We start from the raw sequence: 72,089 nt of genomic DNA on the forward strand, positions 1-72,089 counted from the left end.
GCTTTCCTATACGTTCCAGACGATTTTCTTTTACAATGTGATAAATAAACTCTAAAAATTCTTCAACTTCTTCGTAAAAGTCTAACATTTTTTTATTGTAATTAGAAAAACTAAATAATATATTGGAAGTGAATTGAAAAAAATTATTGTCTTGTCTTGTCTTGTTGTATTGATGGCTTTGCTGCAAGGCAATTGCCAGCCCGATTTGTGTGAGACCCCACTTTGTCTGGCTCTGGGCCATGCAGGAATCTCTGAAAACTTCACTGAACTACAGCTTTTCTCGTGGTGGCGCTTTTCTTGTTTCTATATAGCTTATAACTTCGCTATTATTGTATCGGCTTTCTGATCTACGGCAATAATATTGGAGGACAAATTAATATTACAACAAATGGGATAAGAGGCCAACACCAAAGCACTAAAACAGGCAGGATTATAGGATATATCGGGAAAATTGGATAGTTGAGCTTCAGAGTTTGATTTTATTATCTGATCTGATCTACGGCAATAATATTGGAGGACAAATTAATATTACAACAAATGGAATAAGAGGCCAACACCAAAGCACTAAAACAGGCAGGATTATAGGATATATCGGGGAAATTGGATAGTTGAGCTTCAGAGTTTGATTTTATTAATGTTAATGAAACGCATGATTATCTCTATAGTTTCATCTTCCGGAGAGGATAGAAGGTCAGTCATGGATAATGGTGATATTTTCTTTTTTGATACAAAGTACTTATATAAGTCCAAATTAGGAATATAGTTAATAGGGCACTCGAAAAATATGTGATTCAGGTTTTCTATCATGCCGCATTCACAGGCAGGGTCATCTTTTATATTAATTTTGAAAAGATGGGCATTAGTCAGGCAATGACCTGTACGCATTCTAATTATAGTTGTGATGTGTCTCCGATCTTTATAATTTAAATTGCCATACCATGTCTTATCGGTGAATGTTGATTGAACTCTAGCATACCCACGATGTCTGGATGAGACTAAGATTCTCCATTTATCTTTAAAAATGTTTAAAATATCCTGTTTTAAGAAATTTAAAATGTCTTTTATGTCATATACCATTTTTCTGGGAATATTAAGATCTGTTCCAATTTTGGCCAAATTATCTGCCTCTGAATTCCCAGGTATACCTGAGTGACCTGGTATCCAGGATAATTGGATATTATAACCATTCATGTTAGATGCAGCAATTAGCCTTTTTGTCGTAAGAACCCAATATTCAGAATTTGTTGCAAAAGAAGGATTACAGAGTTTTGTTATAGCCCCCTGTGAATCTGAGAAAATTATCACATTTTTAATTTTTTTATTAATGGCAGTTTTTACTGCATCATGTATGGCAATTATTTCTGCTTTGTAAATACTTAAATGGTTGGGAAGACGTGACGAAAATTTATAATTTAGGGATGGAATGAATATACCAAAACCAACTCTGTTGTCCCTCTTTGACGCATCAGAAAAAATTAAAGTATACTGAGATTTTAGACTATTAGTTTTGGCCTCAAAATTAATTCTTGACATAATGTCTCCTTTTTTACAATTACTGTTAAAAGACTTTAAAGGTTTATTGAGTATATGAAAATCAATTTCGTAACATGGAAAATTTGAACCTCTATATATTAACTTTAAATAGGGCCTATACTGTTGAAGTGCTTCCACTAGGTATGGTATTTTGTCTTTATTCCAATACTCCGGTCTATGGATTATTTTTAATAGAAAGTTGTTGATAAATTGAATAGTTGGATGATTTGTTACAACTAAGAATTTTGAAATTAATTTAAGGGCCAGTAGTTTTCTTCTATGTTCCAGATCTAATATAGATGCTTCTGCTAAAAGAGCAGCCCTGGGTGTGGAACGCATACATCCCATACATATACGCAATCCCTCATAAAACACCACATCCAATTTACTGAGAGCGGCCTTAGAACATGGTCTAAGAAACATTGATCCAAAATCAAGATGTGATTGGACTAGAGCAGAGAAGGCGATCAAAATTGTGTTTGGATCTGCACCCCACCATACCCTACACAGTGCTCTTAATACATTTAGTGATTTTTTTGCTTTACTTGTAATGTTAGTAATGTGTGGTGACCATTTCATGTTTTCTTGCAGTATAATACCCAAATATTTAACCTCTTTTTTAAAGGCAATGATTGCTTTATTAATATGTACGGGGGGTGGGATGGTATGTTTCCTCCCTCTAGTGAACCATACTGCCTCACATTTATCCATGGAAAGTGACAGGTTGTGTTCACGAAGGTGTGCATTTATGTGCTTTAAAGCATTATTGATATTATTTACCATGGCTGCTACACTTTTTCCTCTGACCATAACTGCCAAATCATCAGCATACCCTATGATAGATGCTTCTCCCAAATTTAAATCAAAAATATCCCTTAAGTAAATATTGAATAAAATAGTACTCAGAGGGGAGCCCTGTGGTATACCCGAGGTTGTTGGTACAGGACCCAGGAAGGAGCCGTCATTACCCCTACAATATAGTGATCGTTCTGTCAGAAGATTGAGAATTACGTTACACATTCGGATAGGCACTTCTAAGTTTTTGAGTTTACTATAGAGTTTATATATGTCAACATTATCGTATGCAGCTTTTATGTCTAAAAAAATTACGATGACTGACTCAGAGGATTGAAATGCAAGGTTAATGTAAGATGTGATGAATGTTATGTTGTCATATATACCTCTTCCTTTACGAAATCCAGTCTGATTATTTGAAAATTTTAAATTATGTTCCAATTGCCAGTCTAATCGATTCTTGATCATTATTTCTAGAATTTTGGCTCCACATGAAGACAGGACAATTGGTCTATAATTTTCTGGATTTGTCGGATCCCTATTTGGTTTTAAAAAACTAATAATATTAAATGTTTTCCATACGGCTGGTATTTCTCCACCCATTAAAATTTTATTATAACTATTAATAAGAATTTGTTTAGCTTTGAAAGGTAAAAATTGAAACATTTCATAAGATATATCATCCATACCAGGGGCAGATGATTTCTTTTTATTTAAGGCCAGGTTTAATTCATTTATGGAAAAGGGCTTTAAATTTTCATCTACATTGTCAAGAACAAAATTTGGATCTATATTTATGATTGACATTTTATTTAAAATAGATATTTTAAGATTATCTGGAATAGTAAGATTAAATCTTCCTGTTTTGAAGTTATTATTATTGAATTTCTTAATCTTGTTCCAAACATAAGCCATGCTAGAGTTCCTATTTAAAGTTTCACAAAAAAGCCTAAACTTTTCTTTTTTTTTATTATTTAATTTTTTTTTAGTTAATGCAATGGTTTTTTTTGCTAATATATAATTTTCCATAGATGGAACATTATTAAAATTTGCTATGGCTTTTTTCCTTTCCTTAACCCAGGATGTACAATCATTATCCCACCAGGCATTACCCCTTTTAATATGTATACCGGCCTGTTTAAACGGAATTACTTGATCAGCTACTGTGTTAATAATATACATTAGTTGATCATAACTTAAGTTATAATCTAAATCTTGAAGGTACATCAAAACTTTATTATGGTACGCTTCCCAGTCAGCTTTTTTAAAGTTTCTAATTTTATAAGGACTAGTCATGTTGTTGAATACCTCACAATTGCCATTATCATTAAGTAAAAGACGTACAGGAAAGTGATCACTGTTACCACAATCTTTAATAGTATCCCAATTAGCCTGTATAGCTAGATTCCCACTTACCATAGTCAAATCTACTGCACTTGGTATTGCCGTTGATAATTGAAATAGTGTTGGTGAACCATCGTTCATAATCACAAGATCATTATCAAATAGGAAATCATGAATTATTCCACCTCCTTTGTTGGGTGTAGCTTTATCCCATAAGGGATGATGAGAGTTAAAATCTCCCATAATTATAATGTTTTTAGGATTAAAGGAAATAAGATCATTTAAAATATTGTTATTTATATGCATATGTGAGTTGCAATAAAAATTAATTACTTGTAGATTACCTATTTCTATTATTATATATTGAATATGTTCTGAAGAAAAAGATTTAATTTTCTTAAATATTATATTATTTCTAATGCACGTTACTATCCCACCATACCCATCATCTCTATCCTGCCTAACTATGTTATATGAATTGAGCCTAAAATTGTCATTGGCCTTTAGCCAAGACTCATTTATTAAAAAAATATCAGGGTTTTCGTTGTAAATTAAGCTAATTAAATTACCCCTGTTTGAATTTATGCTTCTTAGATTCCAAAAAATTATCTTTAACTTAATTGTATCTGACCTAGTTGAAAAGAAAAGAAGGTTGTTTAGGACTCTGAGTCCGATTGGGAACCGGGGTCTATATTCATATTAAAATTTTGACTGAAGAGTATGTTTTTAATTACTCTTTTATTATTTTCTGAAGTATTCCAGATTGCATTAATAATACATCTAACTTCATCTGGATATGATGAAGGAGATTCTTGTGAATTATACGTATGAACTGCACTAGTAGTAGGCAACTGTGTATTTATATTGTTTTCAAGTTTTTTTGAGCAATTTGGTGAGTTGTTTTCATTTTGAGATCTTGAGTTGGGAAAAAGTAAATTTTCATTATGAGCCTTTTTATCATAGCCTTTGTGAATTATTCTTTTTTTTTTATTGTTTTCAGCCACAACTTGTTGAAAAGATCTTTTGATAGGGTCGGTTCTTACATGATGCGTACGTCTTTGTGAAGGTTGAATCAGGTTATCTTTATTATCATGAGTTTTTTCAGTTCTATTAAAGTTTTTAATGATAGGGAATTCGGAGGGGCGATATACAAATTCATCACGTGTCAAATAATTTTTTTTAACTATTTCGCTAGCATCATAGAAGGTTATATTTTCAAAAGACATGAGCTCTTTGATATTTTTTTGTCTTGTATACTCGGGACAGGTTTTATCGGTTGATTTATGGGGGTTTTTACAATAAAAACATTTAATTTCACAAGAAGAGTGAGCCTCCCCGTCCGATTTTTTTTCTTCAGCACAGGTAAAGCACCTCTCCTTGCCTTTACAATTTGTACGTGTATGGCCATACCTTAAACATCTAAAACACTGAGTTACTGGTGAAATATATACAGAAACAGGTCTTTCCAATCTATATACATTTATGGATTTGGGGAGACAAACTCCTTTAAATGTAAAGAGAACCGATCCAGTAGGTTCATATGTAGTTTCATTATTTTTAACTATTTTACGATTAAGTCTCTTAACTTGAAGAATTTCTGCTGAGCTGTCTGTTTTACAGCACTCTAACAGTTCTTTCTCTCCTAATTCGACATCAATTTGCCTAACTAATCCCTTACAAGTTACAAAATTGAATGGTATAAATATTTTATAGCCTTTATCAAGAAGAGTTTTATTTTTTACAAAATTATTGCTTGCAGCTTGAAAGTTAACAAATTCTACTGAGATTCTATTTAAGCCTTTGTTATTAATTTTTTTAATATCAGTTAGGTTTTGAATGCAAATATCTCTAGCAATTTTAATATTGTTAAATTTACCAATATTGAAACCCACTTTTTCAGTGGATTCCATATATACCAAAAAAGGCCCATTATCGTTTTGTGAATAAAAAACTGGCTCTTTTTTAAGGTTATTGGTATTACTGGTCGCATTATTAATAAAATTATCACCACTATCCATCTGATCTTGGCATTCTAGCCCTGTGTTGGGGGGGCCGCCCCCCCCTGTTACGCTCATACTACTTTAAACAATCAACCAGAAGAGATAAGCATGCAATCAGGAAAAACAAAAAAAATTAAGCCAATAAACAAACTATGCAAACTAACAAAATAAAGCTTATTTAGCTGTTATCAAGCTCAACTCACCTTTTAGAAACACACACCAAAAGAATATAGACGCTTACACACACTAACACAAAATTAGATGGAAAGGAATGAAAACACAGCCTCCCAAACTAAAGCTTATGTCGTGAAAGGAAAAAAAAAAAAAATTATTATTCAAACATAAACAAACAAAATTGGGTTAGAATCGATGTGTGAGGTTGTCCAATACTGATTACTGGATTACCGCAAGGCCGAGATAAGCAACCAAAAAAGAAGATGTATTTGGTGACTTTTCTAGTAACTTTCTTGGGTGTGAATCTGTCTTTTTAGTTTACTCCTCCTGGTTAAAAAACAGAGTATAGTATCGCTACAATATCGATAGCACGATTTGCATCTGTACGGTCTTTGCGTTTAGAACTGTACGATTGATTGGTCTTTAAGTTTGTCTCCTTTAAACAAATATAATCTTAAGAGTATTCAGATAAAAGAAGCTATAGCATATAAAGAGGATGGAAAAATCCATCAATGTACCAATAAAGAATCGAGTTGAATGTTGTTAACAGACTCGCAGTTGGAGGATACTGAACGATTGTCTACAGAGGAGTCACTGTCTTAGTCAGATAAATCTTTTCCTAAATGATTAAGCAGTTTCTTTTGAAGTTCTTTTTAAACTTGGTTTTTGTGGATCTATCATTTGCATATTAATAGCTGTATTTTAAAAGATGGAGAAAACTAACCATACCACTTGTAAATTCTTTGACGACGCTCATAGTATCAGGTGAGCCTTAGAAATTATCAATCATTAAGGTCAACTGATGATAATTTAAAACGAAAGAAGGTGGTGTATGAATATCAATAAAATATTTAAGGGTTTTCCGTGTAGATGAGCGGGGTTTTTATAATTTAGAAGATATGGGTTTTGTGAACAGATTTTGTGATGAATCTGTAGGAGGAGAAATTATCTTACCAAAACTACGTTTTATGGGGGTACTTGCATTGGCGCAAGTATTATCAGATTTTTTACTTAGTCGCTGTGGCTTTATTACATTTAGAAGTACTGGATCAAACTCATAAGTAGTGACAGAAGTTGAACTTGAAGTTTTATTTGTAAGATTGGCTGAAATATATGTTTCAGAAAAATGTGGTAATGTATTAGCTTTATCAGAGTTTTCTGCAATTTTATCTAATGAAAGAGGTGTTGATAGGTTAGAAGATATGGCTTTCGAGGTTTATGAAAACGATGTTGTCGCCAAATGAGGTTAATAGAAAATGTTGCTATAACCAGGAGTGTCGGTAATTTCTTAGTTATGGAGATTTGTAGGTGAACTTACAGTTCTAGCATTACTAGGATTAGTAAGACACTGGCTACCGATATGTCCTAAAAATTTGCATTTACGGCAGGTTTGACTATCCTGAGAAATGAAGATTCTTATGAAACTATTTTCGTAATGTACTGTAAACGAATCAGGTACAATAAAATTGTGTAGACTGAGATAGACTCGTCTTCGAAAACTCAGTATGTTGCTATATTCCGGTAAAATATAAGCCTCTCAGCTGGTGTTGAGTGCTCGACGTGCCTTTATAATTTGATCTTGAACCTCGATTGAGCCGTGGGAATTCATAAAATTCTCTAAAAGTTGCTTACCAGTTGCAGATTCTATTATTTGATAGACGGGAACAGCAAATAATATTTTTCGGTCCTATGATGCTTCCTAAAGGCATAAGGTAATCCTGAAGATGATCTCCATCGATTGCGATGAAAATTATAGATGACAAATCTTGTGTTAAGCGAAAAGATTTCAGTAAATGGCATGCATATTGAAGAAACCACCTCATATAAGTACTTAGGACATGAGATAGGCATAGGAAGAGATAATCAAACGTGCGAACTAAGCCGCCGCATAGGACTCACTTGGGTGGCATTCGGCAAGCTAAGCTATGTTCTTAAATCAGAACTGCCTATGTGTCTTAAAAGAAAAGTCTTTAATCAGTGCGTGTTGCCAGTACTTACATATGGTGCAGAGATATTAACACTAACCAAGAAAGAAAGAAATAAAATTTATGTTACCTAAAGAGCCATGGAACGATCGATGTTAGGCATTTCTCGTAGGGATCGGATCACGAACAAGGAAATAACACGGAGAACAGGAGTGACAGATGCCATAGAAAGAATTATGACCCTTAAGTGGAACTGGGCGGGGCACATAGCTAGAATGTCGGATAACAGATGGACACAGCGAATAATACAGTGGGGACCGAGTCAAGAAGCACATCGAAGTAGTGGTCGTCCACCAACAAGATGGTCTGATGACATAAAATGGATCGACAAAAATTGGATGCAAACAGCACAGAACTACATGAAAAAGACTGAGGGAGACCTATATCCAGCAGTGGATAGATCCGGGTTAAATGATGACGGTAATCCTGAAAATGATCTCCATCGATTGCGATGAAAATTATAGCTTGATCTTTTTTTGTAAATTGCTACTGGGCTAAAGTTGTAGAATATGACATAATTGTGGTAGATTGGTTTTGAATAGGGATGGAAATCGACTTATTATTTGACTCAATAGTATCGGATTTGTATACGAGTATAAATGACTTACAGTTTTCTTAACTACTGAACACTATTCTTAAATATCACCGTAAATTGCAAATTTTGTAGGACCGAAGGAACAAACTGTTTACTACTGTATCGTCAGGGACGGCCTTTTTTAACATCAGATATTAAAAGAAAAACATGTGAGGAAAAATAAGAATTGTTAATTGAGAAGTTTAAATCGTCGACGAAAATAGTTTAAATCATTGATCGTTTTAATATTTAGTTATATCATTTTTTGTAAAAAGTGCGAAATTTTTATTTAGGGATTCGGTTTCAAGTTAGATGGGTTGAGTTGTTAATAAAATATCAGGTTGAGGTTTTTAATCGATTCATGAATTTTAAGATAAACAGACTTAACAAAAAAAATTAAAAATTACATTAGAATTTCATTTTAAATTTTTGTTTAAATAATTATGGTATACAGTCAATACGTCCCAGAATGCGATGGAGAGATAACATCCAAGCAGACCTCCGGAAAATGATCATTCCATTTGACCCTAGGTTGATGGAAGACCGAATAAATTATAAAAAAGTTGTACAGTCATAGTTCAGGAAATGAAGCTCGAAAAAAGTTAAAACCTCGCAATTTTTTCGTCCTGCATGGATTGAGTTGAAATTTTAACAGAAGGTAGGTGATAGCCCAAGGATCAAAATCTATATCGAACCGAAGTGCGCTGAAGGGTTTTAGGGGTGAAAACTACCCCTAATTGTCAAAAATTATAAAATAACCTGAATACGGGGAAGATTTGGTTTGAATTAGTTAAATAATGATTATTTTATACTTTTGAATAGAGTTCCATCATATTTCAACACTTAAAAAGCAACCCTTGTTAGAGATTAATGTAAAAAATTACTAATTCTAAAAAAATGATTTCGCCTTGGATCGATTTGGATAAAAATTTGGATTTAAGCTCAACTCACCCTCTGCTTTATAGTTTATGTCATGCAGATAAACCCTGATTGTTCTTAGGGGTGAAAACTACCCCTAATTTTCAAAAATTGTAAAATAACATTACAAATCTTAAGATGAGTGAAATTTGGTTTGGATTAGTTAAATAGTGATTTTTTTATACTTTAAAATACAATTTCATAAATTTTTAACCCTTAAAAATCAATTGTTATGAGTGGTATAGGTGAAAACAATTTTTTGCCAAAATTTTGCAACTTTTCAACTTTTGAAAATCACCCTTTAAAACATTGCAGTTTTTATAAACTAATTTAATAGATATAAATTGAAAAAAGTAGAATTAAATACAAAAAAATTTATCAACATAAAAAGGCACCATATATTCTTATACATTTACATAAATAGTGAATACTAATAATTAATACATAAAAAAGTAATTAATACATAAAATATTAAAAATGTTTACATTTATAGGTAAAACAATTATAATATTAATTTGATTCGTCATCAATTACATCTTCATCGTGATCTATGTCATCCTCATCTTCTTCAATTATTGGTGGACTATTATTGCACCCTTCACCTGAGCACCCAGAACAAGTAGAGTTACAGTATAAGCCAACTTTTCTGCACCCACATGAAACGCCGCATCCTTTTTTGCATTGGCAAAAAATAATTTTCAAAAGTTCATCGGGTGCAGGTTGTTTGTTCATGCGTACGGGTAATAACAAACCATCTTTGGAATACCATCCCCAATCTGTTGCTCTGATATTTTCATTGCCAAGCCACTGTTGAATTTGGTAATAGCATTTTTTTGAATGCTCATCTAAGGCATCAACAGTGGGCAGAAGGGATGATAGCTTAACCGCACAGTTTTTCGTTGTAGCTTTGATGAACTGTTCGTACCGCATCTGCTCGAGAAAAGCTTCCAAATCTTTTATTTTTTTTAACTTGGTAAGCTGCGTGTCTTTAACAGTTCCGTACAACATTATTGCACAGTATCTGCCAGCATCTAAAATATCTTCAAGCTTAGCAGTACTACTGTAAAAAATTTCGGCATGTTCCCTCATGTCCGGTCTTTTTTGAAGAATATCAAAAATATTTTTTTTACCTTTATTGTAAAAAGCAGATACAGTATCACAGCCAGTAAAAGCATGGGAAAAAGCTATTAATTTTGAACTATCTGGGTACCCTATTTCCAAAAATTAATTGGTTTTTTTAACGTATTTTCTTCATTTTTAACGATAGAGTGTTTCTTCAAAAACGATTTTGTAGAAGTTTTTAAGAGCTACAAGGATCTGTGAATTAAATCTTTTTGGAACCCTTGGTTTTTAAATGGGGTAAGTTTAAAGGGCTCGAAAAAGATGGTGCTTGATCGTAAATCGATGCTTTAAACGGCTATATCTCGCCAAATATTCATTGTACAACAAATCTAAATAAAGGAAAATTTTAGTCATTAAAAATGCTAAAATTTAGTACATTTTTGTTTTTTTCATATATTCAGTTATTTCGGGGATATTTAAAAAAAGAAGGGTAAAAAATATGAAATTGTAAATCGTTTCTCGCTTTAAGCTGTACTTTTTCTAAAACTAAGCATTTTAAATGGGTCAAACTTCTTGGACGTATTAACAATACATGTACGATTTTAAGTATGGGGGTGGTTAGGGGGTTGTTTTCATCGATTTTTTCTTAAAAAAAATGAGGTATTGACCTTATTTTCATCATAACTCACTCAATTTTTGAGCTAGAGTCTTTTTTTTATGATAGGTCTATTTATGCTCTTTAAAAAAGGTTCTATGAGTTTTCTTCCAAAAATGCACCATTTTCCCGATATTTGACTTTATCTTTCAAATTTGGCATTTGAAGAAAACCGCTGAACCTATTATATCGCAAAAACATTTTAAAAAATGAATTTTATTTGTCTTTTTAAAAGCTACAAATTTGTTCTCTACAATTTTTTTGATAACATGCACCATTTTCGAGTTATTCGCGAAAAATCGATTAAAAACGTCGACTTTTTTGTCTAAAAGTTGTTACTTTCAATCGCGAATAACTTGAAAAATATCAGTTTTACAAAAAAAAATGTATAGAACATTTTTTGTTTAGAATCACTTTTTTAATCGAAACCTGTGGTTAAAACGTAAAAAAAAATTTTCACCCCCGAGATGAGGTGGCAACCACCCCCAAGGCTTTGGCGCACTTTGGTTCGGTATAGATTTTGATCCTTAGGCTATTACCTACCTTCTGTTAAAATTTCAAGTCAATCCACGCGGGACGAAAAAATTGCGAGGTGAAATGCTTCATTTCCTGGACTATAAGCCAAGATCCACCCAGGGTTGTAGCGCTACGTGATGATGATGATACAGCCAACCACTAGGAATTGTTCTTTTGTACATAACTAAAATGTTTTCAATGCGTTTTTAGGTTTAGGCCCCTCATTTTGGTCTTAAATTTTTTCCTGTTTCGCTGTTCATTGCGAATATAATCTATTTTGGGTCGGAATGTATCTTTAAATTACCTGTCCCCTCATCTGTGGTGTTGAAAAATTAATTATTTTTTATCAAGTTCCAAATTAAATACGTAAATTAATATAGAAAGCGTATATGTGTTGTAAGTAAGTAATTTTTCCATTCTTTAGTCGCTTTAATCACAGATAACTAACTGACTAAAAAAAATCCTTTCACAATTTCGAGTTTAATTATATTGACGTCCTTCAGCTAGCAGTCGATTGGTGATTATGAATATTCCACTGCTACAGTAGAGACTTCGGAGATATCTAATTTGCACATATAAAGCTATACAACCACCCGATAATCCAATTAGAGACTTGTATGTGCTTAACACGGACGAACGATTGTGACCATCACTTGAAGCTGTAAGGCAAAAGTATTAATTATCTATACATTGAAAGTTGCTACGTAACAGAAAAAAAAACCGCGTCATAGGAATTAAGTTTTTAAATTTTGTTAATAGCTATAAGTATTTTATATACGTTCTTATGATTAACTTTATTTATAACACATTAATCTACTTATAAAATAACTTTTTACGTGCATTAATTAGTCAATTTTTGAAATCAGCACACCGTTATAAAGAGCAATGTCTGGAGTAACCCATAAGTGTTTGCAACTCCCAACTGTGGCTTATAATTTTGATATGGCACTTTTTTTTTATTCAGAAAATCGCATAGACCAAATGGCTATTAGCGAAAAATTAATGGATTACATTAGGTACAATTGCTGCATTTCAATTTGGTTTATTAAATATTGTGGTACTTATTAATGCCTTTCAAGAAATTCAGAGTATTGTTAAAGTTACAGTCTGCACCTAGAGCTTCTAGAAGTGTTCCTGGTATCTTGTTGTTACTTCGTTGTTGATTGTAGAGAGGACATTCACATGGTATGTATGTGCATTATTGTTAGTCTCGTATTACACGTCTTACATCGCGGCGGTTCGCACTTTTTAATTAAGTAATCATGCGTTAACGTAGTATGTCCGAGTCTGGGGGGCGTTACTATTATTTATTGCCTTCTTGACGTAGGTAACACATTCCATGTCTCTATACTGGGTTTCACTTGTTTTAATTTTGAATTTGACACATTTCATTTATTTTTCCACGCACTTAAGATTGATTTTTTTTATATAAGCTTTTATATCCGTTGATACCGATGTGTTTACGATTTCGGAAACGTCACTCACTATCGCGTCTTTCGCACTATGGTCAGGAGTTTCGTTGCCTTTTATTTCTATATGGGATGGGATCCAGATGAAATTTATCTCATTATGATTGATATAAGCCTGAAGAAGGACCGTTTTAATTTTTTTTGAAGCGGGTTTTTTGGATACATTTGTAGGATGCTTTGTACGGCACTAAGTGAGTCTGTTAAGATAATATATTTGCAGTTTGTTGTCAGATGGATTAGTTATATGGCGCGATAGAGAGCATTCACTTCAGCTCTATATATAGTACTAACATTAGATAAATTAAATTTAAGGACCTTCTCTGGAGTTACTACAGACGCTCCCACACCTTTGGATGATTTTGAACCATCAGTGTATATCTGGGTATGATTTTTATAACGACTAAGGATTTTTCTAAAATGGGAAATAATGAAATCATGATTAGTGGAGTTTTTGTCAAATAACGTAAGTTCAAAGTTATATGATGATATGTTTTGAATCCAAGGTGGATTATGGTCATATGTGTATGGAAGACATTCAGGTATGACAATATCAAACAGATGCAAATGGTCTTTTATTCTTTTATAAAAAGGTTTAACAGAACGGTGATTTGCATTGAGGTTTAGAAAATTATCAGTAAAAGTATTTCTATAGACAGGATTTTTTGCATTATCCTTAATTTTTGTTGCATACTATCATTTGTTCTATCATTTAACGACAATTCGTTTGCTTCGCAAAGTAAACTTTCAATCGGTGTTGTACAAAAGGCTCTCAGAAATATTCTGAGTGCTGTGTTGTGAATAGTGTCCAGCTTTTTAAGTACTGATTTTGATGCTGAGTCGTAAGCTATAGCCGCGTAGTCTAGCTGTGATCGTATAATAGTTCTGTATATAATTAACAATGTACTTATGTCAACCCCAATTCTTGTGTGCTAGAATTTTTAGTAAATTTAATCTTCTGTAACATTTACATGTTAGATTATTGATATTATGTTCTTACCAATTCAACTTTCTGTCAAAAGTAACTCCTAGCAATTTTAGCGAATCTTTTTGTTGTAGTGATTGGTTGTATAGATATAATGAGATTGGTGTATTGATTTTGTTTTTAGAAAATACTGTATATTTAGTTTTAGTTATTGAAAAGATAAATCCAGTTTCCTGTGACCATTTTTCAATATCTAACAAGAAACTCTGTGCAAGTTGTGAGAGGTTGTTTAAGTTTTTGCTTTGACCAAATATTACGAAATCATCAGCATATAAGCGGCCTTTAAGTGAAAGTTTTAAATTTCGTAGACCATCATTTATGGCGATTATAAATAGCGTAAGACTTGTAACAGATCCATGAGAAATTTCATTGTCTAATTCCACTTTTGACGACAAGACATTTACTCTAACTCACATATACCTTTTATATAAGAAGTTTTTTATAAACGCAAGGCAGTGTCCTTTAATTTTTAAATCGTACAGTAATCTGATGATACGGTGGCGCCAATATATATCAAAGGCTCTTTCAATGTCGAAGAATATTCCAATACATTTTTGATTAAGGGAGAAGGCTTTATGTACACTGCTTTCTAGGTCTATAATATTGTCTAGAGTTGATCCATTTGGTCGGAAACCACTTATCTCTCCACGCTGTTGGAAATTTCTGTTCTGTCCAAATAATATTAAATATATTAGGTAGATGATTGTGTGCATTCTCAGGTAAATGCTTAAGACAAACCATTGGAATATTATCTGGACCCTCACTAGTCTCTTTAAATGAGTTGAATGCATCTTTGTATTCATTTATAATAAATTTGGAGTTTAAAGCATCTGTGTCATCTACAAACGGTATACTTACATTACATTCTTCGTTCTGTTTAAAGTTGATAAAATTATTATTATAATTGCTTGTATTAGATCTATTTTTATACGTATTAGCAAATTCTTCTGCTATTTCTAGTTCATCTGTGATTATTCTATTATCTTTCTTTAGTAGAGTGATTTTAGTAAAAGCCTAACGAGCAAAAAATCTATATTTGGAGATCAGACTAGGTACCATTCGCTGTTATATATTTTCAATATTATTATATGGAGCTGAGACTTAAACATTAAAAAATTGCAATTTAAAAAGAATTGAGGCTTTCGAACTCTGGTTATACCGCACAGTATTAAAAATATTATGGACTGATACAATTACAAATAAAGAAGTACTGGAAAGGGTTGGTAAAGAAACATAACTAATCACCATTATACAAACCAGAAAACTGGAATACCTAGGCCACGTGATGAGGGGACCAAAATATTAATTTTTGAGACTCATAATACAGGGAAAGATTCAAGGAATAAGATCTGTTGGCCGAAGGCAGAACTCATGGTTGAAGAATCTACGTGATTGGTATCAATGCAGATCGATTGATTTGTTTAGAGCAGCAAGTTCAAAAATAAAAATAGCCATTATGGTTGCCAAATCATAGAAGAAAAAGTATGGAATTAAATTATATAAGTTATGTACAGTAGATGGATATACTAAAAACATAATTGTTTATCGTGGGAAAATTACGACTATTAATGCAAATACTTCTCAGAGTAAACATATTGTGCATGATCTTTTTGAACACGTTACATGGTGGTGCAACAGAAGAGGTACAGTACCAAAACAGTACCTAAAAAAATGAAAAAGAAAGAAATTTGGGGTACACGGAACAACTCCTTACGTATAATAAAATATTAAAACTAATTACGTCATCACCGCTCGCCTACGGTCGGTAACTCATCGTGTTTGCGCCAAGCTACCGGTCTTGGGGGACTGGTAATGCACATTTTCGAGATTTATATATTTTGGGAACGCAGTCGACCTGTTAATGACTTTTCCACATATATATAATAATAATAAGTAGGTACATCGTATACATAAGTGGCTCTCAGCTTGCCAAAATATAAATAAAGCGCCAATTTCAACGTGTGAAATTTAAAGAAGGTCAAAAATAAAAAATTGTAATTAAACAAGCAAATAAGGTCATATATTAAAAATATTAAGAATAATAAATATAAAATATTTACGTGAGCACTAAATACTTTACAAAACACCTAAACTTAACAATTATTTATTATACACTAATATGTCTCATGTATTTTTATATTTACCGTCGTAAGATTCCACTTCTCCAAACAAAAATTTTTTCAACTTCTCCAAATTCATTTTAAGGCGCATTTCGAATAAGAATGTTCTTTTTTATTAAATGTTTATATTATATATATATATATATATATATATATATATATATATATATATATATATATATATATATATTATTTTTCAAATTATTTTCGACCGTACTGTTTTAACCTTTCGCTACCGAAGGGTCAAGTTGTTTTGTAGTTGACGGAGGGGGTACATTAACGGAGGGGGTACATTATGTACCCCATGCATTTTTATAGATTAAATATTAACATAATGCAATAATTTTAGTTAAAACATAATTAAAACAAATGCAAGTATTTTTTATTAAATATAAGTAACAATAAAAAAATATATGGTGTCTTGAAAAAATTAATTATCGTTTTTTTGATTAGCTTTACATTTTGTACATATTATTGTTTGAATTGTTGTGGTTGTTTGATGTTCAGCACAAATAAAGAATTTACAAGAATTGCACGTTTTTCTGCTTTTGCGGTCCTTCTTGGGTGGACAAAGTAAACATCGCCCTGAGGATTTCAAGATGGTGGCGTCGTTTTCGCGATTCTCCCTTGGTGGCGGTGGGCATAATTCGTACATCGCGTTTATAATTCGCTTATGGAATTTTTGTGGACTTTGTAGTCGCCTATCGACATGGGGCTTTTTAAGTTCTTGACCCAGGTTTAGTAAAAATTCTCTGCGTCTGTGAGAAGCTTCATACGCACGAATGGAATTCTTTGTCGTCCACAGTACGTGTGCATTCAGACCTGCCATGTCTAGAAGATTTTGAAACAAAACAAATGGCCATCTCTTAGAGGCTCTTTTCCAAGAATATTCATTTACCATCTTATCCATAGTATCTACAGCACCTTTTGTAGAATTGTAATGCAAGATTATGTCTGGCTTATAGTCCGTCTCTTCTCCGCTAATTTTATCGTCGTTATGTTCTGTACTCAATAAAACTACTGCCTTATTCTTTTTAGGAACGTAAAACGCCAGTGTTATTTCCTCAGTATAGGCAAAAACTGAGGACTTTTTTTGTCTAGAAATATTGGGTAGTAGGGCTGGAGGGATATCCTGCTTGTTTTTTCGAAGTGTTCGACATAATGTTATTTGTCGATCTAGGAGTTGTTTTGCCAAGGGAACACTGGTAAAGAAATTATCAGTAGTGATGCCATAACCAGTTTTTAGAAATGAGACCAAATCAAGTACTACTCTTTTGCCCTGGTCTTTTTCTGGTTTGTTACCATCTTTTCCAGTATAAATCTGAAGGTTAGCAGCATAGGTGATTGTTGCATCAACTAGAGCCCATAATTTGATGCCATACTTGGCTGGTTTTGATTTAATGTAGACTCTAAATGGACACTTACCTCTAAAACTTACAAGTTGTTCATCAACAGTTAGATGAGAGTGGCACTTAAAACTTTCTTTACAGTGTTCTACAAACTTTGTAAACACTTCCCTAAAAGCTGCTAGTTTGTCAGAACTTCTACGTTCTTCTCTAGTGTTCAAATCATCGAATCGCATAAGTGAAATTAAATCTAGAAATCGGTCGCGTGACATGGCAGCCGGAAAAATAGATCGACTGTACAAAGGGTTTCGACACCACAAAAAGTGCACTGGTTCCCTATTGGCTTTTAGCGCACCCGACGTAATCAAGAGTCCCAAGACCGCATAAATTTCCACTGAATCAGTGGGCAACCAGGTTCTTGTTTTATTAGGATTTTTCCCATTCCAATCCTGAAAGTATTTTTCCGCTTTCTGGTTTGTACATTTGACGATGATCTCTACAATTTTCTCATCTACAAATAATTTAAAGCAATCACTAATTTTAGCGACATTTTTAGATTTTTCTGTAAGCCATGGTTTTTCGAGCAAGTTTTTTGTGCGACATCTAGTTTGTCGTAAAGGACGATTTTTCCAAACTGTACTATTCTTGGAAATAAATGGGGAATCTACTGCCCCCAAAACTGGTTTATCAGAATCATTACTGTCGCTCTCAGATGACTAAAATATAATAAACTCAAGATAGAAATATCGTATATAAAACAAAAATAAAAATTACCTGCAGAATTTCAGGCTCATATTCCACTACTTCTAAATTATCATCTAATTCTGAATCATCCGATAAACTATCTCTTTCAGAAAGGTAATCATCATCACTTTCCTCTAACCACTGCACTGCAGTTTCACGATCCTGTTCTTTCCGAAGGTCTAACTTTATTTTTTTCGACATATCGGTAAATCGTGTAATCACAAATGGATAAATTAAAACGGTATGTTAGCACTAAGTCATCCACAGAACTGATTTGTGTGTTATTGCAAACAACAGGTTTGGTGCCGTGCGCAAAACGTCTGGTTTAGTCAGTGGCGTCGACCGCAATGAACTGTACCGTGGTTGACGGAGGGGGTACAACTTGTACCCCAAGCACAGTGCTGCACTTTTCATAGGTAAAAATATGTCAAATTGAAAACAAATGGTTGGATATGCTTTTACACATCCCAATGAAGAAGTAACTAGAACAGTTAAACAAAATTCCAACATTTTTAAAAATTATTTATGAAAAATCGAATTTGGGGTACAATCTGTACCCCCCTTCGGTAGCGGAAGGTTAAATATTGATTTATAGTATCAGCAATCGGTCTGTAGGTAATAAAACTCTATTTGTTCTATATCTCAATATTTCGTCACGATTTTGTGACTTCTTCAGGAGAAAACCGTAAATTTATTAGAATAAATATTATATGTAAACAAAGTGAATATTTCAATACTTACAACAATAAGAGTAAAAATTTAAATTTTTTTAAAATAATGTGAAATTTACCGCAGACCGATTGCTGATATTATAAATCAATATATATTAAGTATTTCATTAGAGATAATAACAAATATTTTTTTACTTTACCTCCTCAATATTTATAATCATCTGCTCTAATGTTTTATTATTAAGGTAAGGTAAAAAAATGATTTTTAGCATTCTAGAAGGTTTTTCTAGTCGCCATCGATCTCTATCTTTAACAAATCAACAAATTTTTTCTTGTACTTAAGTGTCTCTAATTATTTATTTACACCTGTGTATACCTTGTTCGTGCTATTTAAAATTTTCTGTAAACCTTTAAAAATCAATACAAAAAAAAAAGAAAAAAAGCAGAATAAATTAAGGAAGGTCATTTTTTTAAGCAAAAGAAGTTGCATAAGTTAGATAATAAACTATAGTAAATTTAACTATATTACTACTAGGCACTGCTACTAAAAAATACTATAAACAAACATTATTAGAAACAAATAAGCAAAGCCAAATTGCTTGGCTCATTGTTTCAGAAATTAGTCGAAAAATCAAACAGTTTAAAAATTTTGAAATTGGAAATTCTTCTGAATTTAAATCAAAATTAGTTATAATTTAAATTGGTCATATAGCCCAGTCTGGTTAAAAAAAAGGTGGAAAAATGTTTCGCAGATATCTGAAGTTTTTAAGACATAGGTGGGGGATACTAGATGATGAATAGATGAAAAGATACTCCTAGTTTTACCTTGCGTTTTTTTTAAGCAATAATTTATGGTCAAAATTTGATTTTTTGTCTATAAATTTTTTCCCTTATATTTTAAATAAACAATATTTATGTCATTTTTTTATGCCAAGAATATCTTTATTTTCCCGTTTTTTTAATTAAAATTGATAAATAAATTACAGAGATATTTGCAAAAAAGCAGTTTTTTTGCACTAATTTATAAATTTTATTAATTTTTTTATTAACAAAATAAAATGGTATTAATACATTTAAACATTAAGGAATTATCATCTTTTAGATTTATGCGAAATTTCTTCCCGATCAGTCAAATATTTTATAAGTTATTTAATTTGTTTATCCCTAAGGCTAATTATTTAAACTATTGAGCTTGCCCTATGCATGATGCTAAACACATTTAGCAAATTTCATAGGATTCTTTAAGACTTAGACTATCTCAGAAGTTAAATGCATATTGAGTTTTCATCGAAATTATTTACAAAATAAACGTTTGAAAAAGGGGTATATTTTTTACTTATAAACAATTGTAATAACTTCTATATTTTTCAAGCTACAGACTTGTACGTACAACCATTGGATAGCTGGTAAAAAAGCTCACATTAAAAAATAAAAAACCTTCTATGACCAATATAAACGAAGTAAGTGACTATTTTTAAAAAAAATCATATCTCCATTGTTTATAAACATTAAGAAGTAAAATTTGCACAAATTTTGAATGAAAATCTAAACTTTATATTGATACTTATAGCTATAAAATTTATCTAATTTTTCGAAACGACGGTACTTTCGAAAGATCGACATAGGAAAGTGGAGAGAATATCTGTTTCAGCTCCGTTTTTTTCTCGGCATCGGAACTTCAGATTGCAACACGTACGAAAAATTTACATTATCTCGGCTTCCTTTGCAGCTGCAAGCCTCTTTTTATTTATTCCGGGGTAGCTCGTCGAAATATGAATAACTACATAGTTTTCACTGGCCGGAAAATATGGGAAAACTCGGAAAAATTGAGTCCATTTGAAATTCACCATAAATACTTACTTTTTTTAATTTGCTCGAATAGTCTGTCGCAGTATTAATAATGATGACATAATTTTCACCCCCCATAAATCTCGGAAAATCCCGGAAAATCAACATATGTTTTTTCATTTTATATCAATGATGTAATAATACTTATATATTTTATAAATTAAATTTCAGGTAATTTTTTACACATTATATTATTATATTCCTTATATTAATTATAATTGTTTGTATTTTTATAATTAACAATATTGATTTTTATTCTATTTTTCTTACAAATATGATATACAATATTAATCTAATCGCCTTACTGCTTTGATAAAATAAGTCGATTTTTTCATCACTTGCCTTATAAATTTTACAATGTTTATTGAACTTTACTTTTTTTATTTTCTTTACATACATTGGTTTAAAAGTTAAAATTTGGTTCATTTATTCGACTTCAATGTCAGGTCTGAACCTTTTTGTTGCAGGTTGTTTGTCTTCACTTATTAAGTCAGTCTTTCCATACATTAACATATTAATGGGCGATCTTAATGCCAAGGTGGGTTAAGGTAAGGTAGGAGAACAAGTAGGAAAATATGGGCTTGGAAACAGAAATGACAGAGGAGATCGATTGATTCAATTTTGCCAAAGTGAAGACTTCGTAATAACAAATACCTTTTTCAAATTACCTCCTCGACGGTTATATACATAAACATCTCCACAACATACCAAACAAAAAATAGTGAAAAATCAAATAGACTACATTATGATAGCAAGAAGGTATCATAATGCTGTTAAATGTACTAAGACGTACCCAGGACCAGGAGCTGATATAGGCTCAGATCATAACCCGGTAGTTACTGTGATAGAGGCGAGACCAAAAAAGATTAGAAGACCACACAGAAAGGCACTAGATTTAAATAAAATTAGAAACAAAAATATACGACAAGAAACAGGAGAAGAAATAAATGAAAACCTCCGTTCAGTGCAGCAACAAATTAACGATACAAACAACGTTAACCAAAAATTAAAGTACATAAATACAGCTATACAAACAGCAGGAAAGAAACATCTTAGAAAACAACAACAAAGAATAAGGGGTGGAAGACACAAGATATACTAGACTTGATGGAACATAGAAGAAAGATGAAGAATTACCCAGACAAATACAAAGAAATAAATAAACACATAAAAAAGAGAATAAAAGAAGCCAAAGAGGAGTGGATTAAAGAACAATGTGAAGAAATGGAAACCTATGAGAAAAAGTACGATGCGTTCAATATGCACAAAAAAGTAAAAGAGATAACAGGGAGCATAAATAAATGCCAAATAGGTAAACTTAAAGACAAAGATGGAAATCTTATTGTAGAACTAGAGAATAAAATACAAAGATGGACAGAATACCCGAATGAATTATTTGAAGACGATCGAAACAACTTAACTCAGATAATCAATGCAACTGGGCCAGACATATTGAAAGAAGAAGTAGAATACGCAATAAGAAACGCTAAAAAATGGAAAAGCAAATGGACCTGATGAAATTCCTACAGAACTGTTGAAGCTTTTAAATGATAAATCCGTAACTATAATATTAAATTTTGCAGCGAGGAGCTAAAACAGTTTCCCCTCCACTTTCCTATGTCGATCTTTCGATAGTAACTTCGTTTCGAAAGGTTTTAAGTTTTGAAAAATTGGATGAATTTGATAGCTATAAAATTCAATATAAAGGTTAGATTTGCATTCAAAATTTTTACAAATTCTACTTCTTAATGTTTATAAACAATGGAGATATAATTAACAAAAAAATTGTCGCTAACTTCGTTCCTATTGTTCATAGAAGGTTTATTTTTTTTGTGAAATGTGAGTTTTTTTACCAGCTATCTAATGGTTGTACGTACAAGTCTGTAGCTTGAAAAATATAGAAGTTAATATAATTGTTTATAAGTAAAAAACATACCCCTTTTTCAAACGTTTATTTTGTAAATAATTTCGATGAAAACTCAATATTCATTTAACTTCTGAGATAGTATAAGTCTTAAAGAATCCTATAAAATTTGTTTAATGTATCTAGCATCATTCATAGGGCAAGATCAATGGTTTAAATAATTAGTCCCAGGGATAAACAAATTGAATAACTTTTAAACTGTTTGACCGATCAGGGGGAAATTTCGCACAAATTTAAAGGACTGTAATTCCTTAATGTTGAAATATATTAGTAACATTTTATTTTGTTAATAAAAAAGTTAATTAAATTTATACATTAGTGCAAAAAAAACTGCTTTTTTACAAATATCTCCGTAAATTATTTATCAATTTTAATTAAAAAAAACGGGAAAATAAAGATATTCTTGATATAAAAAAATGGTATAAATTATTGTTTAAAAAAAACGCAAGGTAAAAATAGGAGTATCTTTTTATCTATTCGTCATCTAGTAACCCCCACCTATGTCTTAAAAGCTTCAGATATCTGCGAAACATTTTGCCGTGAAATCGATGATTTTTGTATAACCAGACTGGGCTAATAAGTTTCTATATAAATTATCATTGATTTTCGGAAGAGGCCTTCTCCACGATTTTTTTGACCCTTTTCAGTTCCTGACTACTATATTCCATCAAAGCTTTGCGATAATCATCCCACTCACCTGATCTTTTGGTAAAATTAAATTTTCGTTTGCAAAGAAATTCTTTTAATTTACAAGGTGGTTATTTTATTAGGTACTTTCCTGTTGGAATCCCTTACTATCTCCGAACAATATTGTCTTCAAACGCTGACATTACAACCTCCTGAAATTTTTCGCGGTCATATCTATAGTCGAATTCACGAAAATAATGCAGTGCTGTCCTTACAGAAAGCGATGTTGCCGTTTAAAAACTATACACGTTCTAGATAGGCACGTACAACAATACGCTGGCCCTTATGTACGATATAAAACATTAAACCATGCATTCATATTAAACGTAAATTAAACAATTACAACTTCAAGACTTTTGCAAATCACACAAAATTTAATAAAAACATTTTCCTTGAAATTGTTTTTACTAAACGTTAAAACATATGAATACGTATTTATTATATTCTCTGCATTTTTGTAATAGTACCGCCATTGCGCATAATACCTATCTTGTTCCAATTCCACCTCTAAATTAAAACTGTGCCTTGTCTAATTGTTCTTCACATTTTTTATATATACGCTGTTGAATACCTTTGAGTAGTATTTTTAAAGTGTGGCTCATGAGGCTAATTAATCGGTATTCATCGCAATATTTAGGATAATTTTTCTTGGGTAAGGCTAAAAAGATAGATTTAAAGCATTCTTCAAGAATTTGACCGTTGTTGTAAGTGGTATATTTTATTAAATAATTTAGTTAGACAATTAATATTTTCGTCATTTGAGTTTTGTTTTATCTGGCAGTATAAATGTTAATGTTTGCTCACACTCATTCGTTACTTGTTCCATGGTTACATTCTCATCAGATATACTGCAAGTTGGTTTATCTAAAATAGAGTGGAAACAAATTCTTGTTGAATGTGGGCATTTAATTTCGTCTTGTGCTCTCAATTGCCGGCCTGATAATTAATTTATCCACAGTTCGTCCAGTATCCTCATTTGCAGAATCTTCGTCTGTCAAAACATGCAGGAGATCAATATCTCCTCTGCATATCAATGTATGCCATTTCTCACACTTTCTGAAGAGCCTAACTCCTTCAGAAATTAAAACAAAAAATGAGATCAAAATTGTCAACGAACAACTATATTTTTCACGCTAGGAATCCTAAGATTTCCTACATGACGAAACTATAATTTTCTTTTTCATATCTGTTTTAATCGTATATAACGACAAATAAAAATAAAAAATAAATAAATAAAAGCATCAATGCCCTTACAAGCCCGTTTATACGCTGACGACCTAGTGGTATCTATTAAAGGCAAAAATATCTCCTTAATGTCCTGTATTCTTCAAAACTTTTTAGATATTCTTGAAAATTGATCTCACCTTACAGGCTTTCAATATTCAATAGAAAAATCAATAGGAGTTGTATTCTCTTCAAGCTCCTTGTTACAATCCCCAACCCTTAGAATCTATGAGATACAGTTAGAGTTTAGAGACCATTACAAATTCTTAGGTTTAATCTTTGATTCAAACTTACATGGAAAGATCACATCTCACAACTCATCCTTTCCTGTAATTATGTAAAAGATTTTGTAATAAAAACTGGGGCTCAGACCAATCCACTTTACTTCTTAGAGTGAATTGTGAACTTTATAAAAGTCATGGATTAATTACAGGGGCTTTTCCAACTTCCCCGGTACCTAGCATTTATGCTCTTCTAGGAGAACCACAGCTACATCACCGCCGCATGTTCCACCAGTCGCTTATAATATTTCAAAACCAATATATCAAAATACTTTTACAAATTATGTTATCAAATTCCAAGATGTTCGCTATACTAAAAACCCATATTATGAAAGGATTCATACTTCAAAATCTAAACACTAATTTTCGGATGTTTGCTTCTCGGATATTACATATCCTGAGCCTTGGCTGATCGATTTATCAATCTGTGATACATCTCTGGCACATTTCAATAAATCCAGTACAAACAACTCCCTTATTCGGCTAAACTTCGAAGCCCTCTTAGAAAAGTACCCCGACTTCTATAAAATGTATACAGATGCATCCAAGTCCAAAGACGGAGTAAGGGCATCAATCGTTTCCTTAGAAAACAATATTCTTTTCCGTCTACCCCCCGTATGTAGCACATATTCAGCTGAGCTCGACGCTATATACCGTGCTGTGAAACTTTCTAACGAACTTACCTTCATAAAAGCCCTGATCAGATTCCCTTAGCTCTCTAAACTCATTAAAACATATTTTTCCAAAACATCCTTTTGAAAAGTTACTAAAATATCAGCTGTCCCAAGCTCATCAACATAAAAGAAGAGTTAAATTTTTGTGGGTACCCTCACAAATCGGAGTAACGAGAGACGAAGAAGCTGACAGGACTGCACGATAGGCAATTTTAAGCGATTGTTCGGAGCCTATAGATAAGTGTATTTTCAGTGTATTAAAAGCTTATTTTAAAAATAAAGTGTTGTGTTTGTGGCGAAATGAGTGGTCTTAAACTAATTGTAAGCTAAGTAAGATCAAGAGTAATGTTTCCCAGTGGATTCCGTCGTCGTGAACAAATTGTGCTTGCGCGTCTACGTCTAGGACATACCAAGTTAACACACTCTTACCTTTTCACAAAGAATAACCCACCCATATGTAATCATTGTAACGTTCGATTAAAAGTTGAACACTTTTTAACAAATTGTGTTAAATATGAACAAGAAAGACATCGTTACAATATCCCGAACTCTCTAGCAGAAGTTTCAGGTCCAGAGTGTTCCTATGATAGTCTAATTAAATATCTAAGATCTTTAAACATTTTCTATAATCAATCTGTAGTTATTTAATTTTGTTACATATATTTTGTTCCGTCGCTAATAACCTTTTGGTGAACTTTTTTCTCTAATAAAATAAAATCATCAATCTATACTGTAAACATTTTTTGGCTTCATAATAACCTAGAATTACATACTTGTAACACAAAAAAAAACACCGGTTTTGCGTACGCCTATTAACATTCGTTTCGGAAAATAACATTTAAACAGAACTATTAGCTAAACAAACACATATAATTGTTGTATAAAGGAAAAAGACATTGGTTTTATAATATAATAGGTTTTATAACCTGCTAATAGCCGAACTAAGACCGCACAAGAGAATTTTGTAAGGGTTTACAAACGTTACATATATGTAACGTCAGGTCTTAATGGGTGGTGGTATCTAAGGATTTTTTTAATTTGCTTAATATCCTTGAGGTTATATCAATAAATTGTATCAAGTATCAAATTTCATTATTATCGCTTTTTTTAGGATTCTTAAATTTTGTAAATGTTAATTTGTCAATCTTCACCAACAGCACCAAAGATATAAAATTTAATGATTTGCACGTAAATTCTGTATTAAATACAATTAACATTTCCAGTGAATCATTGAACAGGTCATTATTTCGTAAAATATGTTATTAAATAAACGTAGTAATTAATAAGTCAAACACTACAGCATAGAAATTTCTTTCTTTAAGGTTTGAGGATTGTACATAGAATATGTATCTTTGATCACACTAAATAAGTTCAATATACTTAATCCACAATTTTTCTTATATTTTTTGCAGTTCCCTTTAGTTCTACCATATTCCTCGGACTTTGCATAATCTTCTACATTAGTGTCGTTGCGGGATGTGGATGGCCTACAATAAACAAAACTTTAATAATACAAATTCTAATTTTATGTAAAATAAGAAACATGTAAGACTAGTGGTATTTGTACTAAGATTATCAGTTTAACCCTTAACTGGTCCGGCGTCGTCTGACAGACTATTCAATATTTTTAATTCTTTCTTATTGGCAATTAGCACCGCCCACATGCAAGTCATTCTATTTAATCCTTTAGCTATTGGAGCTTGACAAGTGGGCGTATTTGAGACGCCGACAAGTTTCTCTCAGTTCCTAAAAAGTTGCGACTACAGTTAGTTCGAGAGTAGTTTTTTTTGTGTGTCGAGCATTTTTAGAAATTATGGCCGGGCCATAAAAACAGGTTCGTTTCGGCGATGACGATTATGGGAAAACTCCTTTGAAGTGGTACCATGAGGAAAGTGACAGTGACAGTGATGAAGACGATATTTCGGAAAACCATAACATTCAATCTGAACACGATACATGTTCGGTGTTTTCTGGATCTGACGAGCCTGCAGATTGCGATGAATTAGCAGTTAGTGATAGTAACAAAACTATCATCATTCAATCTTCGCTTATCCACTGCTGGACATAGATCTCCCTCATAATTTTCCATCTATTTCGATCTTGTGCCTCTTGCATCCAATTCCTATGACAACGTTTTAGATCGTCAGTCCAACGTGTTGGTGGACGACCTCTGCTTCGGTAGGCATCATCTCTTGGTCTCCATTCCAGTATCCGCTTTGTCCATCTATTATCTGTCATTCGAGCCACGTGACCTGCCCAGTTCCATTTCAGTGTTGCTACTCTCTCTACTGCATCAGCCACTCCTGTTCTTTGTCGTAGCTGGCGATTTGGGATCTTGTCTCGTAGTAAAACAAAACTATGTTTATGGTGAAAATCAACACAAGTTGTGTACCTCAGAAGTTATCCCTTCATCTAAAATACGTAAACACAATATTGTAATAAAATTACCGATTCCAAAATCAAAAGCAAACATGCTGGCGGGGCTGCGATATCCTTGTCTATTTTGAATATGTTAGTTTTTTAAATAGTAAGGAATAATAAAACAAGGTAGGATTGTTCTTTATATTTAAAAATGGATGATTCTTCGGGTGGCGAAAAGCCACCCCCTGATAAAGGTGAAAATATGGAGGCAGTAAGTGCCCGTTTTGATTTAAATAATAGGTATAAATCCTCTGATAAAGGCCCGTTTTTTGTTTTTGTCGAGTCCATCGACCCAAATATTAAACGTTTATCACCAGTCCGAGTAGGTCATTATTTATTCATTAATAACTTTTTTAAGAAAGATGTTGTCGATATTAAACTCGTCGGTAGAAATAAAGTGAAAGTAATTTTTAATTCTTACACTTGTGCAAATAGTTTAGTCAATCACGACATAATTATTTCTAACAAATTTATTGCTTACATTCCGAATTTTTTTAATCACAAAAAAGGAATAATTAGACAAGTTGATACTTTTTTGGACGAAAATTATATGATGAATAATATTATTTCCGACCAAAAAATAACCGAGGTAAGACGTATGAAAAGAAAACTTATTGATTCAGATAATGAAACTATTTTGGTTCCTAGGCAAATGGTAATTTTAACATTTGAAGGAAATATTATTCCTCAATATATTATGTTAGATTTGGTAAGGTTTCAAGTTGAACAATACATATACCCTGTGGTACAGTGTTTAAATTGTTTTAAATTTGGTCATACTCTCAGACAGTGTAAGTCCACTTTCAGCTTATGCAAAAATTGTGGCAAAGAACACGAAGACAACTCCCGTTGTAATAACTCACAATACTGTCTTCACTGTAAAACAAACGATCATACGACTCTAACGAAACAATGCCCAGCTTATCAACATCAATATAATATTAAAAAAATAATGGCGATTGAGAATACTACATTTAAAGAAGCTGAGTTTTTAGCAAAAAATCCATCCTATGCCAAAATCACGACACATAATAAATTTGAATTGCTTAGTAACCTAAATAACTTTCCCCAACTCCCGACTGCGGCAAATGACCGTACAGTAAACAATTCATTCGTTCCTAAACCTAAACAAACTTCTAATCCTCTTAAACGAAAAGCCATATCCCCGACTCAATGTAAAACTGCCTTACAATTTCTTTCAACTTCTAAAACAAAATCACTGTCACATCCTATATTTCCTAACCCATATCGTAATGAGTTTATAGCATATAAAGAAAAAATACAATTACAAATTCTACAAGAAATTCCATTTGCTTTAGAAAGAATAATTAAACAAATTGACCCCAAACTAGTCTCAGTTGAATTCCAAAAAGTCACTCAAAATGAAATCAGAAATATACTTTCTTGTTTATCAGACAACGATAGTGATGGGGAATCATAGAACACTTAATATTCTTCAGTGGAACTGCCAATCTATTATAAAACAAAAGACTAATTTGCTTAATTTTCTAGAAAGTCATACAATTGATGTCATTCTTCTGAACGAAACTTGGTTGTCACAAAATAAAAATTTATATATTAAAGGTTTTAATAATGTTAGAGTTGATCGACGTGATGGCTATGGAGGCGTTGCTGTTTTAGTTGCAAACAACATTTCCTTTTCAGATATAAAATTCAAAACAAATTATAATCCAAATATAGAGGTTTGCGGTGTTTTTCTAGAACAAGTTAAATTATCAATAGTATGTGTTTACAAACCTCCTAAAATATATGTCTCATCCAAAGATTGGGAAAATTTATTTGGACAAATTAAAGGCAGAGTTTTAATTGGGGGCGACTTTAATAGTCATCACTGTAGGTGGGGTTCCATACAGGATAGTGCACAAGGTAATATTTTAGCTGACGCTTTAGACAATACTAATCTAATTTTACTCAATGACGGAAGACCAACCAAAATATCCAGACCAAACGAACGTCCTTCAATGATAGACTTAACATTAGTATCTCCTCATTTAACAGGCTTTACTACCTGGAATCCTCTAAATGACTCACTAGGTACAATCCACATCCCTATCCAAATCACCCTAGATTTGAAATATTCCCCAAGAACAATCCATACTTCCACAAAATGGAAAGAGTCTTCAGCGAACTGGTCTATATTTGAAAATTACTTAGAAAAATGCCTTCTAGACACTCATTCTATAGATGTTACATCTTTGGAAATGTTTAATAACTTAATAAAAACAATTAGCGAAGCTGCAGACTCTGCTATGATTACTCAAAAATCATTTCAACCAAAATCCGGTCTTCCCGTATGGTGGGACGACGAATGTAAAAATTTAATATCGTGTCGAAAAAAAGCTTTTCGAGAGTATAATATTGTCTCAAATCTTGAAAATTATCTAAAATTTAAACACATCCAAGCCAAATGAAAAGTTGCTTTTATGAAAAAACAAAAAACATCTTGGATCAACTTTGTAAATACTATCAATAAAAATACACCGCTCAACAAAATATGGAAATTTGTTAATAAAATGGCTAACAAAAATTATCATTCAAAGACACAACCAATTTCAACAGAGCTAATAGAAGAGTTACTTGACAAGTTCGCTCCACCATACGTTCAAGACCAATTAAAACACGTATCAATATGCAATTCCAGTAAATTTAAATTACTAGAAAATCCAATAAACATCCAAGAACTGGATGCAGCTATTAAAATATCAAAATCTACTGCGCCCGGGAAAGATTATATTACTTATTCCATAATTAACCACCTTCCCGATAAGGCAAAAAATCATTTATTAAAAATATTTAATGATTGGCTTTTGAAAGGAAATTACATTGACAAAATGAAAGAAACAATTATATGTCTTTTTATCAAACCCAACAAAGACAAAACTCTCTCATCGTCTTATCGACCCATTTCTCTATTGTCTTGTATAACAAAAACTTTCGAAAGAATTATCAAAAATCGTCTTAACTGGACAGTCGAACACTATAATCTTTTGCCAAGCCCTCAATACGGATTTCGATCTGGTCTGGGAACACTAGATGCAATAAGTCACTTAACAACAGATATCCAACTAAATTTTTCAAAAAATAAATATTTAGCATGTTTCTTTCTAGACCTTAAAGGCGCTTACGACTGTGTTAATTTAACAGTAATGCATTCAAAGTTATGCAAACTGGGGTTTTCCACAAATTTATCCGCTAATATAGTTAATCTTTTTAGCAACCGAACTTTATATATCAGAGACCACAGTAATCAGTTATATGGTCCACGAATAACTCATACAGGATTACCACAGGGGTCTGTATTAAGCCCAATTCTCTTCAACATATTTTCGGCAAGTATACACGACATTTTTGTTGATTCCATAAAATGTATACAGTACGCCGATGATATATGTATTTACTCCGTCCGTGATTCATATGACGATTGTGTGGAGGTCCTGGAACACATCATGAAACTAGTAGATAATTGGACTAAAGACCACGAACTTACTATATCCCCAGAAAAATCTGCCATTATGATATTTACAAGACATAGGTTACGTACGCCTGATAGTCTACACCTGTCAGGATATGATATACCCGTTGTCACTGAGTATAAATATCTTGGTATAATCCTAGACCCCAAATTACTATGGTCTAAACATGTCCAATATGTAAAAAAAAGATGTGAGAAAGGCATTAATCTTCTTAAATGTGTCACTTGCAGGAAATGGGGTGCTGATCCCAAAGTTGCATTGATGTTTTACAGGACCTACGTGCGATCAATTTTGGATTACGGATGTGTGTTATACGGATCAGCAAGCAAAACACATTTACTAAAAATAGATCGTATTCAGTTTAAAAGTTTGAGATTAACTTTGGGTGCTATGAAATCAACACCATGCCCCCTGTTACTTGCTGAAAGTAATGAAATGCCATTAGAATATCGTAGAAATTTATTAGCAACAAAACATGTATTAAAATTAAGGGCTAGAACAAGTGGCCTACTAAGTATGCTGTATGAATTATCCATTCAAAATCTAGTAAATAATTATTGGAGAATAAAAAATTCACCACCATTAGCAGATGCCTTTCTGGAAACCAATGATTTACCGGTTACACTTTCTACAAATTATATTAAACCATTTTATAAATTAGAATTTAATACAATCTTAAAAAAATTAAATATTATATTTCCCAAATATTCAGATTCACATCAAATAAATAACAAGCTGTTGAACTCCATATTGAGTGAATATACTAATAAAACTATAATTTACACAGATGGTTCTAAACTGAACGATGGGAAAGTAGGGTCTGCAGTGTATATTCCTTCCAAAGACAAATCACTTAAAATAAAGCTTCCTCCACATTGCTCTATTTACACTGCAGAAGCGGTAGCTATTAGGAAAGCTCTGGATTGGCTAGAGCACGCAAATTTGCAAAATGCTGTGATCATCTCAGACTCTAAGTCAATTCTTAGTGGACTTAATAATACTGAGTTAAACCATAAAACATGTGAGCTGATATGTGACATTAAACAAAAAATGAGAAACAAAGATATAACATTTATTTGGGCAAAAAGTCACTCCGGGATAAAAGGTAACGAAATAGTAGACGAGCTCGCTAAGGATTCTACTCATTCAGGTATACAAGAACATATTTACACAGTATCAGACCTAATCAATTTTTATACTAAAAAAATAAATTTTAACTGGCAAGACAGATGGAAAATATTGGCGAATACTTCAAATAATCATTATTACAAGATCCATCCTACGTTACCATCCCTAACAGAATTACCACACATATTCCATTATAATATATCTAAACGATCAGCAGCAATTATCACAAGATTAAAAACTAGTCACTGTGCTGTTCCTGCTCACCTGGCTAGATTAAACATTATAGAATCAGGAAAGTGTTTATGCGATAATATTTCCCAGTGTGATGTTAATCACATCCTGTTTGGATGTATTAAAAATAAAGCACTCTCATCTACGTTTTATGAAAACCTAGTTAAAAGTAATGTGCAACTTCCAGTAAACATAACCCACCTACTGTCATTGAATCAGAAATCTATATACGAACTCATATGTAATCACTTATATGCATCCGGATATATAATATAAATTTAGTACAATCAAGTTTTTAATTGATAAACATAACACAAATCATTTAAAAATCTGTGGCAAAAGGACTGGTTTCCATGCCAAACACACTATCATCATCATCATCACAAAGACAAAATTACGAGCAATGCGTGAGAAATATTCTGCTTATTCTATCCATCATTTTAGAAAATAGATGCTATTGAGTTAAGAGCATTTTGGGACTTCTTTTTACACTGCCATTTTCAATTTCAGTCACGAAAATATAGACCGTTTATTTGCAACAGATGGAAGTAAAAGATAAATCCTTAAAGTAGTCATAAGCAAGCAAAGATTTGCTGTTCTTTTAGTTGCTATTTGATTCGACAATCCTAAAGACAGGAAGGAATGCAAAAAAGATGATTCTACTGCAGCCATTTCATTTATATTTAATACTTTCATAGAAAATTGTCAAAGTGTATATGGACTTGGTCAATCTGCCACAGTTGATAAAATGCTTGTAAGTTTTCGAGGTAAATGTCGGTTTAAAATATACATGCCTAACAAACCGGCTAAATACGGACTCAAAATGTACCTAATGGTTATTTGTATAATGCTTATATCTATAGCGGAAAAGACATATGGATTTGGTATCAGTAACGAGTACAAAAAACTTCTAAAGTGTACACAAGCTGTGTTCATTTAGCTGAATCGCTTTTTGGTAGCAACTGAAAATCACAGCTGATAATTGGTATTCTTGATTAATATTGATTAATATTCAATTGGTACATATTTTGCGAAAGAAAAGTTTGACTTATGTGGGCACATTGAAAAAAAATCAGGCTAAAATATCTCCATTGTTTGTGCCCAACAGCAATAGAACTGAAGGGACAATAATCTATGGATTTAGAGAAGAATGTACCTTCATTTTTCATGTAGGAAAAGTAAGAAACACTACAGTAATTCTATCTTGAATGCATAAGAGACGTTATAGTGATTCCTCTACTAAGAAATCAGAAATTGTTTTTTATTATATTGAGAATAAGGAAGGTACAGATTCCCTAGATGAGAAAGGCTCCGAAAGCACGTCAAGCCGTCGATCCCGAAAATGACCCGTAACAATTTTTTTCCGCGTATTGGACATTTCTATAGCAAATTCATACATTCTACATCAGTGCTACAAAAAAAATCCAGTAATAATAGAAAAAAGTGTTTTTGCTTTGGAGTTGACTATGCAGTTAGTGCAAGATCACATGAAAAGACGAATGACACTGCCGAACATTCCACGTCAATTATGCATTACATTTAGTCAGATATTTGGAGTTCAAGAAAAACAAGAGGACAATAAGACGGATATTCTTATTTAAAAAAAAAACGCAAGAATTGCAGTTATTGTCCTAGTAGAAAGCGCAGGATAACAAAATACCTGCGCTTGCGTTGCAAAAATCCTGTTTGTTTGGGATGTACAAAACCACTATGTAAAAATTGCATATAAAAATTGCAAAGTTTGACTGGTGCTGTAAACACACCAGTGTGTAGTTTGAACATTCATTCGGGCAATACGTTTTTTTTCATGTTGTTTTTTATATTTTTTTTTTATTTACTTTACAAAACTATGTACTTTTTAACAAATATTTGTATGGATTTAAGTTTTGTTTAATATTTTTTTCTTAACCCAAATCTAATACGTTAATTTTTATATAAATATAACATATATGTTTGTAATATATATTTTTAATAAAAAAAAATCTTTTTGTGTGCTTTTTGCTTTCTTGGAAACAGTAGTCTTGCAGACGACGCTGGACCAGTTACGTTACTACTATAGTACCGGACCAGTTAAGGGTTAAGGCTAAGGCGAAGGGAACTGCTTTTTCAAAACATGAACTTATTTTTAAAAATATTTTCCAGGCGCAGTACAATATAGACGATTTCCAAATGGTTTATAAACCCTCCGTTAATTCGAAACACCATTAAGGACATTTCAAGTCAGTAATTGTCTCTCACAAAAATTATTGTATGTTTTCAATAATCTGTTCACATTATGTTCACACAAACATCACTGGCACAATAATTAAAAAACCTATCTTTTAGATGAACTCAGATATAATGATACCAGAACACGTATTTATTAAAAAAATTAACAAAATCAAATTATCTATGACAAAAATAATCTCTTATACTAGGGGAGATCAAATATAGGTAACTAAGGGACCAACAAATATTTATTGAACCGGATCAGAATCATATGGTTTGGTACAAAACTTGTAAGTAGCAGTAAGATAGTAGCAACAGAGATGAAATGCCTGCGAAGATGCTGCATGATGATGATCAGTTAATGAACTGATGAACAGTTGCTATCATCAAGTCCTCGTAGACACTTCGTCTCAGGACCAGCAACTTTATGTGGAGTCGTACATTGTCATGTTATCATATCCACTGGTAACTTAAACATTCTAATGTAAAAGACTAAATAATGTAAACTAAATTGTAAGATATAACTTTTAACGGGTTTTTACCCAGATATTTGGTGGCTCAAAACATGTACCTAGACAGTGATGATGGAATATGGATTCCGAAAACATTTTGTTTTCATGGCATAGCCTGTTTGGGTTTTTTAATTTATATACCTTTTATAAAGGATTTTAACAAACATTTTTTGTGATACATGGTATACAGCCAGCAACAGAAACTTAGTTTCCTTGTGGAAAAAAATAACAATACTCTGTTACGCAGACGGCGCAATATTGATAGCCCAAGATAAAGATAGTCTGCGAAGACTGGTCCAAAGATTTAACATAAGAGCAACAGAATTTAATAGGCCAATCTCATCTCAGAAAACTAAAACCATAGTAGTCAGCAAAGAACCAACCAGATGCAAAATAGAAATTGATGGCATAAGTATTGAACAAGTAATGGAAATAAAATACCTGGGAATTATACTGTCTAGCTATGGAGAGCGAAACAAAGAAGTAAGAGATAGTACAAAGACGCCACGCCAAGATAGTACAGCCACAACGCAAAGGCTACTGGAAACAGCAGAGATGAGAGTACTGAGAATAATTACAGGAAATCCGCTGAGAGATCGAAAGAGAAGTGAAGACATTAGAAGAAAATGTAAGGGTACAATGGTAATGGACACAAAATAGAAGAAAAAAATGGAATAACCACAAAAGCAGAATGAAGGAGAACCGTGTCGTCAAAATAGCAAGAGATAAGTCATCAATCGGCAGAAGTATCGGACGACCGCGCAAAAGATGGAGTGACAATCTTTCATAGAGGTATTATTCCGCCAATGAACAAGCAGAATTGCATATAAAGAAGAAGAAAAAGAAGCAGAAATTTCATTCTTGGTCCCAAGCTAATTGTTCTCTGAACCATTTAACACAATTACGTCGATGTTCAGGGATAACAGGTAGCACCCAATGTGGACGGAATGAAAAAAGGCCCAAACTGCAAATTCGAAGATAAATTGTTCGTAACCCAAAAATTGGCCTGCCATTTTCTACAAACCAATAATTTGAAATATACCTGACAGTAAAAAAACAGTCGCTTAGAGCCTAACCTTCTTCTTCTTCTTCCTTTGCCCTATCCGTTTCGGACGTTGGCTATTAACAAGGCTATTTTGACTTTGTTTACGGCACCTCTGAACAGTTCGGTCGATGTTAGTCCGAACCATTGTCGCAAGTTATGCATCCATGAGTGTCGTCTTCTTCCTGGTCCCCTCCTACTGTCGATTCTTCCTTGGACTATTAACTGTAGCAGCCGGTACTTAGTATGCCTCATGACATGTCCGAAGTACTCAAGCTTTCGTTTCTTTACGGTGAAGATTATTTCTTTGCTTTTGCCTATTCTCTGCATTACTTCCACGTTAGTGATGAGAGCCTAACCTTAGGTGACGATATTGACGTTCTGGTATTTTTCGGCGCCGCCCTCTTGATCTTAGTGGCCGGCATTTTTGATGCAGTACTCACTAACATCTTAATACAGCATCTTAACTTCTCTAAAGTCTATTCTTAATTTCCCGAAAAGAAAATCCGGCTTCTCTTAGGCCAATTATTTGCATCCTATCAAATCATTCAGTTGATGGAAATTTGCCCATTTTCATACCGTAGGAATTGCAAACCACTTTCAGATAAAACCAAAAACCGCACACCGCTAAAATTTAATTGATACTAAACGTAAAAGTTAAAAATTTTAGTACTTGACAAAATTAGAAAAAAAAAATCCTAATGCGATATTGTGGTGATAAGTAAAGCTGCAATTCTAATCATTTATTGTTTTTACCAAGATAAACCTGTATTTCAAATTTTATTAAAAAAAATGGGTGTTCGGATTTTCTGTCACTTAGTATATTATACATGTGTTATCAGACATTTTTTAAACCCTTTATTAATAAAATTTATTTTGTTTTATTTCTAAACCAAAAATTCTAAAAAAATTGATTAAGAAACAGTTTATTAACTACATGACAAATATGCTGTAATAAACGACTAATCAATTATTAACTGTTTGTTTAAAGTTCTAACAGTAATCGATTCAAATCTGTTTCAAGAACCTTAAACAATTTATTTTAATTAACAATAACATCCAACTTACGTTAACAAAATGTGTAATATGTCTCCAAGAACGCCATAATTTTCTGTAGTGTATTCAGCTGCCTCACATATTGCTCTTTGCAAGCACTTCTTCCCAGGATAACCATATCTGAAATTATATTGGTAATAAAGTACTTTATTAAAACTAAAAATTGCAATAAAACCAAATTGTGCTATATTGTATATTAAATACGGGAAGCGAAACAATCTTGGTCGATATGCAAATTCAGTTAGGAAAAATAATACCGTGTTCAAAAAGTAGCTTTTCTTATTAGCTCTGCATATTATTTTTTGCACTATCAAAGACTATATCTTCAACAGAGAAAAAGAAGAAAAAGGGGATGTATTACTTATTCCTACATAGACTGTACTTTAAGATAAATATTGGGAATATAAAAAAATAAGGGACAGCTATAAGCATTGACGGGGGCAGCATCAAAAACTTCTGCGTAACTTTTGATAGGAAAAATCACTAATGCAGAATTACAAATTGCCAATTAAATGAAAATAAGTGTAAACTTAACAATCCAGATATGAACACCTGCAGGAATTAAAACTATTAATACCTTACGCCCACTGATCTATTTAAAAACCATAAAAAATAACATTGATTTACACCCAAAAACAAATTATTAAAAATCTCATCACATACTTTTTTATATCTCGACTTTTAGTTTGTTGGTCATTAGAAGATAATTCGTACAAAAGTTTTAGTAACGTTTCCTTAAAAGGAGTGGGTTTATATGCAGTAAAAATTAGAATTGAGTGTTTTCCTTTTTTGGTATTATCTTTTTTTTTAAACAAAAATTATTAACCCAGGTGACAAATTTTTAAAGGCATTTATGTTTGAGTGAAAATGAAATTATTTTAGGTAGGCGAAATATATATTTCTGTGGCTTGGTTCTAAAAGGGCCAATGTCAAAATTCTTCGAAATTGAGTTTGGCCCTGATTCTTACTGAGAAAGATTAATACTTTATTGTGTAGAAAGATCTTAAGTCTATGGACTGTCATAAGCACTGTATGGAAATTCCACCAAGGCCAATGTAAATTACTAGAATGTTTCATATTTTATAAAAACGACCACAGTAGACATAGGTAAGGGTTTAAAGAGGTTGTTTCATTGTAGAATGGCCTAAGTCTACATCGCCCCTTCTAACTAAAAATATTTTCCTACTCTGTTGACACCGGAAAAGTAACCGAGTGAGCGCCGAATGTGGTACGCCCAAAATTCACTGTAGCTGAACTCATTAATTGACGTATGTTAAGTGTTTAAAACTATGTCTAATCGATGTAAAAGGATTGTCCAACTCGGTAAAGAGCTGAATATTCAAGAAAAAGGTAAGTTTATTAATGACTTTCTTTAAGATAACGTTTTTTGAGGTTATGTTTGCTAATCGGCATCGATCGACTTTGTAAAACTACGTTATGTATTTTTAGTTAGTATTAATAGAAATGCAGGACAGCACTGGCTGACGACTACAACTAAGCTGTTACTGTTTAGTTTATTTAATTAAAATTTAAATGCTATGAAAAGAACATGGAAAAGAAAATGTGAAGGCATGGGAGTACCGGTACGGAACGAATACCTATATACGTTAAGCTTTGCAGACGATCAAGTAGTGATTGAACAAGACCAAGACGACTTCAGCTACATGACGAAGAAACTACGAGAAGAATATACCAAGGCTGGCCTAGATATTAACCTCGCGAAAACAGAGTACCTATCTACAAGTGAAGAAGACATAGAAGATCTACAGATTGATGACAACTTAACAATCAAAGGACAGGATAAATTCAAATACTTAAGGTTTATAATCACGAAAAAGGCAACAACAGAGGAAGAAATTACACAACGATTAGGACAAACAAGAACAGCAATCCGACAACTTAACTCAGTATGGTGGGATAGACACCTAAATATGAAGACAAAAACACAGATTTATACAACATTAGTGCGAAGTATTATGACATATGGGGCTGAAAATTGGATCATAAACAAGAAAAACAGCAGTAAGATAGTAGCAACAGAGATGGAATGCCTAACAAGAATGGATAGGAGAAGTAATGACGAAATAAAGCAAAGAACATCAATGGAAACAGACATACTAACATATATAGAACAAAAAAGACTAAAGTAGTATGGACATGTAAGAAGAACTAGCGACAGCAGATGGATAAAGAGAATAACCCAATAGGAAGAAGAAAAGAGGACAACCCAGAAAATCCTGGAGGAACGAAGTAGACGACGCCATAAGTAAGTGAGGCCTAAAGGATGAAGAATGGGACAACAGAGAGAGGTGGAAACGGTTAAGAGAGGGAAGGCAGTGAATACTGTAGAATCCTTGAATATTTATATGAATAGCTTCGCGATACAGTTTCTATATACCATCATTTTGCGGAGAAGATACATTATTGTATTAAATCATATCATTAAGTCAGGGTATACACATCCATTTATCAACTTTCGCTGGCAAATCTGGTAAACCACAACTGGTGTCATCAGACCCAGTTAAGTCCAGCTGTTAAAACTCAAGATTGATTTTTGTTACCTCTCTTTTCAATTAACGAGAACACGAAAACGACAGCCAAAAATGTCTCCCTACAACGTTACTAAAAAACAACTACTCCTTCTACAAAAAAAAACACTGTGGACATTGAACCTAACTCTTTTTGAATCGAATGCTATAAGCAACTCAACCATTTGTTACTTATGGAATGAAACTCTTCAAGCCGTGGTGGTCAAGAAATTGCATCTTACAGCTTACTTGAAAAATCTTCCTGAGAGCATAAGAGAAATTATATTTTATAGTGAAAGTTGCCCAGGCCAAAAGAAAAATATGTATCTTGCTGTAATGTTTCTACTTAGTATTTAACACTTACGGAATGAAGGACGACATGTGACTATAACACATACGTTTTTGCTTTCAGGACACACCCATATGGAAGCTGATTCAATTCATGCAGCAATAGAAAAAACGAAAAGAGTAACTACTGCCAATATTGATATCCCTAGAGACTGGGCCAACTTGATAAGATTGGTTCCAAGAAAGTCTCTTATTATTGTCAACGAAATAGACCAGAACCAGTTTTTGAACTTCAAAGCAATGCTGACAAACTACTATCAACATAGAAAAGTCAATACCAATGAAGACCCAGTACCATGAAACAAGATAAGTATGCTACGTTCCAGCTGTGAAAAACCAGGGATATTGTTTTACCAAACATTATATGAGGTGGAATCTGCCTTTATGACTATTGACTTAGTTAGGAAGTATAGTACATTTCACAATCGACATTAAGACCACTTTTCACGCAGCCGTTGGGAACTCCAGCGAACAAACTACAACATCTTAGAGACTTGATGCCTTACATCGACCAGCTGATATAGATCACTCCTTGTGAATCCCAGAAAATGGTGGCCATCATCTTTCCGGCCTATAGGACAGTCTTCGCCTTCTTCGAAATAAGTTCGCCGAGTTGTTGTTTCATATTTTAACCTTATTTAGGCTTTTGCCTCTTAATCAGAAATTAGCTTATTAATTAGAAATTATATAAAATGTTTGTATAAAGTACAAGTATATAAAATGTACCAATCATGTTTGTTTGCAGTGCAATAGAAAAGTATGTAATAATTGTACTATAATGGATTTAATAGATTTGAAAAAAATCCTGGCCACTTCTTAATAATAGGTGGTGATTTCAACGCCAAAATAGGCACTAAGGAAGACCCCTCTGAAATAATATTGGGAAATTTTGGAAGCGAAGGCAGAAATGATAGAGGCAAACAACTACTGACTTTCCTTTTGGAAAACAATCTCTATCAAATGAACAGCTTCTTTAAAAAGAAAAAACACAGAAGATGGACATGGGAAAGTCCTGATGGAAAAACAAGGAACGAAATCGACTATTTCTTAACAAACAAAAAAGAATTATTTAAAGACGTAAATGTGCTAAACAAGTTCAGTACTAGCAGTGATCATAAGTTAGTAAGAGCTAAAATAACGATATCAACGGAAAAAGAAAGACTCAAAATGATAAATAAGAAACAACCAAAGAAATAGACAAAACCAACTAACATTCAGGAGTTCGAAAAATATATCGGTAATTCATTGAAAGATACAACAACAGCAGACATCAATATATTGAACAAACAAATAGTCAACACAATACAACAGGCTCAAACTAAATATTGTCCGACAAGCAAAAAAGATGAAGAACTGAGTCAACCCACGAAAATCCTTATAGAACTAAGGCGACAAATGAAAGGACATAACACTGCAAGCAAAGAAGCGATAAATCAAATAAATAAGACGATCACAAAGGCAATAAGAAAAGAAACTACAATGTAGAAAAAACAAAACAGGCAATAGAGCAAAATAAGAACATGAAAGTTTTGAAGAGGAGCGTACAAAAGGGGAAAATAGAAATTAACAAACTGAGAAACAGAACTGGAGAAGAAACAACGAACAGAGATGAAATATTAAGAATAGTCGAAGAGTTCTACACAAAGTTATATAGATCAAGAAAAAAAGATAACAATACGGAACCTCCAATTACACTAAACACTGGGGTATTAAACCAAGGATCAGATTTAATGCCCGATATAACAAAATCAGAAATCAAAGAAGCCCTGAAGAAAATGAAAAATAATCGAACCCCGGGTGAAGATGGAATAATATCAGAAGCACTAAAAATTGGAGGGGATGTATTACTTGAAAAAATTAAACAACTTTTCAATATCTGCCTTCACAGCGCCAATATTCCAACAGACTGGAACAACGCTACTATGATTCTATTACACAAAGCAGGAGACAAAGCAAATTTAGAGAATTACAGACCGATTAGCCTCCTCAGCCATATATATAAGTTGTTTACGCGAATACTAGTTAAGAGAATGGAAAGAAAATTAGAGACTTATCAACCAAGGAAACAAGCAGGATTCCGAAAAAGTTACGGAACAAATGACCATCTACAAAGTATAAAAACCCTAATAGAGAAAGCAGTGGAATACAACAAACCTCTAGTTCTAATATTTATCGATTTTCACAAAGCCTTTGACACAGTTGAGCTAAGCAAAATATTACAGTCGCTTAAAGAATGCAGGCTAGATTATAGATATACTAAATTATTATACAAAATATACCTGCAGGCAACAACCACTGTCAGATTACATACTAACAGTAATCGCATAAAAATAGAACGGGGGGTTAGACAAGGAGACCCAATGTCACCTAAACTTTTTAATACGGTGCTAGAACATGCTTTTAAGAATTTGGATTGGATGACAAAGGGAACAAAAATAGATGGAGAATATCTAAACAACTTACGTTTCGCCGATGATATACTTATAATAGCTGAAGATCTAGGTATGGCAAGAGAGATGGTACAGGAACTCGTTGTGGCTACAGAAAATGTAGGTTTAAATATAAATATCTCGAAAACAAAAATCATGACCATTTTGGTACCCAACCAGAACATCAGTATTGGTGGGAAAGAAATAGAACTCGTAGATAGATATAAATACCTGGGACATGAAATTATGATTGGCAGGGATAACCAGACTCAAGAACTGAAGAGAAGAATCGGCCTTGGGTGGGCAGCATTTGGAAAACTGAAAGAAACCTTTAAAAGTGAGCTGCCCACATGCCTAAAGAGAAAGGTATTTGATCAGTGCGTCCTCCCAGTCTTCACGTACGGAGCAGAAACACTTACCTTAACAAAAGCAGCAGCTACCAAACTGAGAGTCACGCAGAGAAGAATGGAGCGGTCCATGTTAGGAATACCTCTGCGAAACAGAATAACCAACGAAGACATCAGGAGAAGAACCGGAGTGACTGACATCATCGAGAAGATAGCCAGACTAAAATGGAGATGGGCAGGACACATAGCCAGAATGACAGATGGGCGATGGACAAAGAGGTTATTGGAATGGAGGCCAAGGGAAGACAATAGAAGCGTCGGTCGACCACCTACAAGATGGACTGACGATTTAAGAAGACTCAATAAAAACTGGATAAGAGCGGCGCAAGATAGACGGGGTTGGAAACATGAGGAAGAGGCCTATGTTCAGCAGTGGACTCTTGAGGCTGGATGATGGATGATGATGGTACTATAATGAAGTTCGAAGGTCTAAGTTTATAATTATAATTATTAAAAATCGTTCTGTTTACTTTAGTTCTGTTTTGTTTATGCTTTTGTAAGTATCACTGTGTTAAAACAAATTTTTTTTTCAGAATATTAGCATCAGCATTTGTTTTATTCAGAAAAATATAAATTTATGTCGCCAAAATAAAAATAAATATTTCTTTGTTGATATATTTACGCCGTGTCCCTGAGACCCAATGTTTTCCATTATGTACTAGAGATGTGTTTCGATTTAAGACTTAAAATATTTCCAAATCAGTATACTAATGAAAATGAATTGTACAAACCCTTTTATTTTTGATTCGAGCAACCGGTATATTAGTTGTCGAGTTGAAGCATATATCGGTGGATAATTAAGTAAACTTTGGTTTGAGGGTAAAGCGTAAGAACTTTCAAAATTCGCAGAAAAGAAAAGATCAGCCGGACCTCTTAGATCAATTGGTACTGCAATGGCCACAAACATCTGAAACAATATAAAATTTTAAAAGTTTATTGACGTTTCAATTTCCACTTCGGAAATCGTTCTCAAAATACAAAACATTATTGTAAAGTTATTAGAGTTATTGATTGCAATCTTATTATATACTTTGCAAGACTTGGTTAAATTGATAAATTATTTTATTAAATTGAAGTACAGTTAAACTTCTACATAACGGACACCAACGGGAAAAATAATTGTCCGTTATGAAGAGTTATCACTTCATCACGATTGAAATAAAAAATGAGTTTAGACTTGCTTGATTTTATACATTTTCGTACATATTTGTAGAAGCGTTAATAAAGCAAATAAAATACTAATTTACAAAAGAAAGGTATTTCTTCTTAAAAAAATCATCAACTTTGGTTTGTTTTTTGTTTTGATTAATATTTTTCATAATTGACATGATTTAGAATTACATTAGATTGATTTACTCTTGCATCACCTTTATATATAAAAAATAATTCTCTTAATTTTAGGTAAGCATCATTTAAATAACTTGCAGTCGTAGTAAGTTCTAGTTCATCGTCACTCTCATTGTTGGAAACATTGAACACCTGTTCGTCTTCTTTAAAATCCATGATATAAGGATACAAGATATAATATTGCCACGCACTAAACTCGTACATCTCGCGCATGACGTCACCTTGTGCTAAATTTTCAAAATGTATCCATGCTTGCGGATGAAGCGAACTGTTGAAATTCTAATATAATTTAGTAGATGTTTTATTTACTACGTGAATTTAAGCTTAAGTATTTAAACTAGTATATTGTAGAAAATAACACTTTTTCCATGAGAGTGAAGTTTGATGGAGCGCGCCATGACCGAATGCCACAAATTGCAAACTATGAAATTTGATTTTCACACACAAAGTATATATATATATATATATATATATATATATATATATATATATATATATATATATATATATATATATAAATGTAGAAGGTATCGGCGTAGCTCGCAACAAAGGAAAAAATATAATAAAATATGTGCATAAGACGGAAGGTAACCCTATAACTGACTATTGGTCGTCTTCACTATGGTGCAGTTTTAGGCCAATTATTATTTTGGCCCGTTTATCTTCTTCAGTATTAACCCTTAATTATTAAGTCATTAGAGTTAAAGTATACAGGACCATACCAGATATCAAAAAACACAGACTAGTTACGATAGCATATAATCTGTGCTAGTTAGGTATTTTTAACTACAAACTAACCGAATACTTTGACGAGTAGGTAATTCTTCCAAAACAGCATCCTTGGGGATAAAACAAGAAGCACCAGCCTTCGCACCATCATCAAAAGTGTTTCCACTATTGTTACAAAGTTCCGCTCTACAAAAACAAATATTTAGTAATGAAATCATTAGACATTATTATTTAGCACTTCAATATAATAAATATCACGTACCTATTTAATAAATCATCCACAAGTCTTTTTTGTTGTTTTTTATGTTGCCGGTTCGTTCTATCAAAATTCGCCTTCTCGTTCTGTTAATTTTTTTTTAGATAAATTTATTGACGGAACAGCGTCTTTTTAAAGAACGATGTTTTGCTGGTATATACCCCAGAAAAGAAATTTATGTTTTAAATTACGTTCATAATCACTTTCAATAAAGTGCTTAGAGCAAACACGAGCAAATTTAATATTAAAACTATCCTGGCGTTTACACAAATGTTTACAAACAGCTTGCATTTCCTTTTCTTTTGGAAAGCTATGAAATGCTGTACAAAACTCTTGCAAACATATTGTCAACGGCACAACCATACACTGCACACCTCATATTGCGAAAAATTTAAAGCCTTTAACACTCTCAAAATATTATTTTACTAAATATTGGCTATGAACCGTAAATGTAATATCAAAACACCATATGGCGAAATTTAGCACAAGCTGAGGTCACATAAGCCATGCCTACATGCGCGGTATCTTATCTGTTTGTATTTGTATCATGGTTAAAATCACTAACACAACTAGCTAAGTTTACTTCAGGATTTTTCGTCAATTGGGCTGCATCAATCTCTAGGTAGTTCAAAACATTTTAAAATCCATGACTTTTGCAAAAGGTTGACAATGGCAAATCATCTTCCAGATTTGTAGTTACAGATTTTCCACAATTTCTTCTCCATTATTATCGTTTTTTAAAAAACCACACCTAATAAAACACTTTTTTTTTGTTTGAAACATCCCTCAATGCTGCTACAATTCAAATTAAGGCGTTAGCAATCGTTCTAGACTTTTTTAGTTCAGCCCTTGATTACGTACATTTTATAGATGGTAATTCTTCCCATCAAAAACTTTTTATACAGGGATTTAAAGTTTTTAATTATTCCTTGGTCTAACGGTTGATAATGTGCTGTAGTATTAAATGGCAAAAATATTTTCAATATGTTAGATAACTGAATATCCAGATGGGATGTTGCGCTGTCTAGGAATAAGAGAGTTTCTTTTTTGACGTTGTATTTTTTTGTCAAATTTGTGCAGCCAATATGTTATGACACCTCTGGTAATCAAGGCCTTCTTGTTGTAGTACCAGTCGACTTGGACTTTATCAAGAATAAAATTTTTAAAACATCAGGGATTTTACTTTTACCAATTACCAAAGATTTTAGGTTTTTCTTTTTCGACATTTTTCGCACACAATAATACGGTCAGCCTTTTCTTAGTAGATTAAATCCCATTTTCTTCTTTTTCTTTGGCTTTTCCCATTATGAGTTCGCCGTTTTCGTCCTCCACAGCACTCTATTCTCCCAGTCACCTTCTCTGGGGTCTCTATCTATCATAGCATTTCCGACGTATGTTTTCCATCTTGTAGCAGGACTTCCTCTCCGTCTTCAGTGCACTTTTTATTACGAAATGTAAAAATTTTACTTGATAAGGCTCGATAATACAGACCAGTCTCGTCAGCATTATAAATATCGTCAAGTAAATAGCCACTTAATAAATTTGGCAGTTTTCATTGCCACTCTGAGACGACGTAAATGTTAACACTTTTATCTTCTCCAGAAAATGCTCTAAATTTAATGTTAAGCAAAACTTGTTAAGTCAACCATTGAAAGCTTTAAAATTCAAATTGAGTTATTTCGTCGCCTCTCAAGCTTTTTCTTTTATTATCTATCCGGATAATGGAATGTTTAGACTTCTCACTTTCCAAACCAATCGTACACTATAGTATAGATGGCAAAACCTTCAGTTTTAATCGTTTGTTTTTAGTTAAACATTTACACTTTCACTATACCACTTTTTTAAATCGGCCTTTATCTCTAAAATGTCACTAACTTGAATTTTTCCTATTTAAAACTTTTCGATCAAAACTCGAACACTATAATTTTTTTAGATGCTCCTATCAACAATATTTTTTCTTCTTAAAAACTTAAAAACTTTCTTTTATTAAAAGACAATGTTACCTTTAGATCAGAATACCGCAATTAAATTAGAAATGTACACAGTTCGTCAAACTTGGCTCTGTCTTTCAGTTTAAAGTCTAGCGATATGAAAAATAAAGAAAGAACGCATTCGGAGTAAAGAAGATAGCAAATGCGTTCGAATTTTAAAATTATTTTATTATGGAACTACGACTGGGGGAGGGTCAATTGAACTCAATAGGTATTGAAATTTAAATAATTAGGAGTAATTATTTAACGTAATAATATGTGAGGAAAATTATCGATTTTTATTGTTTTTAAAGATGAAATATATTAAAAAAATTGATATTTAGAAATCAAATTATTAGTAAAATCATTTCAAATTTTGTTTGCTTCCACATTAGAATATGTTTAGATTTATTTTATTTCAGTACGTTACATATATAAAATACACGTTTGTAGCAAGTCTTTTATTTCATCTTTTTTTGAAGCAGTCGTTATATTTTTTTCACTTTAAACATTGTGGTATGGGTCATTATCAATCACTGATACACTTTGTGGTGGTAAGTTCGGAATCAACATTTCCACTAGCCACTTTTTATAATTTTGAAAGTTCAACTGACTATGGTAATCACCAGTAGGAATTTTTTATAAACCCCATTTCTCCATGAACTATTATTAACCTCTGTCCTTTAGAGATAGGTTTAAGCAAACTATCGTGAGAATCATCATTCCAACTTTTATTGAATGTGTGACCAGAGTGGATGTATGTTTCGTTCATGTATACTATAGGACGATTTTCGTTTCTGTACCTCTTATACTTCGCAAAAAAGCTATCCTTTTTTGTTGGATGTCAGGTTTTTCCATAAGCAATTTTTTCTTTGTCTTGGAGTTTTTCGCCAACGGAAACCAATTTTATGTAATACTTTTCGTAACCTTTCATACGATCCTGTGTAATTAATTTCATTGACAAATTTCCTGTGTATGCCTCTCAACGTAGGAAATTTTTTTCGTGGACGTGAAAATTTATTACAAATCTCCGAAGAATTTCCTTATCCATATTATCCAACTTAGTTTTGGTCGCACTTTTTCATCTTTTACTATTGGAACGAATTTTTTATTTTATGGAACGAATCACTTTCACCATCTTCAACTGATCTCATTTCCTTTGAAATTTGCTTTACAGAACCAACACTAACACCAGTTGCGCGCGAAACACATTCTTGAATATTCGTTAGTTCTATTATCGGATGTTTAGCCTCTGCTTCTCGTTTCATAAAATATATCACATTTGCTATAATTTCACGAGATTGACCACTCAAAACTTTACGATGAACTTTTAATTTAAATCCCATTGTAACGGTACCGGATTAATAAGTCCTACACCAGTGTAATTGATATGCGTCTGATCTGTTTGCTTCTGCTAACATAATGGAACTCAGTATATTCGGGCTACTGACGGATCCTCCCCTCCAAATTTATATTCTTGTCAAAACTCAGAGACATTGGTATTCTTGACGATCTGTACATATGATGAATACATTCTAAACAGGGTTTTTCCAAACCAAACTCGACGTATCTAAAGTACCTAGTTTTATGACCATAAGTACCTACTTATATAATTAGTTTTATGGCTACAATTAGTAAAGTACATATTTAGATTTCCAGAGCCCCAATTTTATCTTTTATTTGCCTTTACCTGACTGTCCATTGTTGGCAGGTAAAATGAGAATAATTTCTTAGAAAAACTGAAGGCGAATTTTGTCAGGAGTCTGAGAAGAGTTTGCACTTTTCCTATTTACGCACAATATGAAATGTTCGGTACCCTAAAAACTGTCCGTTTAGCAGAGGTTTCCGTTGTGGAGAGGTGTCCGTTAACAGAAGTTTTATTGCATGGATAAATATAAATTTAAATCTCGAGGAGAGCTCATGACGGCAAATAATATCACACAAAAATATGAAAAGATAAATATGATACCAAAATAAATATTTGTAAATTAGGTCTCCAAAAATGGAAAACCTAGTATTGTAAGATCCGATATAAGAAAGACCTTCACCGATCTGTTTAATTAATTAAAATTATTTGATATTAGAACTTCGTATGTTAAAAAGTATAAAATGCAAAAGGTGACCGATATAATTTTGTCCAGACTGTAATAATTAATTTATAATTAATAATACTGTAAAGATATTTTATTCAGTACAAAAATATTATTATTTTAAACCATAAATATAAATAAAGTGATATAATGAATGCTCGAATAAATGAATTTTAATCAAATCAAAAGGCAGATATCGGGCACAGTTTTTATTAAATCCTGCCTAAGTACTTTCCCTCTCAGAGCATCTTCAGGGGCATTTCGTCAAATTGGGCTATCCAACAATATATATATAAAATGAATATCATTATAAGTACTTGGGCAAGATTTAATAATAAAAACTGTGCTCGATATCTGCCTTTTATTTGATTAAAATAAAAATTGTTGTACAATATTGATTCCAATCATTGATTTTTGTTCTACTTCTGATTCACCGGCACTAAATTTTCATTATTGCCCTTGCTTCATTTGCCATAATCTTCCGTCATTTCGAGAATGTCTTGCAGTTTCAAAGGCGTTTGGTTTTCAATAAATTATGATGGTTTTAAAGAATCATCTAAATGCCACCCACCGTTTTTAGTCCGGATTGCGGCTCAATTGAATTAAGTCACATGTAGTTAACAAAAATAATTCTTAAAATTTTTTGTTGTAAAAATTTCCAGAATGTAGGTATAGTGTTGTCAAGTCAGGATTAAAACTTTTAATTTTTTTAAAAAACTGTTCTTTGTCGTCTTTTGCAGCATAAGGTATATATTATAAAAATGCGATTTTTGCTTCATTTACTCTTTTGTAGTTATTCACGGCATACATTTTCGCGGTAAATCCTTCAACAACAGTCATTTTTTGATCAATGAATATGTCGGCCTCATCAGTTAACGTTGTAAAAACGGTTTTATACCTTTCATTTCAAAAAAATGGTCTTATTTTTCACTCATTATAAAATGATGCTGTGTAATCGCAACCTATATACGCGTGGAAAGCAGGTTAACTTTGACATAATTTTATTTGCTGAAGAACCTAGCCAATTTGCAAATTATGAGATTTTGTGCATATTTCCCAGTAAAATCACCAAAACATCAGAATCCGAAGCTCTAATAAAAATCTTTGATCCAGGTGTAATTTTATGAGCGTGAAAAACAATCAAGTTTTAATATAATTATTGTGAGCTTGATATGAGTTTTCAACGGTTAAAAATATTTTTTTGTCTCGGATAATTGTCAGCAAATTTTTAATACCACAATAATCAGCGATCCCAATAACTAACCAAAGTGTGTTCACCATTGGGTGTAGCTCCCTTTGACACTTTGTCACATTTCCAGTCTTTCAAACATATTGTTTATAATTATATTGATAATTTTTCGACTGTTCTAACAACCATTCAAATTTCGTCATTTTGTGTCATGTGGAACAATTTCACCCAATCATGTCAACATTAGACTGATAATTGCATTCAGTGCAATTTTCAATTCATATGACAACACGATCGAGTTTGACAACTTCATCCAAATAAATTTCAAAATGTCACGTTTTGTCAAGATTATAAATATTATGCGTGGTAATAGATCTTCTATAGTAGAGAACAGCAACGAATCTAATGTTAACTTAAATTTTAATAATTGTACTTTCACTAACTGTACTTTTAATAAATAAATGTTTCGTTATGTTGGGTTATGATTTTTTTTTCGAAAAATTATCCGCCGAATATCCCTCGGACATTGATGAATGCCTCATAATTTCATGACAAATTTCTCAAGCTCGTTGCTTGGTAACAGCACGAAGCCGAAGGCTTCGTGCTGTTACCAAGGAACGAGCTTTCGATTGTCATGAAATTATCTCGTCTGTTATCACTGTCCTAGGGATATTACTACAGATAACAAATTACAATAAATAAATGAAGTTAAAAAAAAATAATTAGCCAAAAAGCATACCAGTGCCTATTTAAAACCATAGTTTTTAAGGCTTTGCAAAAAATGTTTACGCCTAACTTGTTGCGATTCAGAAATTTTATATGGAAAATCGAATTCCTTTCGAGCTTGACGTTCAGAATCTTTGATTGAGGGTAACAAATAGCGGTCAAACATTAAATGGATTTCTACAGCATTTTTAGAACAAATTTTTTTAGTATTGATTCTGAAATTTTTTCAAATGCAGCAGATAGTTACCAATAAGGTGTAAGTAATAAAATCCATCTAATAGTTCTACGTTAATAAATGTGGCTCAGAATTTCGCTTTAATCTGAAATTCTGAATTTGGTTTCGAAAATTAGTTTACGGATTTTATTATCAGATGTCGCTATTTGCGTCTATACGAAGCCATGTTAGAGTTGCTTCCTAAGACAGAAAAGATTTATTTTCACGTTCAAAGCGACTGCGAAAGCCGTTCTGATGAGGCCTATTAGGCCGAAATACGTATAAGCGGATGCGCAGGCGCCCTGTACGTGAAATCAAATCTTGACTGTCTTTTCCTTTTTATTCCGGTATACTCTGTACGACTACTAGAAACCAATTCGCTAAGAATTTTGCTTAGTTGAGGAGATATGTTGTGGAATGCAATTTTTAGATTCCCCATGTCTCTAATAAATTTTGTGATATTTTGAGAAGTTTGATGACGTTGTTACGTTTGATAGGTCTGTCATATCTTCCAAGAGTTAGGAATTGAAATAAACCCCAATTTTTGTTGGCTGCCAGTTTCTGTGACGTTCAGCAGGAAATCGACAACCTTTTAGATATAGCTTTGAGAGTCGAAATATTAAACAACTTTTGGTAATCAATTGTATCACCAAAGGAATTCACCGTTTGTTTTATTCCCTTTATGATACTATCCAAGTTTTTTGTATCCATTCGAATTTTGCTTTTTTGCAAGAGTGTGAAGTATCATCTTTATTAGTTAATCCAATATTTTCTTTTACAGTTGATAATTTCTGTCGTCATGCGTTGGCTGAGTACTCATACTTTGTACTTACCGTTAGTGTTAAATCTCTTTGTTAAACCCACCAGTAGAATTTATAAAATTAAGTCATTTGTTAATTATTAATTAATTAGAGCCTGGACACAATTGTATCGAGCACCTCTTTTTTTTATATTTTTTAACCTCCTAAATTACATATCAAATAATTTTTATCCGTTAAACAGATAGATGAAGATCTTTGTTATATCGGAACCCCTACTATAGTGAACTGTTTTAATGCGTACTATTAACCGAGAGGGAAACTTTTTAAAACCGAGAGAGATTATTTATGGAGCTTTATTTAGATGATTTATTATTTTTCCAAATCTTTTTTCTTTGTGGCATCTTACTACAATTTACTATTTTTGTTGGGATACACACACCCACAATTTTACTTTAAAATAAGTTTATTTAAGGTTTCGATTTCTACTTCGGAAATCGTTCTCAAAATACAAACATTAATAAATTAAACAAATTTTTGTTTTTGTTTTGTTTGTTGAATAATTTAAATTGATCTGACTCATTCATATTAAAAACTCAGACATATTTTATACATTTTAAAGTAAATGACTTTAAAATGATATTATCGTTATTTTTGAGTTGCATTCCTGCGATGAATTTATTGGAAGATGCTTCATTCGATTAAATAAAATCAATTTTAACTTAAGCATACGCGTCAAAAAAATCATAGCATGCGATTTGTTTTTAAAAGACAACCACATGCAATGAAGACAGTTAAATCCTCCAGTTAGTGATCCCATAGTAAATCATGAGAAAAAACCAGGAAATCACCTCTGGATACTATCCCGAAATTGTAATTATTTGGTCTTACATTAAGTCTACTCTGAATATTAACACCAAACTCCAATTTTATGTTATGTATGTTATTTTAAAACATAAATTATGTATCCTGGATATATTATTGACTTACTAATAGTAATATTTTCTCTCTATTGATTTGATGTTATAATATGGGTAACCAAATTCTACTGCATTCTGGCGAGGAATTTGCAACACAATTGGTTTCATTTAACATAATTAGAGCCGCTTTCTTGATTTTTCTGTTTTTTATTTTTTGTTTTTTTCAGAACAATACTTTAATCGTTCCATTCAACTCTATGTTTATTTCCGATGCGTATTTACATATATTTGATATCTACCAAATTCTTTATTTCCAATATAAGACTGATGTTCATTTACTCTAATACTTAAAGGTCCTTATGTTTTACCTAAATAAAAATGTTCTCATTCACAAGGTATTTTATAAATACAATTCTTTGTTCTGTCTTATTCATTGTTAGGTTTAGTTTTAGATAATATCTCAATGTGTAACCTTAGAGAAAGTAAAAGTAAATTAACATCAAAATAAGAACAACAATCTAAGCGAGTACTGTGAGCTAATACATACCCAACTTTTACATACATCTCTTCTACAATAAGTTCCAGCCTCATACATGAAGTTTACAGTACCCTATTTGCACTACCTTAGTTTCAACGCAACAAAAAAGGGGCATCTTCCATAGACGGACTGTTTGGAGCTTTCTTAGAGCAGTCAGTGCAAACAGCTTTGGCAATCTGTTTGCAGTTTCAATGCAAAATTGTCATTTGCAATACACAGACCGTTGAAGCAGTTCGTATGCGATCGCATACGAATGCAGTAAAGAGCTGCTCAACGCATCCCACATGAACCGCTTGGAGCTATCTGCTCCGACTGCTCGAAGCATAGACACAAATAATTTTGTTCCTTATCACTGTATAAGGAGAAAACCTTATGCTGTGGCCTCGTCCTCCCACTCGCGCATATCGATTCGATCATTCATTTATCGTTGTATATCACACTACATAATACTACCTACTTTCAAGAAAAATGTCAAATAGAGCTGATTTGGATGATGACTTGTTTATAAATGAAATTAAAGTACAAGAATGTATATGGAATTATTGATGTAAAACTTACAGCGATAGGCTTCTTTGTAGTCTGTGAAAAGCTTAAAACGGATTTTGATTTTTGTTTACGTAACAAAAAAATGAGAAGTATTCTGTTTTTGTCTGAATCTATGTTGCAACTGATTGAATATTGATATTGATTGAATACGAGTGGTCGTATTGCAGTCGCCCACGACTTCAATCGTACAGCTGGTAGCAATCGGGTTGTAGTCGAGTCCAACTGCAACATGTTCGCTCTCGGCTCTTGTGCAGTTTGGTCTCGACTGCTCTAAGCAGGCTGTCTATGAAGACCCTAAACGAGGCCGTCATAACTTTTTCTGGTTCGGTCAAACTTAGTCGAAAATTTAACTAAGATTTGAATCGGCAATGCTATTGTTAATTTGTATTTATGAGCCTTAATAAGAAACTCCTAAGATTATTAAAGTTATATATTCATATACGTTCTTAATATTAATTTTATATAAAGATAACTAATTAATTTAATAATATTAATACAGGTTATTTACAAGAAATACATCACCAGCAAAAATTTTAAAATTTCTAAAACAAAAATACGGTAAAAAAGATTCTTATTGACTCTTTTACTTATTAACCTTCTTTGAGAGTAAAAAGTCAAGAAAATGTAGTGTTAGTGTTGTGAATCAATCGCTTAGGTATATTTTTCGAAATATATCCAACAGCTCTGATACCTAAGGCCATATTGAGGACAAATTGTCTACATATCTTTACCATACTGTGGGTTTTAAATTTTGTTTAGCAATAATATTTGTTTCGAAATATATCATAAATGTATTATCTAGTAATGAAGATAAAGCAGAGCCCATTTCTAGACCTTCTTCTTCTTTCAGTGCCTATTCGTTCCGAATATTGGCATTTCTAGACCAACATTTGTTTATTATAGAATTCTTTATTTAGTTGAAAATAGGTATTATCAGTACATATTGTCAATACCTCTATTAGAGCGGATACATTAAGTCTTGTTCTAGTTATCAATGTATCATCATTTTTTTATTTACAAATTCGCATCAACCTGAAGGTTATTAGCGAGAATCAGATTTTCAATATTAGATATATTATATATTAACAAAATTAATAGCTTTTAAGTAGTTTAACATATTTGTGAATGAACAATTTGCACCAAGTGCGTTCTCTAAGTTTATTGAGATACCATAATTGATTCTTGCTGTGGAGAAAACTGGACAGTCTACAACAACATGTTTCACCGAGAGTTTAACGTTACACTGCTCACATTTTGGTTCGGATTGTTTAGTAATTAAGAACTTGTGCGTGGCACTGGTATGACCTAATCTAAGACGAGTTATTGTCACTTGATCCCTTCTTTTAGTGGGGAAACATCTCCATGGTTTAATGTCCGGTTTAATATTCCGAAGAGTGGACACTGAAAATTCCCACCGGTTTTGCCACTCATTTAGGATCCGCGATTTAATAACACTTGAAACATTACTAGCTATCACGTATTTCACAATAATAGAGTCAGCTGAATTGACGGCTTCACGCGCACACTTATCTGCTTCTTCATTACCTCTAATACCATTATGTGATGGAATCCAAATAAAGATTACCTCCTTATTACAATTTTCTATCTCTATCAGATTTTGTTTTATTTTTTCAAGAATATGATTCGCTGGGTATATTCTTCCTATAGATTGTAGTGAGTTTAGTGAATCAGTCAAAATTATATATTTCTGATTTGGTGAGGATATAATATATGTGAGTGCCTCGTATATGGCATATAATTCTGCATTAAGAGTACTATAGTGTATTGGCAACTTATATTTTTGACACATATTAGAGGATATAACTGCTGCTCCCACGCCATCTGTTGATTTTGAAGCATCTGTATAAATTTTAGACAAATTTGTATACTTTGATAATAAGTTTTGCAGATTTTGATGTATTATACTATGGCTAGTAGTGTGTTTGTCCAATGATGTTAGGGTAGTTATTATTTTAGGTACTCCCAAAGTCCATGGTGCAGCAGGTTCAAAACTAACGGGAAAGCAGGGAGGTAAGGTGGTGTTCAGAGATGAGAGATCCATTTTGATTCGGTGGTAGAAAGGTTTATGTAGACGTGGTTTATTGGAGAAACATGTTGATAATCGGTTAAGGTGATCATATTTGAAGGTGTGGTTGTTAGGATTTGCATTTGATTGAATTGCATAGTTTAACTTTAAGTACATTCTTCTGTGACATAGTGATGGTTCAACTGCTTCACAATACAGGCTTTCTATTGGTGTGGTAATGTATCATCATTCTCTAATTTTGTTTTGAATATTTTTAAATATTATCTAATGGCACATTTGTAAATAAATTATTTATGTCAAACTTTAATAAAATATTATCTAAATTAAATTCAATATTCGATAATTTTTTTAAAGAATGTTGCGTATTCTTTATAAAGTCATTAATGTCGCCTTTGAAATTTAATGAAAAGAACGGAGTGTTACAGCTACCAGTGGTAATCGTACATTGCAATATAAAAGTGCCTACTAAATTAACCAAGCACACTCTTTAAATTCCCTGCAAAGTGTAGAAAAAAGTGCAGTTAATCAAATTAACAAACACTGTATTTAGATCCTATCCATAGATACCAAAATATTATAAAAACATACAAAACTTCTAGAACTTACTAGACTTTCACGCTAAATGCATACAAAGTTGAAGGGGCATATTATTATTGAAAATAGAAAATAATAATAAATATTTTTAAAAATACGCAAAGTAACAAAATTCTGTTAGAGAAAAAAGTATTTTTTATTATTATATGAATCTATGGCTTTATATAAACTCATAGTAAAAGTTAACGATAGTTTCATAGTAAATGGTTAGAGCTTAATAAGCATTTTTAAACTTTATCTTCCGTTAAGTCAGACTATTAGCTCAAAATAGGGTAATAACTCTTAACTATACTACTTACCCCAATATAAGGATTTCCTGTATTAGAATACGGAAACCTAATCGGGTTGGTAAACTGAAATCCCTGTGGCACAACTTTCCCCACGAGTATCACCAACACTAACAAACTACACAGGCAACGAAATTTCGTATTTTCAGTCATGATAGTTTCTGTTTTACTTGCAAGAGAATGACCTCACCTTACGTTAAAGAACTTATATGAGTGTAAACAAGATACAAAGTTTTCCAATAGGTGCTGCCATTCGGGTGTTAATGAAACAGTAAATCAGGAGAGTTTCACAGTGGTGTACATATAAAGGTATTTTCTAAAAAGAGTGTTAATTTTATATATGATTTCTGACCCTTAAAACGTCTGAAATTGGTTTGCAATATGTTTACTTAACCCATCAAGGACGGAGTTTAATTTTTTTTTAAATTAATATAATTTTAAAAAAAATTTTTAAATAAATTATTAGTTATGCTTAAAACAACAAGAAATAATTATGTTTTTTTTTCTCAAAACAGTATGCAGCCATATGGCAACGCTGATCTTCTGGAGGATCAAAAAATAAGCACATGCTAGAAAACATAAATTTTAATTAGTAATGTGAATATTAAATTAAAATCGTGTGTGAAAATTAACGTTGAACCTTGCATTCAGTATACATTGTGCGCATGGCGGATTTGCAGTTTTCAGCTGCACATCTCTTCTGTTTTCCATCAGGGGTGTTTGTTAATAAATGTCCTATATTGTTAAAATTGAATGTCATCGAAAACTCTGAAAAACGATCTACTGGAGATACTTAACCTTGGACGACCTCCTTGCCTTGCCGGATTCTGTACCCTTGACAAATATGTTTTCAAAGTATCTCGCTTGAATTAAAGCTGCGTCAAAGTATCACCTGATTTTCTTTTTAAATTCTAACTGTTTTGCACTAATCAGTCAATTAGCCAGGTAACAAAGCACCTAAACTATTTCTTTTCCACGGCGTCCTATACGATATCTGGATATGTTTTCGTCCATAAGATCACTGCCTCCAGTTGAGGAATTATATGTCGCAATAACTGGAGGTCTGCCTATGTGTACTTTCCTTGCACAGGTGAAACCCTATATGAGGTTGATGGGACGGTCACTATACTGTTATCTGCCCAACTTACCAATTTTATCCCGTTTTCCTGTTCAACTACTGAATCAAACTCACCACTTTTTATTTCATCTCGGCCTTTGACATCAAAGAGCAATTTTTCGGAAGACGATTATTAATAATGGTATCTGTAGCAGCATATCCCATTTGTTTTAGATGCCAAAGTAAACTTCTTCTTTCTCTTTATAAGCAATTCTGCTTGTTCATTGGCGGATAAATACCTCTATGGAAGGTTGTTACTCCATCTTTTGCGCGGTCGTCCGATACTTCTTCCGCCGATTGGTGACTTATCTCTTGCTATTTTGACGACAAAGGTCTCCTGAATTCTGCTTATGTAGTTATTTTATTCTTTTTTTCTATTTTGTGCCCATTCATTTATACACTGTACGTTACATTTTCTTCTACTGTCTTCACTTCTCTTTCGATCTCTCAGCGTATTTCGTGGTATTCTTCTCAGTATTCTCATCTCTGCCGTTTCCAGTAGCCTTTGCGTTGTGGCCGTGTCGGGTCTTGTTTCTCAGGCGTATGTTATTATTGGTCTTACACTGGCTTTATAAATTCTTGACTTCATCTCAGTGTCAATGTGTCTGTTTCGCCCTATAGTATTATTAAGATATCCTACCAGTCTATTTACTTTTTTTACTTAATCTCTCTCTTCTTTGTCCAGGTCTCCATAGCTAGACAGTGTAATTCCTAGGTATTTTAATTTCCATTACTTGTTCAATACTAATGCCATCAATTTCTAATTTACATCTGGTCGGTTCTTTGCTGACTACTATTGTTTTAGTTTTCTGAGATGAGATTGTCATATTCATTTTTTGGCTCTTATGATAAATCTGTTAAAGTAAACTCAAACCTATAAATAGATTGTCAAAGTACAGGGAGAAGCGTAATTTTTGTTTCTCTTTCGGCAATCTTTTTACCATGCAAATTACAGGAGAAGCTGCTTTACTAAACACTTTGGATGATATTTAGGACTAATGTTGCAATCAGTTCCTTGGTATGACATCAAATTTTCTAAATCGCTAGCTTTGGTATTTATATAAACCTACTGACTGACTGACTTAAAAGCATCAAATGGTTGATTAAACAGATTTCGTTATCGACACGATATTACTTTCAAGATAACATGTGTGGCGAATCCGGTGATGTTATTGTCAAAAACGTGAAATCTTGGAAAGAAAAGCTGTCTGCTATTTTAAAGGATTATGACCCAAAAGATGCATTTAATGCTGACGAGAATGATCTACTATCATGCATTGCTAATAGGAATATATGCATTGAAAAATGACACTGGAAGAAAAACGACAAAACAACGAATTACAATTTTGTTAGGTGCAAATATAGAAGGTCAAAAGAAGGAAGCAAAAATCCTCGATGTTTTAAGGGGGAACACATCGATAAGTTGCCTCTTGAATGGGTGTTCAATAAAAAGGTATGGATGACAGCAGACATTATGACGAGATAGCTTCATAAACACGAAGATAGAAAAGCGGAATAGAAAATTAAAGCTGTTTCTGGATAATTCTACATCTCACTCCAAGATTATCCTGTATAATGTTAAACTTATTTTTCTTCCACCAGAATTTTAAAATGATTTATAGAAACTATTTTATTAGGAGAATTTTGACTTGTATAGACAGTGGTTGTTTCCTTCAAAAGATTAAAGAAAAATTACCATAACCAACGCTATAATATGGGTACTTGGTGTACTTTGTCACCAATAACAATAAAAAAAGCTCTTCTAAGCAAGATTTATGTGTAATATAGATGCGAATGATTTTGAAGCAGACAATAATATTTTACTTGTACAACTATTTCCAACCATCAAAGACACATTAGTGGATTTTGAATAATTTGCCTTGATTGATAGTGATGTGCGATGTTCTATAGAACAGAAAGTGGAGAATTAACCATAACCGACTGTACTAAAGAATTAGCAGAAATAAATGAAACTATCCCTAACTCTGAACTCGAGAAGGAAGAACCTGAAGTTGATAGATAGATCTATCAGTCAAACATTCCGATACCACTTCAGCCCTAGCACAACATCATATTCAGACAGGCCACAAAATAGATTTCGAAAAAGCAAAAATCATCGCTCCCATCCGCTCCTTAAAATCGAGAATCATTCGTGAAGCCATCGAGATCGAAAAACGGCGTAATAGTTTAAACACGCGCGATGACGCTAAACGACTACCGGCAACATCGGTCAGCTCAGATCACGTCAGCGCATACCGTTCCCACGCATACGAATGGTATAAAAGCAGCCTCACAGGGTAAGACCGGTTGTCACTCGACACTGAGGAGTAGGCAGATTGAGACCTCAGTGCCGTTTGACGGTTCTTGTATTTATACAGAACAAGATACTGGTACGTCACGAGTGAGGGGAGTAGGCAGATTGAGACCCCGAACTCGAACGGATCCGTATCCTTCTTGAAAATGGCTCAAAATGGATGCCGAAACGTCGAGCTTTTTAAATTCTCAACGCGGTTCTTCCCGAGAACTCAGTAATTTTCATTTATTTTGGCCGTGGAAATACACCGCGGAAATTTATCCGAACATATATATATATATATATATATATATATATATATATATATATATATATATATACACAAGAATTACCTTTAAACGAATTTAAACTTTTGGTAAAAGTTATTATTTTTAAATTAGAACCACTTCGGTAAGGACAAATTTCTTGTGTCGAATATATGTTGTTTCCTAGCTGGGTATGATGTGATAACGATGTAGATGTTCCATTGTCTGATTTTTATACGTATGTAAGAAGGAAATTCGTAGACAATGGCACAATGTAGCTGAGAGTTTTCCATGCAGTTTTCATTCTGAATTCCGTTCTCTCGGCTGTCATCTCAGGATGACGACGTTTTCTAAATACGTTTCAGGAAAACGCCGACCGCCATTAGAAGATAATAGAAAGAATTTTCGCAGTCTTTGTTACTTTCGTTTCATAAATTCAATTTCTATGCCGGTATTTGCTTTTAGCTAGCACCTTTTTACGAGAATTATATGTTTGTGTTTTAAATGAAAATTCAGTTAATCGCTTTAAACACAAAATTGTTTTTTCTCCAATGCAATTTGATAAATTATTAATTAATTTTGTAAGATATAAAATAAAATGCATAACGTAATTCCTAGACTACATTAATGTTTCACTTCATTAAAATGAAATTGTAAATATTAATGTAAATATTATTCATGAATATTCCTGATTTAAAAAATGAAAAGAAAATATTAAATATACAAATATGAATTAAATCAGTCTTAAATATTGTAGAGAGAGCACGTCTGTTAAGACTTCCTTAAGCTATGGTTTGTTAGAACAGTGAGCGACGCATAACTCACAGTGAGTCGAACGCAGCGCACGTTCGTCAAAATCAAAGGAATGGTTCTCTATGATAACGGTTTGTTAGGTTCTGCTTAGTTGCGCGCACTGCAGAGCGATAGCAGTGTAGATCGATGGTGTGCGCTGGAATCAATTGCGATTTGATTTGGACACAAACGTTCAGCTGAGCTGACAGCGTACACATCCAAAGCGAAATTATAATTGTATTTTTATATAATTACTATTATTGTAATAATTAAGTGATCTCTAATAAATTTTCTCCCGAGGAATATGAAAGACTAGTGTAGTATTACAAAGTGTAAGACAGCTCCAAATAAATCCCTGGAAAGTCCAAAATATTCTCGAAACTTTTACCTCGTTTTGAAACAATCTTTTTCGACTGTTAATTTAAAAGCACCTTCTGTATTAAAACAATAAAAATTTCGTTTACATTTTTATTTCTTTTATTTAAATTTGACATTATCAACTCTTCTTCTTCCTGCCCTTCTTCAAGTAATTAGTGAAGAAGGTAAATTATTGCGTTAAGTTTGGAAGAATTCATTTTTTTAAACGTACCATTTTTAAGAGAACTAATTGTTAAAGTAAAACTAATTTATAAAATTAGTTTTACTGTTGCGCACTGTTCTAGCAAACCGTAGCTTTACACGGTCAATATTTTTGACGCAATATATAGTAAAACAACGGTAGCTCTCACACTCATCATCATCGCGTCACAACCTCAAAAGTCCACTGCTGAACATAGATCTCTACCTTGTGTTTCAGTTTTTGTTTTGTCTTCTTAAATCATCAGCCCATCGTATAGGTGGTTGACCGACACTTCTCTTGTCTCTTCTCTTGGTCTCCATTCCAATAACCTCTTTGTCCGTTGCCCATCTGTCATTCTAGCTATGTGTCCTGTCCATCTCCATTTTAGTCTGGCTCTCCTTTTGATGACGTCTGTCACCTTGGTTCTTCTCCTGATCTCTACGTTTTATATTTTGTTTCTCAGAGTTATTCTTAACGTGGATCGCTTCATTCTTCTCTATGTGACTCTCATTTTTGTATGTCAACGCTAGAAGGACGTATTTTATAAATAATTTTCTCTTCAAGCATGTGGGCAGCTCACTTTTAAAATTTTCTCTGTTTTTCATATGCTGCCCACCCAAGACCGATTCGTCTTTTCAGTTCATAGGTCTGATTATCCTTGCTAGTCATAATTTCATTTCCTAGGTATTTATATTTATCTATGAGTTGTACTTCTTGTTCACCAAGACTAATGTTCTGGTTGAGTATCAAATTTGTCAATATTTTTATTTTCGAGATGTTTATATTTAAACTTACATTTTCTGTAGCCACAACGAGTTCCTGTTATTTCTACGAGTTCCTGTTATTTCTAGCCATTCTTAGTTCCTCAGTTATTATAACTGTATCATCGGCGAAACATAAGTTGTTTAGATATTCTTCATGTATTTTTGTTCCCTTTGTCAGCCAATCCAAAGCATGTGGCAGGTCCTTAAAACATGTTACAGGACAGTATTAAAAAGTTTAGGTTACATTGGGTCTCCTTGTCCAACCTCGCGTTTTATTTTTATGAGATTATTATTATTATTATGTAATATAACAGTGGTTATTGCCTGTAGGTATATTTTGTATTACACATATGTCCAAAAGTTTGGAATATTGGAATATTTCATCTTTTTATCGATTTTTATATATAAATTCTTCTGAATAGTTAAACATAATTTTGTTTTAATTCTCAACAATACTAAATAAATCTTTAAACCAGATAAACGATAAGCAAAAAAATTATTTATTCTCTTGGAGTGAAAAACTTACAATGTACAACTTACATTTAAAAATAAATTAGTATAGAAAAAAATAATTTTTAATAAAACTAATAATTAGTATTTCCTCCATTTGTCTGTATTCATGCCTCTAGGCGATTTTTCATGCTGTCGATTAACTGGTCGAGCTGGGCTTGCGAAATTTTCTTCCATTCTTCACGAGCAGCATCTTTTAGTTCTCGAAGTGTAATATAGGGATTGTTTTGCTTCTTAATGCGTGTTTTGAGAATGTCCCAAGCATGTTCAATAAGTTTCATGTCGGGGGAATTCGAGGGCCACTGTAATGTAGATATTCCTTCTTCTTCCAGAAAATTGTGTACTGCTGCTGTTCGATGAGGAGGTGCGTTGTCATGCATAAACACAAATTCATCACCTACTGCCCCTCGGAATAGACGTACGACAGGATTTAAAACTTTCTCGATGTACACAGCACCAGTGGCTCTTCTCTCCAGAACCAGCAGTGGCGTCCGTGTACCACTCATAATAGCACCCCAAACCATAATATTGCCACCTTCAAATGGGACACGCGGTTGGGCTGTTTCTAGTCGGGCTTGTCTTTCTGGGGTCCTCCAAACCAGTGTTCTTCGCGAATCAGACAGCAAACCAATTTTTGACCCATCAGAGAACATCACGTTATTCCAGTTAGGCCCATGATACACCATTTCTATAGCTCATTGCAACCTTACTATTTTGTGTTGGTGGGTTAGTTTAGGAACACGTAGCGGTCTTCTACGATACAAATTTACCGCATTTAGTCTGCGTGTTATTGTTTGACGTGAAATATTCAGTCTTTGAAGCCTAGAAAGTTCTCTGGATATATCACCAGACTACAGAGTAGATTCCAGACGATTTCTGCGAGCTATCAATGTTATTTGCCCGTCTTGAGATGATGTTGTATATCGACTTCTACCACTTCTGGGACGATCCTTGACGTCATTTGTATCTTAGAATTTTTTTTTAATTTTCGATACAGCACTCTGAGTAACATCAACAATATTCGCGATATAACTTTGACTCAAGCCCTGTTGTAACCAAACAATTACTCTAGATATGTCAAAATGAGATATCACGTTTCTAGGCATTTTTAAACAGCTCAATTAAAATTTAAACAAAGACTGAAATAATGCGTAAATACGCTAATCAGTTAAATGTGACCAAAATCATACAAAAGCGAATCAAATTTTTTATCATTTTCATTTAAAAACGCTCTAGAATGAATATCAACAACAGTTTTAAAACCACCATAGGCGTAGATACATTATTTGTACGTATTCCAAACTTTTGGACATGTGTATATAATTGTGTATACCTATAGTCCAGCATGCATTTTTTAAGCGCCCTTAGTGTTTTGCTTAGCTCAACTGTTTCAAAGGCTTTGTAAAAATCCACAAATATTAGCACTATAAGTTTATTTTATTTTACTATTTTCTTTATTACGGTTTTTATGTTTGTGTGATGGTCATTAGTTTCGTAACTTTCTCGGAATCCTGCCTGTATTCTTGGTTGATAAATCTCTAATTTTCTTTTAACTAATATTCGCGTAAATAACTTCTAATATATATATATATATATATATATATATATATATATATATATATATATATATATATATATATATATATATATATATATATATCGAGGAAAGGAGTACGACCGTCAATCCAATATAAACTAAGGAACACTCGAAGAGTGGTGGGTTTTTCGGTCAAAGTGGAGAAATAAAAGACAAAGAAGCTACTTCATCTATTTATTGAAGACGTTTCGCTTTCTACTCAGAAAGCATCATCAGTTTATCTTAAAAAGACAATCAATGATATTAAATATGTGAAAAAGCCTAAAAAATTATTTTAAAAAACATTAAAAATATAAGTAGGTATCATTTATCAAAATATTATTTTTTTACCTGCGGCACCTAGTAAGCTAAAGACTGGTAACTTCATTTTACTTTTAAACATTATATTTTAATCTTAACCAATTCAATAATGTTACCTAAAGTCAAAATTAAATTTAACTGATAATGCATTGTTGGAAGTGCATCTCATGATCTTTCTAGTTCTCTACATATCAATTTTAATGTTTTTTACTTAAGTTTTTTACAATAATTTTTTATATACATGTATGATTATCACATGTTCTTTTGCTGTGCTATGTTTGTTAATTTGTAAACTGTACCTAGTTTCAATTAATTGTTTATACAACTTGATCTCTAAATGTCCATTGTCGTAAGTTTTTTCACACATTTAATATCATTGACTGCTACATGTCTTTTTAAGATGAACTGATCATGCTTTCTGAGTAGAAAGCGAAACGTCTTCAATAAATAGATGAAGTAGCCACCTTCTTTGTCTTTTATTTCTCCACTTTGACCAAAAAACCCACCGCTCTTCTTCGAGTGTTCCTTAGTATATATATATATATATATATATATATATATATATATATATATATATATATATATATATATATATATATATATATATAAGAATAAGAAAAAAGAAGTACTTGTGACTCGTTTGGAACAAATATATAACTGTTTTGGATGGGTTGGAGTCAATAATAGGGCTATCGGTTAACTATTTTTTTATTCTCGAGCTTTCAATTGTGTTTACAATTATTATCAAGAGCTAAAAAAGACAAAATACTTACAAGGTTGAACTAAAAAGAAAAAACAATTTTTGTTAACTTACCAAATAAAAATTAGTTTGGTAAGTAAAAATCACTGCTTACATGTTCAAAATATTTAATACAAAAATGTTTTTATCTAATAAATGTTTCTCTGAAAAATTTTTATAATTTTGAAAACATTTTTTTTAATATAAGAATAATTGAATTTATAAATAAGTTCAAATAGCAACCAATTACAAATAGCCTCAATGTCATAAATGCCAACATAAAATTTTTATTTATTTTTGACAATTAAAGAATGTTTAAACGAAGTTTTACTTTTTGGCAATATAATTGTCAAAAATAAAAATTTTATGTTGGCATTTATGACATTGAGGCTATTTGTAATTGGTTGCTATTTGAACTTATTTATAAATTCAATTATTCTTATATTAAAAAAAAATGTTTTCAAAATTATAAAAAAAATTTTTCAGAGAAACATTTATTAGATAAAAACAATTTTGTATTAAATATTTTAAACATGTAAGCAGTGATTTTTACTTACCAAACTAATTTTTATTTGGTAAGTTAACAAAAATTGTTTTTTCTTTTTAGTTCAACCTTGTAAGTATTTTGTCTTTTTTAGCTCTTGATAATAATTGTAAACACAATTGAAAGCTCGAGAATAAAAAAATAGTTAACCAATAGCCCTATTATTGACTCCAACCCATCCAAAACAGTTATATATATATATATATATATATATATATATATATATATATATATATATATATATATATATATATATATATATATATATATATATATATATATATATATATATATATATATATAACCTAGACCTACTACAAGAATTAATATTAAACTCAAAAGTCTTCCGGGACGAACCGCTTCGATTATCATTGCGCCGAGCTTTAGACATTATCTTTGATCTCTTCTTCAGGGCTTCCGAGAGCTCAGTTTCCCGAGTCTTTAGACACTACTATACTGATCACTAACGAATACATTACTGCCACTAAGAACATGGGACGGTTAATTTATACCGTCGATGGTGACGTGGTTTGGGTGGAGGTTGGCATGGGGATTAGCGTGGGGATTAGAGCGGGATTTAGCTCGGGGGTTAGCGCTAACATTTCTGACAGTAGGATTTTGATGAACGGGTAGAGCGGAGGATATTTTGGTCATGAGAGGTCTCCATGTCGAAGGTAAGCATATGCCTCTTTTATTGAGACAATTTGGTCTTTTTTCATTTTCTATGGCTTCTCGGATACCTCGTGGTTTATAGTAGCGGATGGGAGCTATGGTTCTGGAGTTTTCAAAATCAATTTTGTTACCTGTATGAAGATGGTGTTGACCTAGAGCTGAAATTGAATCGAAATTGCGAACAGATTCTGTTGAAATCGTTGAAATCGCCACCTATTATTAAGAAGTAATCAGGATTTTTCTTGATTGTACAGAATATTTGATCGCAGAAAATTTCAACTTCTTTGTCTGGGTGTCTTGTTCTAGGGGCGTACATTTGAACGTTTCTTAGGATATATCTTGCTCTTATTTCGGTGTTTAAGTAGACCACCCTTGTTGAGATTTGATTTATTGATACAATTTTGTTGGCATTTTTTGGTGAATAAAGGAATCGACTCCTACGACTTTGGATGCTTCTTCTCTTTTGTAGTACCATAAATGGCCTGATGAGAATGTGATAAGACTCTCTCCCGTTTTTCTTACTTCAGTGATATACACAATATCCCAATTCACTTTTGAGAGTTCTTCCTTCATTTCTTCGAATCTTTCCTCGGTATAGACTGACCGAACATTTTATGTGGCGATGTTAAAGGTTATCTCTTGAACATTTTAAGTAAGGTTGGCTTACATCAGTTTTTTTGGCATTTAAACACCGTGCTTGCCTAGCATATTAGTGAGTATTCATATTTATTTTACCGAGTAGCTGAGGATCGTTGGTCGATTCCTCTGGAGCCCCGCGTACAGAAACAATGAGATTTCATCCGGTGTCATGCATTCATTCATTTTTAAACACGATAGCTTCCACATTTATTTACGGATTTTTTGCATTCGGTTTTTTCCATATTCTTGTTGGGTAGAATGGGGAGGGAAAGAAGGTGTAGATAGGGATTTTAAAGGACGTGACATGGTTCCGGGGGAGCCCACACACTACTCAATCATATTGATTAATAAAGTGTTAGTTTTAATTTTGCAGTAAAGAAGGATGGATCTAGCGATTTTAATCATATCTGCTTTGGTGCTCAAGAAGAGGAAAACAAGAGAGCAAAGAACATTGTGGATAAAAAACTGGTTAAATAGACGTTCGAGTAATGGATACGGGGAATGGCTTCGAGGACTCCACAATAAGCCATATGACTACAAAATATTTTTAAGAATGAATGAACAACTATTTTAACATCTAGTGGCACTCGTTTCACCATTTTTAATAAAGCAGAATACGATTATGAGGAAAGCTATTTTACAGGAGGATCGACTTGCAGTCACATTAAGATTTCTAGCAATTGGCAACAGCTTATTAGATCTGAAAGTTTTGTTTTTTACTTTTGCAACAACCATACGTAAAACAGTTAAAGAGACCTTTAATATATTGTGTTTGAGTCTCAAAGATTGTATTTAGGTACAGAAACAATAAACTTTCGTTTAACAAAGAAATGAGGGGATGTCAAATCTATCCTGTTTGTTAATTTTTACCCAATTGTGGTGAAGATTTCCCATTTGCCCAAGCTAACTTAGTAAATTCTTTGTCGAGATCACTTTTATCACTTGGCTTACATTTCCGTTTTCTGTTGGTATTCACAGTCTCAACAATTGGTGTAGTAGAGGTTAATTCTGCCTCCTGTTCGAATTCCTAAAAAATTAAAAAGAAAAGTTATAAGAATAATATTATAATCTATTATAAAACTCAACATTTTTATTTAAGATGCCTCTATGTCCTAAGAAGTGAAAGGTTTTAGCTGAAGACTTCGCTACTTGCTGGAACTTCCCTTAATGTGTAGGCGCCATTGATAAGAAACAGGTGTCAATTGTTAAGCCTGCTACTTCAGATTTATTTTATTGCAATTATAAAGGAGCATTCAGTGTTGTATTTATGGCCGTAGTAAATGTCAATTATGAATTTATTTTGGCTAATTGTGAGTTAAATGAAAGTGTTTTGGACGGAGGTGTCCTTGGCTACACAAAATTTGGGAAAAAATTGCCTGAAGGCACTCTTGCTCTTCCCAATAAAGAAGAGTTGCTCAATTTAGCCGTGAAACTGCCATATATTTGTCTTTTTATATTTTATTTTTAAATATATTACACTCTTGTTACACTTATAATAATATAAGAGAGTTGGAATGATCTCATAAAAAATCTCGTTACATTTTCAGTTAATTTATAATTTTAATTAAATTAAATTTAATTTATAAATTTACTTCAAGAGGAATCCATAAGGGACCTATATCAGAGAAGACTGGACCAGAAGTTACAGGATTTCGGTTTCAGAAACGTCAAAGAAACGTACGAGCACGTCAAACACAGCATAAAAAGGCGGCATTAGAAGCTTTGGGAAAACTTGAGAAATGAAAAACCCAACAGAAAGTAAAAATAAACAAAGAAACCAAAAAATGTATTGAGGAGAAAAAAATTCTATTTATGAAAAGTATGAGCACCCAATCCCCAGAAGACACACAGAAGTACAAAGAGAAAAATAGAGAAGTAAAACGAAAAAGGGCAAAAGAAAATAATGAAGAATGGGAAGAAATATGTGCACAAATTGAACAATACATAGGAGGAACAAGGAATTCGGAATCCTGGAAAATACTGAAATCTTTAAGGAAGAATAACAACGAAAAGTTCCAAATACAATACATATCAGAAAAAGAGTGAGACGACTACTATAAAGAACTACTTACAGAAAACCGCCCAGATTTCATAGACAGACACAGAACAGGAACAACAACAAAATCAGAATGAAGAACAGATTGAGATAACATTAATCGAAGTAAAGAATGCCGTAAAAACTTTAAAGAACAAAAAATCAGGGGGACCAGGAGGAATCGTTAATGAACTAATTAAGTACGGAACGGACAAACTACACAGAACTATGCACGAAATGTTCAGCAACGCTATAAACCTGAACGAAATACCAGATGAATGGTCCAAAGCATATATAACCTCGATACATAAAAAGGGAGATAAGAAGAAATGCGGGAACTACAGAGGCATCAGTATGATAGCAAGTATGGGCAGGTTATATGGAAAAATACTGAAAGAAAAACTGGAAAAATCTATCTCAAATAAAATCTGAGAAGATCAGGCGGGGTTCACGGCAGGAAGATCTTGCATAGACCACATATATACACTCCAACAATTAATTGAAAAAAAAATGGCAAATAATAGACCAGTACACATGGCATTCATAGATTTAAAAAAGGCATATGACACGGTTTCCAGAAAACAACTATGGAACACGATGAAGGAAATCGGAATAACTCAGAGGTTAATAGAAGCCGTAAAAAACCTTAACAACAACAACACGGTAAGAGTTAAAACCGGCAATAAATACTCCAACGAATTTAAGACCACAAAAGTCTTATTGCAGGGATGCTCTACATCTCCGACACTGTTCAAGATATTCCTCGAACAAATATTAAAACCATGGAAAAGGAAATCTGAAGGGATGGGAATACCAATCCGAGACAACTTCTTGTACACATTAAGCTTTGCAGATGACCAAGTGGTAACGGCTCAAGATGAAGAAGATCTCTCCTATATGCTCCGAAAATTAGAAAAGGAATACACAAAAAATGGACTGTAAATTAATCTAGAAAAGACCGAATATTTAACAACAGAGCAAGAACCAGTGAGAAACGGAAATGGACGATAATAGGGAAATTAACGGTACTGACAAATTCAAATATTTAGGATTCACACTCTCAAAAAATGGAACCACCGAGCAAGAGATAACCAGCAGATTAGCATAGACAAGAACATGCATTAAACAAATGAACGGGGTACTGTGGAATGGACAGATTACCAGAAATACAAAGAAGAGAATTTATAACACCTTGGTAAGTATAATGACCTATGGAGCAGAGAATTGGGTAATAAATAAACGAAACAGGTCCAAAATCACAGCAACTGAAATGAAGTTCATGAGAAGAAGCTGCAGAGTGACAAAAATGGATCGCATCAGAAATGAGGAGATGAAACGAAGAATGGCAGTAGAACAAGACATAATCAGCTACATCGAAGAAAAACGTTTAATTTGGTATGGACATGTGAGAAGGACAGATCATACAAGGTGGATAGCAAAGATTTCGGATTGGAGCCCAATAGGAAGGAGGAAAAGAGGTAGACCCCGAAGATCATGGATGGATGAAGTGGACAAGGCAATGGAAAGACGAGACCTTAGAGATGGAGAATGGCAGAACAGAAAGAACTGGAGACGTTGGCTGAAAGAACGAAGGCGGCGACAGCTGTAAAAATCCTTATATAGATAGATATAGTTTTATTTTTCTCATGTAAGTATTAAATCCTTTTGCACTATTTTAAAGTTTTTTCTTTATGTAAAAGTATTAAAATATCATTTACGTT

At 32.7% G+C, this 72,089-nt stretch overlaps 1 protein-coding gene across 1 annotated transcript; it reads right to left on the bottom strand.

Moving 5' to 3' along the window:
• Positions 1-26,641: 26,641 nt before the first annotated feature.
• On the bottom strand, positions 26,642-57,759 carry LOC140435047 (uncharacterized). The gene is made up of 4 exons (XM_072523735.1): positions 57,554-57,759; positions 44,062-44,237; positions 37,631-37,738; positions 26,642-27,013 (listed from the first exon to the last, which is right to left on the bottom strand). Exons 1-4 carry the CDS (start codon positions 57,692-57,694, stop codon positions 26,821-26,823), a joined length of 618 nt encoding a protein of 205 aa, XP_072379836.1. The 5' UTR covers positions 57,695-57,759; the 3' UTR covers positions 26,642-26,820.
• Between the last annotated feature and the right edge of the window lie 14,330 nt (positions 57,760-72,089).

This window comes from Diabrotica undecimpunctata, chromosome 2 (assembly GCF_040954645.1).
Source record: "Diabrotica undecimpunctata isolate CICGRU chromosome 2, icDiaUnde3, whole genome shotgun sequence".
NCBI lineage: Eukaryota > Metazoa > Arthropoda > Insecta > Coleoptera > Chrysomelidae > Diabrotica > Diabrotica undecimpunctata.

Coding starts and splice junctions, on each gene's coding strand:
- LOC140435047 (XM_072523735.1), bottom strand. CDS start 57,694: ATGACTGAAAATACGAAATTTCGTTGCCTGTGTAGTTTGTTAGTGTTG. Junction 44,238..57,553: donor CAGGAAATCCTTATATTGGG/GTAAGTAGTATA, acceptor ATATTGTTTCAG/ATGTTTGTGGCCATTGCAGT. Junction 27,014..37,630: donor ATATTACACATTTTGTTAAC/GTAAGTTGGATG, acceptor TGTTTATTGTAG/GCCATCCACATCCCGCAACG.